General features: G+C 37.0%; 3 protein-coding genes across 4 annotated transcripts; all 3 read right to left on the minus strand.

Moving 5' to 3' along the window:
- Positions 1 to 24,336: 24,336 nt before the first annotated feature.
- On the minus strand, positions 24,337 to 27,196 carry LOC140890505 (sm-like protein LSM8). Of its 2 annotated transcripts, none has more exons than XM_073298350.1 (6): positions 27,067 to 27,196; positions 26,176 to 26,273; positions 25,693 to 25,733; positions 25,530 to 25,604; positions 25,204 to 25,256; positions 24,337 to 24,781 (listed from the first exon to the last, which is right to left on the minus strand). In XM_073298350.1, the coding sequence occupies exons 2-6, from the start codon at positions 26,210 to 26,212 to the stop codon at positions 24,691 to 24,693; spliced, it is 297 nt and encodes a 98-aa protein (XP_073154451.1). In that variant the 5' UTR covers positions 26,213 to 26,273; positions 27,067 to 27,196; the 3' UTR covers positions 24,337 to 24,690. The 2 variants fall into 2 exon arrangements, with proteins under 2 accessions (XP_073154451.1, XP_073154452.1); XM_073298351.1 differs by having other exon boundaries at positions 26,976 to 27,196.
- A 4,568-nt stretch (positions 27,197 to 31,764) lies between these two features.
- LOC140888743 (protein ANTAGONIST OF LIKE HETEROCHROMATIN PROTEIN 1-like) lies at positions 31,765 to 33,081 on the minus strand. The gene has a single exon (XM_073296443.1). It carries the CDS (start codon positions 33,079 to 33,081, stop codon positions 31,765 to 31,767), a length of 1,317 nt encoding a protein of 438 aa, XP_073152544.1.
- An 821-nt stretch (positions 33,082 to 33,902) lies between these two features.
- On the minus strand, positions 33,903 to 35,047 carry LOC140888744 (uncharacterized). Its single transcript, XM_073296444.1, has 2 exons — positions 34,459 to 35,047; positions 33,903 to 34,363 (listed from the first exon to the last, which is right to left on the minus strand). The coding sequence occupies exons 1-2, from the start codon at positions 35,045 to 35,047 to the stop codon at positions 33,903 to 33,905; spliced, it is 1,050 nt and encodes a 349-aa protein (XP_073152545.1).
- Between the last annotated feature and the right edge of the window lie 37,042 nt (positions 35,048 to 72,089).

Genomic DNA, 72,089 nt, shown 5'->3' on the forward strand with positions numbered 1-72,089 from the left:
TATTGGTTTCTGTTTTCTACTCATCCGGTTTAGCTCGAGTAGCATTTTTAGACAACATTTTGATCTAGATAACATCCGATTTAGTCCTACTGGTCTGAAGTATGACTTGAAGCTTTATGAGTTGGCTGTCCAGTAGTTTTGGCCGCTGGTCATATGAATCATCGAACTATGAGATATCATCAAAATAATTCAGCTTGCCAGAAACTAAATATGCTGGAATTTTGTTTCACAAGCTTATCACTTCCAAAATGTGATGTATGATCTACACACTTAAGTAAATATGTTAGAAACACAATAACAAGTTTTGTTATCATCAAAATCAAGATTGTTTGCGTTTCAATACCCAAAAATAAATAATATTTAAGTACTTTTCAAATAGATTAAAACATATAGTATTCTAAATTAAGTACTTATCAATAATTAAATATTATTTTTATGAATTAATTATTATTTTACTCCAAACAATTGCTACTATACCCTTAATTATATCTTCGAATTTGATACAATCAATGCTCATTAATGCTATTTTTTATGTACCGTACTTGTGCTAAATCTTATCTAATTTTTTGAAAGTAACAAGTCTATTATCTGGAAGAATGTATCATGGAAGATAATTATGAGATATTTATCCATCTATATATAACCTAAAAACTAATAATTTTCTATAAAAAGGGGTTGACCCCTTAAGGGGACCCCATCGGCCCACATGAGTCAGATAAAAAACTAATACTTTTGGTCGAATTGTATGCATCTCATGAAAATAACCGTAAGACTATTTTACAAGAACTTTAATTTTGTGCTTATCTAGTTAGTCTCACATCTCTATGCTCATCATGTTGTGCTTGTAATACTTTATTTCTCCAACATTATTGCTTATCATGCTCCTCAAATTCTATAGTTTCCACATATTCTTTATACCAACATCACTTATATTTAGTATACTCAATTATTATATAATAAAGATGAATTACTATTAAGAACATTTCATTAATGTCTAGCGACACTTAATTTTTGTATAAAGTACTTAATTATGTTCTGGGCTATCCAATTTCTCATGACGTGCTTTCTGTTTTAAAATACTCAAATTAACATCTGATAAAGCATATAGTATTTAAAATATATAATTACTGTCTATTAATATCCGATTATTGTGTAAGAAAGAGGAACCATTTTACTTTTACATTGATTAAGACTTCATTATTATTATTATTATTATTATTATTATTATTATTATTATTATTATTATTATTATTATTATTATTATTATTATTCTCTGTGTTGTTGAAAATAATTATTGTAGTGTTGAAAATAAAATTTGGAAATATTGAAAATTAGTGTGTGATTAGGGACATAACCAAATAAAATAATATAAATTAAATATTTAAAAATTAAAATATAATTAAAAAGGATAAAAATTCTGAAACATTTCATATCAAACTTATAATGTTTCAATTGACTTTTCAAATAATATAAATATGAGCAATACTACATGTACAACGATTTTTGTACACCAAATCTTACGACACAATACATAAATTAAATATATCAAAATCTCACGATAAATTGAATACAAAATAATGCGATAAAATAGCAAAATCTCATGATATAATTATTGTAAATATCGTTGTACACGATATTTATTGTACCTTTAGCATTGAAATCACTAGGATAGAATTTTTATACAAGAATTTATACATTATCAACATTAAATAACTTAATTGATCCATTATCTGATCACGAGAAAGTGTACATCATAATCGAAAAAAATTTCAGTTTTACTATATTCAAAACTTAATTGAGGCGCAAACCGATCATTTTTCTGTAACCAACAACAAATAGCAACATAATGCAATCTAATAAAAAAACTGAATTATTATCTTTAATGTAAAAAATATTGAAAATTAAAATTATTTATGACAAATATTCATCATAATTATTAGAATAAAAAAACTCTCGAGTTCATATCCATATTTTTATATTATTCGATATCTATCAAAAAAAACTTATTCATACTTTATGTCATGTATTAAATGAGCACATTGAAAATTTTCAAGGCACAATAGCAATTATTCTGTTCAATTTATATATTAATGAAACTAAATTAAATTAATGAATTTGATATAAAAGTTATCTAATTTAAACAAAAGTTTCAAATAATTAATTGAATCAGTGCAAAGTGAAGGAGTGGAGGGAAGGATAAAGCCCAAGAAAGATGGGGAAAATGTTTCAATTATAACGGGCTAAAGAACTAATTCAATGACAAAAAATATTAGCTCAACCCACACTAAAAATTAAACTAGGCTACATCAAAATACACACATATATTAAGAGCATTTTAAAAAAAATCCAAAATCCAAATCAAGATGAGACGGGAGGGACGGTTCAAAATTTTATTTTGATTTTGTATGACAATAAATGTGTTTGGTTATGGAAAACAATCGAAGAAAAACATTTATTTTAAAAAAAAAACATTTTTCTTAAAAACTTAGGTGTTTGATTAGAATCGTTTTTTAAAAAGCACTTATTTAAGTTCAAATAGTTTTATTAAAAGCTAGAAATTTTGATTTTTTGGCTTCTGCTTCTATTTTTATTTAAAAAAATTATTTTTTCAATATTTATCCAAACGCTAAAATCGCTTTTGCTTTTTTTAAAGCACTTTAAAAAGCTGAACTTATTTAAGTGTTTTTTAAGTCAATGACTTTTGTATTCAAACTGATATGTCTTCATATTCTGTCATCATTATTAATAGACTTTCTATTTATGATTATAATTGCAATCAATAAAATAATTTTGAAAAATAAATGTATATTTAATTATTTGAATTTAACAAAAAATATTAGACTTTAAAATGGTTCAAGTAAAGGTTAAACTTGACTTTACAACTTGATCATGTATACTAATCAAATCATTTTCAATAGTTAATATACCAGTTTGATATTTTACTATATTTCGTGTACCAAAATGAATTTTACTTTTAAAAATATTTCAATGTCACAATTATAATATTATCGAGTAATAAGAAGTCTGATGTACTTAATGAGTTGTACAAGACCATACATAGCTTACGCACTATACCAGATATTTCGTAGTTATTGAAGGATACAGTGACACAAACTGGATATCTGATATGAAAGACTCAAAATCTACAAGTGGATTTGTATTCACATTAAGAGATACAAAAATTGTGTGAACATCTTCTAAACAAACTTTAATAGTCAGATCCACAATGAAATATGAGTTTATAGCATTTGACAAGTGTGCTGAAAAGGCTAAATGGTTGCTTCTATTCATATAAGATGTCCCGGGAGGAGTTAAAACTATGCCGCCTATATGCATACAATGTGATAGCCTGTGACGACACGAGTTCTAATCTCTCATTTAATCAAATCATCATAATTAATAGACAAGAATCAAAGTCTAAACAAAATAAAAAAAAATTTAAAATTTGAGCACCTCGCTCGATCGGTGAAAAGCTGCCGATCGAGCGAGCACCTTAGCCCAACTCTCGGGTGCAATCAATATGTGGCCTCGCTCGATCTGCAATATTTCACCGACCGAGCGAGCCACAATCTCCAAGCTTTCTGTCCTTGCAACGATGGCCTCGCTCGATCCGTGATAATTCACCGATCGAGCGAGCACATTTCCAGAAAAAGGAACAGAAACTTTTGCTGTCAAAATGTGTTCTTCCATGCCTTTTTCATCTACTATCAACTTATACAAAGCCTATTCCACATTGCATGCATTCTTAAACATAATAAAGTTGATAGGAATAGATCATCACAAGGCCTTAAAATCATCTCAATATAAACTCATATAACATACAAGATTCATTGTTATAGAACAGACATTAAGCTACAACAACATGTTGTCTCAAGGATTTACACATCATCTCAAATCCTATATACATCAACAAGACAACAACTTAATCACCAACAAGTCTTGGTACAAATAGCTCTAACATGTTCATGTTTATGAAACTCAACACTATCATTGACAGCTCACACAAACCATCTAAACTCGGATCATCATGCTATTTTTTCCATCCCTTGTTCTTCAAGTTCGCTTTTGCCCGGTTCCACTCCCGCCTATTGCCATGACACATACAACACAACAAATAGCCGGATAACTCCGGTGAGAAATAGATTTCCCAGTAAAAGCAACTAAACATACATATAAAACATATATCAAACTCATGATATAAAAGATCATAACTTCCATGCATGTTTTAAAACAAGGTTCATCTCTTATCTTGTCGGTTGGGATCCCGAGAAGAAGATATTATAACTAACCACTGACTCTCCCAATCGAGGTGGGGCTGCTTATCTTGCTTCTCTAGACTTTGAAGCCATTATATATGTAAATCAAACGCTAGGCTAAAACAACCACCCAGGCCATATATATACAATCTCTCAAATCGTCTAATCGAACATTTCCGTTCATTTCGAAATCAAAGAACAAGTCTTTCAAGATGAATGAAATATATATCAATCAAAACACATTCATTAACATCAAGACTTATTCAAACATTCATAGGAAACATATAAAAGCAAATAAGCAAATAAGTATGTGATTTAGGAAACTCGATACAAACCATCTCGAGTTATAATCTCATTCAAGTAGTAGTCCACTTTTACCTTTCAAATGTGATGTTTATGGTGTCTTCTAACTGTCCAAAGCTGTACAATAAACCAATATAAGCCTTGACTCAAAATCTGCTCAAAACCATACAACTCTATTGTAGAATAGCTTCAAACCTTGCTTCAATTCTCTACCGGTTCGAAGTCGATGTTCTCAAGCTCGATGGCTCTTGTTTATAAGCTGAAACCACAACATCATTGCCAAAGAACATCAGCTTAAGCTCATCTCAATAGCAGCTCAAGCATAAGATAGTAAAACACCTCAAATCAAAAGTTCGACGGCATATCGGTATAAACTCGGCAATCCCGAACGCAACTATAACAATTCTATAATCATATCAGCTGTATATCAATCCAAACTCAACATATCAGCAAACATATAAGTCGAATCATAGCTGGGAAATCATAAGAACTAATCCAACAATCCATTCTTCAACCCAACTTCAACATAACAAAGTATAGAAGCTCATCAACAACAATTCCATACAAAGTTCTGATCTCTGTCAATTTTGAATTCTCAAATCATGATGAACTAAGAGAAAACTTACATCAAATCGAAGGTCTCGTTGCAAGAATTCCAGAACATCTTTCGGAATCGAAATCGGATATCCGAAACTCAAGATATGTGAATTGGAAGATGAAGAAAATTGTGAAGTTTTGCCCTGTTCTTTCTCTCGATTCTTTTGCTGAAGATTTGATGAAAAATACTGATATTACACGTGAATAATCAGAAATATAACAAGTGTCCAGCTCATTTTCAACTATTTGCATTTTGGCCCCTCAAGACTTCAATAATTGCAATTCAATCCTCAATTTCTCTTTTCATTCAATTTCAATCCTAAATAATTTAAGAATATTAGAATTTAAATCAAAACTCCAAATATTCCCAAATTAAATATTTTTGGATCAAAATTAAATAATTTCGGGCGTTACAATTCTCCCCCACTAAGACACGATTTCGTCCTCGAAATCTCAAGTATGAAGAACACATAATGTATATCAGATAATAGAAAACTAAAGGAGAGACTCACATCATTGAAACATCTCTGGAAATCGTTGCCTCATATCTGATTCCGTCTCCCAAGTTGCTTCTTCAATACCATAACGACTCCACTGGACTTTCACAAGTGGAATAGTCTTCGTTCGAAGTTTCTTCTCTTTTCGATCAAGAATCTGAATTGGCTTTTCGAAATAACTCAAAGTCTCGTCGAGTTCAGCCTCATCAGATTGAAGCACATGAGATTCATCAGCAAGATATTTTCGAAGCATCGATACATAAAAGACATCATGTATTCCAGATAAAGCCGGAGGAAGAGCTAATCGATAGGCAAGATTGCCTATCTTCTCCAGAATTTCATATGGACCGATATATCGTGGAGACAACTTTCCTCGCTTGTCAAATCGTACAGTGCCTCTGAATGGAGAAATCTTCAAAAACACCATATTCCCATGTTCAAAAGACAAAGGTCGGTGTCGAACATTGGCATACTTCGCTTGTCTGTCCTGAGCTGTCTTCATTCTTTTCTGAATAAGCTTCACTTGTTCAGTCATATCTCGAATCATATCAGGTCCAGTGTCAGGTACATTAGAAATATCATCCCAGTACAGAGGAGATCGACACTTTCTTCCATATAAAGCTTCAAACGGAGCCATTTCAATACTCGATTGATAGCTGTTGTTGTACGAGAATTCACAAAGTGATAGTGATTCTTTCCAACTAGTGTCAAAATCAAGCACTACAGCTCTCAACATGTCCTCCAAGGTCTGAATGGTACGTTCAGACTGTCCGTCGGTCTGTGAATGATATGCTGTGCTCAAATGTAGCTGAGTACCCAAAGCATTCTGTAAGCTGTGCCAGAAATGTGATGTAAACCGAGGATCATGATCTGATACAATAGATTTCGGCACTCCATGCAATCTGACAACTTCTCGGACATAAATCTCTGCCATCTGGTCGTGTCTATACGTCATGCGATAAGGAATGAAACACGCTGATTTCGTCAATCTATCGATAATCACCCAGATAGCATCGCAACCTTTAGAAGATCGAGGTAATCTCGTCACGAAGTCCATGGAAATATGATCTCATTTCCATTCAATCATGGACAAACTCTATAACAAACCAGGCGGTTTCTTCCTCTCAGCTTTCACCTGTTGGCAATTCAGACATCGAGCTACAAAATCAGTGATATCTATCTTTATTTGCTTCCACCAATAATGAGCTTTCAGATCATTGTACATCTTCCTACCACCAGGATGAATGCTATAACGACTACAATGCGCCTCTTTCAATAGTTGTTGTCGCACATCAGAAATATCAGGCACTACAAGGCGATTGTTTACATACAAAAGATCATCTCGAACCTGGTATTCAGACACATGCCCTGATCGGACTTTCTCAATCGAATTCTGCACATTCTGATCAAGTTTCTGAGCTTCTTTAATTCTCAAAAGTAGCTCTGGTTCAACTTGAATTTGATAAAGTCGCAGAGGCTGATAATTCATATCAAATACTAATCCAGAACAACAACAGTCTTCAATCAAATGGGATACACCAATCGTCGATAGAGATAAAGAACATACCTTTCGACTCAATGCATCAGCTGCTGCATTCGATTTCCCCGGATAGTATTTAATTTCACAATCAAAATCTTTAAGCAAGTCAAGCCATCTCCGCTGTCTCATATTCAGTTCTGACTGTGAAAACAAATATTTCAGACTCTTGTGATCAGAATAGATTTCAAACTGTTCCCCGTACAGATAATGTCGCCAAATCTTCAAAGTAAATACAATGGCGACCAATTCAAGATCATGAATCGGATATCTGGTCTCGTGAGGCTTCAACTGTCGTGAGGCATAAGCAATCACATGCCCTCGCTGCATCAATACACATCCCAAACCTCGATGAGATGCTTCACAATAAACAGTGAAACCACCAGTACCTGAAGGAATCGTCAAGACTGGTGCACAGGTCAGTCGTTTCTTCAACTCAAGAAAACTGGATTCACAAGCTTCAGACCAGATAAATGGAGTATTTTTCTGAGTCAACTGAGTAATCGGTTTCGCAATACTGGAAAAATCTTTAATGAACCGACGATAATACCCAGCCAAACCCATGAAACGACCTATCTCAGGAACAGATGTTGGTCTCGACCAATTGATCACTGCCTCGACTTTACTTGGATCAACAGCTATACCATTTCCGGATATGATATGTCCAAGAAAAACAACATGTTTCAGCCAAAACTCACATTTCGACAGTTTAGCATACAGTTTCTCAGCTCTTAAAGTCTTCAACACGGTTCTCAAATGCTCAGAATGATCAATCAAATTCTTTGAATATATCAGAATATCATCAATAAAAATGATAACGAAGTCATCCAGATATTTCTGAAACATACGGTTCATCAAAGCCATAAACACAGCTGGAGCATTTGTCAGACCAAACGGCATAACTATAAACTCATAGTGGCCATACCTGGTTCTGAAAGCAGTTTTCGGAATATCAGAATCTCTAAATCTCAGCTGATGGTATCCAGATCTCAGATCGATCTTGGAATACATGAAAGAACCCTGCAACTGGTCAAATAAATCATCAATACGAGGCAAAGGGTATTTGTTCTTTACCATTGCCTTGTTCAGTTGCCGGTAGTTGATACATAATCTCATTAAACCGTCTTTCTTTTTGACAAACAGTACTGGAGCTCCCCAAGGAGAAACACTGGGTCGAATGTATCCCTTGGCCAGTAAATCTTCCAACTGATCTTTCAACTCCTTCAATTCAACTGGTGCCATTCGATAAGGTGCTTTAGAAATCGGTGCAGTACCTGGCGTCAGTTCTATGTTGAAATCAATCTCACGGTACGGAGGTAGTCCTGGAATCTTATCAGGGAAAACGTCCGCAAATTCACTAACCACTGGCAAATCAGCCAGATTCGGGCTAGATTTTAAAACATCAACTGTATAAACAATAAATCCCTCCGCTCCTTTCTGCAAAAGTCGGGTCATAGATAATACAGAAATCAGAGGAATCTTAGCACGAGAACCCTTACCATAAAACTTCCATTCTCCAGCCATCTCAGGTCTGAACCTCACCACTTTCTGAAAACAGTCTACGGTAGCTCTGTACTTGGTTAGCATATCAATTCCGATAATGCAGTCAAAATCAGACAAACCAAGCACAATACAATCTATCTCTATTTCACTACCGTCATACTGTAATAAACAATTCTTAACTGTCTGAATTGATATAAAACCTCTCCCCAAAGGAGAAGAGATAGATACAACAACAGGTAAAGATTCAGCAGGCAAAGCATGTAATGACACAAACCGTTTAGAGATAAATGTATGGGATGCACCTGTATCTATCAATACATAGGTAGGATAACCATAAAGAGAACAGTTACCTGCAATAACATCATCCGGTGCTCCTTGTGCCTGTTCCTCTGTGAGTGCAAAGACATGAGCCTGTTGTCTCGAAGGCTGGCTACCTGTCTGACTCTCTCCTGGCCTTGGTTGTTGCTGTGGGTGTGGTGGTTGGAAGGAATGAACAGATGAGGCTTGCCTCGCAGGTTGAGCCACTGATCGTGATGACTCTGTACCTCGTGACTGTCCGGAACTCCTTTGAGGGCACACTCTTGTAAAATGTCCCGGCTGATGGCATATATGGCAACTCCCAAATATGCCTCGGCACTGATCAGTCGGATGGCTTCCACCACAACTGTTACAAACCATGCCAGACTTTGGTTTTGACCTACTCGAACTCGAAGAACTGCTCCCTGACCTCTTAAACTGCTTTCCTCGAGCTTGCCAAAATTTCTTCTTGCCATTGCTACTGCCACCGCTTTCAAACCGAGGAGGTTGTTGTGAAATTGGAGCTGAAGATTGTGGCTGTCTCGGAGGTTGAACAGAATACAAAGCTCCTCGTTGTTGTATCAAACCAGCTTCTGCTCCTTTGGCACTGTTCAAGGCATCAGCAAATGTATTTGGTCGCCTTGTGTTCACCAAAGTAAATACCTCTGGATTCAGTCCATTAATGAACTGATCAGCCATAGCCTCATCACTGTCGGCAACGTGTGGAGCAAAACGTAGCAATGTAGAGAATTTTGCAACATAGTCTTCAATATTCAAATTTCCCTGCTTCAGATTAGCAAACTCTGCACCCTTATCTTTGCAGTAAGACACCGGAAAGAATCGTTGATAGAATTCAGTTTTGAAGACTGTCCAGGTGAGTACTGTTCCTCTATGCTCCAGAGCCTTCTTAGTCGTAAACCACCAGCTCTTCGCAACCTCATGCAGTTGGTGCCCAATCAGTCTGACTCTCCGTTCATCACCATAGTCAAGTGAATCAAACAACATCTCCATATCATCAAGCCATCCTTCACATTCGACTGCATTCTCAGTACCTTTTAAGGTTGGCGGCTTGTAAGATTGAAATCTTTTTAACAACGTTTCCATTGGTGTAGCAGACATATCTGTCATATCTCGAGAGGTACTTCCCTGTTCATTACTCGGAATTGCAGTAACTTGAGGCACTGTCGGAGGTACCACTGTTTGTTCAGGCAGAGGATGCACTGTCTGCTCTGGCCTAGGAGTAGGAACCTGTGGTCTGAGAGGAGGTCGGCCTGGTCGTCGAGACATATCTGATTTATCAAAAGAGTTAGGATACCAGAATCATCAAATCTATTTCAGTCCTCCTCTGATCATCTTACCTCTGATCAAGACTCGGTTCTGATTCACTCGTAAATAAATAATCGAGGTATTCAGATAGCACATGCTTCCAATCAACTCAGATAATCAGGTAGCATGTCGTAAACAACAGATCACATGCTTTTATCATGTCAGATAGTGCAATAAGCATGCGTCTTTAATCATCATAAATCCTACTTTCAAATAAAATAAATACAACATCATGTAATAAAATACTTGAAAGTAAAAAATGCTAGCATTTATAACATGTAAGTAAAGCATGTAATAAATCATAGCATAATAAATAAGTAAGCAAGGAAGAAGACTCGATCTACCCCACTCGCTATCTATCTTAGTCCAGAATTTTTTCGCTCTGATACCACCTGTTGTGACGACCCGAGTTCTAATCTCTCATTTAATCAAATCATCATAATTAATAGACAAGAATCAAAGTCTAAACAAAATAAAAAAAAAAATTTAAAATTTGAGCACCTCGCTCGATCGGTGAAAAGCTGCCGATCGAGCGAGCACCTTAGCCCAACTCTCGGGTGCAATCAATATGTGGCCTCGCTCGATCTGCAATATTTCACCGATCGAGCGAGCCACAATCTCCAAGCTTTCTGTCCCTGCAACGATGGCCTCGCTCGATCCGTGATAATTCACCGATCGAGCGAGCACATTTCCAGAAAAAGGAACAGAAACTTTTGCTGTCAAAATGTGTTCTTCCATGCCTTTTTCATCTACTATCAACTTATACAAAGCCTATTCCACACTATAAGCTAGCATGCATTCTTAAACATAATAAAGTTGATAGGAATAGATCATCACAAGGCCTTAAAATCATCTCAATATAAACTCATATAACATACAAGATTCATTGTTATAGAACAAGCATTAAGCTACAACAACATGTTGTCTCAAGGATTTACACATCATCTCAAATCCTATATACATCAACTGTTGGAAAACTGGCGTTCAGATCAATCACGATTGATACCCGGTGCAGCGGAAGTTTAAAAATTTTATCATGGAACAATTCCATAGTGTGGGTATCAACCGTTTAACGATTAAATTATAAGTGTGTGTAAAATTAAATAACTATAATTAAATTTTACCTTTAATCTCGAATCGAGATTCTGGACACCAACAGACTTAATCTGCTCTTGTTGTCTCTCCCTGGAACTGATGAATATTCTGTCCTTCAATCAGGTCCACGAATAGAGGTTTAATCCCTCTGATAGATTGCACTAGAAAATCTATCAGAAGTTTTCTACGAAGAGAATAAACGAATTTGATTCGCTATTCCAGACTGCAATTCAAAATCACAGACCGGAATTTCTCACGCAGAGAAGGGAGGGGCGGCCGAATTTGAGAGAGAGAAGGCTAGGGTTTTCGAAAAAAACTGTCTCAAATTATGACCAACTGTTGTGTGTAATTTCTGTACTGTAATAACTTATTTATAATGCAGGTCACTAACAGCTTAGGGCCCATTAGTCATAAGTTGAGGCCCGACAAGCAAAGCCCGCACGTTCAGAAATTAATATAAAATTCATCGTGACTCCGATTGATAAACCGATTTTACCAATGTGCACAGAAACCATTTCTGCACATTTTAAAGTTAAGATAAATTTTCCTGAATCCGAATTCAGTGATTTCCAAAAATGTACATCCCTATGTCATTTTAGGAAATCCTACTCCCTTACTCTTATTTAAGAAGTCCAACTTCTTTATTCATTAAATTTAACTCTTTAAATTTAACTATCTCAACGGGGATTAAAACTCCATTACACTGTGTGACCCTCAATGGTTCAGGGATACAGCTAGCCGTGGGCTCACAACTCCTTGTGACTCGGAACAACACTTTCCAACTTGCCCAACGAATCATGGTAAAGCGCCTAGCAACATCGCCCCATGATTCCCTAGGTATCACTGATAGTGCCTACAAGAACCAGTAGATTTTGGTTAGCGTACAGTACGGTCCCTTCATCCATATATCCCGATCGAATCAACAACCATTGGTATATCGAGAGTCGCTCAAGATTCGATAACTATGCAATACATCTTGAAGATCAAATTAGTGACATCGCATGTGCTACTAAGAAACCATTTCTTAAATCACATCAAGTACTCTGGCCAGAGATTCGTCACACTAATATCTCCTCAGATCGCATAGGATATCCACACTCGCAAGTATGTGGTGAATCCTTGACAACAATGCATCGAATCCTATATGTGTTGTAACTGTACCCAATCCCGACACCTGATGACCCCCATAGAGTCGGTAAACGAGTCAAAGCACAGTACTAGCATATAGAGTCTCCATGATGTTTCAAGTAGTAAGGACTAATGGTGTACAACCAAAACCACGGACTTTATCCACTCGATAAGTGATAACCACTTGGAAAGTCCGGATAGGGTAGTTCGATTATTCATCCTATGAATATCCATTTGCATGCTTCGAACATCTCCATGTTCCCTACCAATGAAACGTGGTACTCCGCATCGCAAATGCTAGTCTCAAACTCGAGCGATCCTTATCCTTATTATCGGACGGCTCAATCGACTAGGAACAGTTTAGAATATACAGTGACTATAAGATGTATTTCATGATAGACATCCCCATGTTCTACCACATCTTACATACACTATAGTATATTCAAGGTCTTTATCAAAACAACAATAGTATATCATAATATAACAATATGAAGAAAGATAAAGTCATTGCCATTAATAAAAGTGTAAATTACATTAAACAAAAGATCGTTTGTACAAAGAGTCATCAAAGCCCATAGCCACAAGTTGGCTCACTGGGCACCCACTCTTTCAATCTCCCACTTGCCCTATAGCCAACTAGTCATACTACGTAGACCCATTGCTTCGCGATGTTTGTCAAACAATGGTCCTGGCAAGGGCTTAGTAAGCGGATCAGCGATATTGTCTGCAGAGGCCACTCGTTCGACAGTGATGTCTCCTCTTTCCACAATCTCCCGGATGATGTGGTATTTCCTCAGTACGTGTTTGGATCTTTGATGAGACCTTGGTTCCTTTGCTTGAGCAACGGCACCCGTGTTGTCACAGTACACCGGGACTGGACCAACAAATTCAGGAATGACGCCCAACTCTTGGACGAACTTCCTCATCCAAACGGCCTCTTTAGCAGCAGCTGATGCTGCAATGTATTCAGCCTCAGTGGTGGAATCCGCTGTGGTGTCCTTCTTGGAACTCTTCCAAGAGACAGCACCGCCATTGAGCATGAACACAAATCCAGAGGTTGACTTCGAGTCATCCACGTCACTTTGGAAGCTAGAGTCGGTATAGCCTTCCAATTTCAGATCTTGTCCTCCATATACCATGAACATATTCTTAGTCCTTCGTAAGTACTTAAGAATGTCCTTCACGGCTTTCCAATGCATTTGACCAGGATTAGCCTGATATCTGCTCGTGACACTCAGAGCAAATGCTACATCCGGTCTGGTAGATATCATCTCATACATGATACTACCTATAGCTGACGCATATGGTACATGTGTCATATTCTCTATCTCTGCATCAGTCTTGGGACACATAGACTTGGATAAAGAAACTCCATGACACATGGGTAGATGTCCTCTCTTGGACCCATCCATTGAAAACCGTTTCAATATGGTGTCGATGTAGGTTGACTGAGTGAGTCCTATCATTCTCTTAGATCTATCTCTATAGATCTGTATCCCAAGAATGTAGGATGCCTCACCCAAATCCTTCATCGAAAATCTACCTGATAACCATATCTTTGTTGACTGCAACATCCCTACATCATTCCCAATGAGTAGGATGTCATCAACATAAAGTACTAAGAATGTCACAGCATCCTTAACTACTTTCTTGTACACGCACGGTTCCTCCGGGTTCTTGATGAAACCAAAATCTTTTATTGTTTCATCAAATTTCTGGTTCCAACTTCTTGATGCTTGTTTTAGACCATAAATTGATCTCTGAAGCTTGCATACCTTATGCTCGCTTCCCATGGATGTGAACCCCTCCGGCTGCTTCATATAGATTTCTTCCTTAATGTCTCCATTAAGAAAAGCAGTCTTCACATCCATTTGCCATATCTCATAGTCATACCATGCAGCTATGGCAATAAGGATTCTTATGGACTTGAACATTGCAACTGGTGAAAAAGTTTCATCATAGTCAACTCCTTGTCTTTGAGTGTAACCTTTCGCCACCAATCGCGCCTTGTAGGTCAATACCTTACCATCAGGTCCAAGCTTTCTCTTGTAGATCCATTTACACCCTATTGGAACAATTCCATCAGGAGGATCTACTAAAGACCAAACTTGGTTTGTATGCATTGAATCCAATTCAGACTGCATAGCTTCAAGCCATAAATTTGAATCCGCATCAGAAATTGCTTCCTTGAAGTTTCTTGGATCACATCCAATGTCGGGTTCATCTTGATCCCCTTCAAGAAGAAGACCATATCGAACAGGAGGTCTAGAAGTCCTCTCGGATCTTCTAGGTTCAGGCGTGTCCAGTAATGGTTCCTGAGGCGTAGGATCGTTATTTTGTATTTCGGGTTCTTCTCGAACTTCTTCGAGTTCCATCATCTCGCCTTTCTTATCCAATAAGAACTCCTTCTCCAAGAAGGTGGCATTCCTAGAAACAAACACCTTTGTTTCAGCAGGATAATAGAAATAATATCCGATTGAATTCTTCGGATACCCTACAAAATAACATAAGCTGGATCGACTATCCAGCTTATCTCCCACTGTCCGCTTCACGTAAGCAGGACATCCCCAAATCCTCAAGTACGAATACTTAGGAGCTTTGCCATTCCATAACTCGTATGGTGTTTTGTCCACTGCTTTAGTGTGGACGTTGTTCAACAACAATACCGCCGTTTCAAGCGCATAGCCCCAAAACGAAGGTGGAAGCTCAGTGAAGCTCATCATGGATCGAACCATGTCCAACAAAGTTCGATTACGACGCTCCGATACACCATTCAGCTGTGGTGTCATAGGAGGAGTCCACTGAGAGAGAATCCCATTCTCTTTCAGATAGTCCAAAAACTCGGTACTCAAGTATTCTCCACCTCGATCCGATCGAAGTGCTTTAATACTTTTACCTAGCTTGTTTTCTACTTCAGCCTTGAATTCTTTGAACTTTTCAAATGCTTCAGACTTATATTTCATTAAATATAAATACCCATACCTTGAATAATCATCAGTAAAGGTAATGAAGTAGGTGTGTCCATGTTGAGTCCCAACTCTAAATGGACCACAAACATCTGTATGGATCAAATCCAACAGATTTTGACTACGCTCAGGTTTCCCCTTAAAAGGAGATTTAGTCATTTTCCCTTTTAGGCAGGATTCACAAGTAGGTAGAGAGTTAATATCAGACATATCAAACATGCCCTCTCCCACTAGCTTGTTCATCCTCCTTGAGGAAATATGACCTAGTCTAGCGTGCCAAAGGTTTGCCGGGTTTTGACTATCGATTTTCCTTTTGTTTGTTGTCGCCGGTTTATCAACATAATTTATTGGAACGTCTTTTAGTTTTAAGTTGTATAGATCGTTTTCAAGTTGTCCATTTCTAATCAAACATTCATTCTTGTAAATATTGCAAATCCCATTCACAAAATTGCAAGAATAACCATCTCTATCTAGCATAGAAACAGAAATAATGTTTTTAATTAAATCCGGAACAAATAAAACATCTCTTAAAAATAACTTAAAACCGTTCTGCAAAATTAAACAAACATCTCCAATGGCTGTAGCTTCAACTCTGGAACCATTCCCGAGCCTCAGCTGGGTCTCACCCATTCTAAGCCTGCGACTTCTTGTCATCACCTGCAAATCATTGCAAATGTGAGATCCACATCCGGTATCCAATACCCAAGAAGTAGTATTAAGTGAAATGTTTATTTCAATATAGAACATACCCTTTGCAGTTCCCAACTGCTCTAGATATTCCTTGCAGTTGCGCTTCCAATGATCGGGCTTCTTGCAGTAATGGCAAACATCCTTGGATTTTCCATTGTTTGAAGCCTTTGTCTTGTGCTTCTTCTCGGGTTCGACTTTCTTGGGTGGGGCAGAACGTTTCTTACCCTTCGTACTTGGCCCCTTCTTAGCAGAAGATGAGGAACCCACCAAGAAAGCTGGTTTATCCTTCTTTAGTGTGGATTCATATGTCACAAGCATATTGACCATCTCTTCAAGGGTGGCCTCTATCTTGTTCATATTAAAATTTACCACAAATCCGTCAAACAAAGAAGGAAGAGACAGAAGCAGTAAATCCACGTTGAGTTCATGCTCCAACACCAAATCAAGAGTTGCTAACTTCTGTATGAGCCAAATCACTCGTACCCCATGATCACGGACCGAAGTCCCTTCACGCATGCGACACGTCATTAGCTCCTTAACAGTAGCGAACCTTTCAGCCCTCGATTGAGCCCCAAAAAGTTCCTTGAGTTGAGCGTGAATGTCAGCAGCATTCACGGTGTCCTCAAATCGCCTCTGGAGTTCATCAGACATCGAGGCTTGCATATAGTATTTGGTCTTGATGTCATGGTCCCACCATGCATCAAGTTTGGCCAATTCCTCCGGACTTACGTCAGCTGGTGCTTCCTTCGGAGGTGATTTCTCTAACACGTAGAGCATCTTCTCCGAAGTCAAGACAATCTTCAACTTCCGGAACCATTCCGTATAGTTTGCGCCAGTCAACTTGTTTTGTTCGAGGATCGAGAATAATGGATTACGCGAATTCATTGTATGAAATACTGAAAAGAAAAACAGACATATATCAATGATTGTTTAAGCAATTTACTAAGACATAAAATAGGCGAATTTAATTTTATGAATCTCACTCCCACTATTTTAACGATTTCACTACCCTCTAGTGAAAACGGGAAACTTTTTCCTTAGTGAGAACATGGAGTCCAATTGACAAACTTATGGTCCCGAATAATATCAGCCAACCATAATTCTCAAAAGGTAGAGCTCAATTGCTTCCAAAGCAACCCCCATGTATTTACCTCATGTCCAATAAGGGCCCAATAATATGACGCCGTTTAAAGTGACATGTCAAGATGACCCATCAATATTAAGTTGTGATGGACGGTCGCCATGTGGATCCCCCAATAATATGAGCCGATCCCATGGGAGTTCCACCCAACTTACAACATTTGTCGATCCAATGTACAGCTTTCCGACGAACGGGCCCCCCCAATAATATGAGCCGGACCGTATCCGCGGGTAGCATCTCATACATTGACCGTTGATGGAAGGTAGGAATATTTAAACAAATTTAAATTTCCTTTATTTATCTTGATATCAATTTTAAATCATATTTAAAATGAGGGATTTTTAATTATAAAAAATTTGTCTCATCAATTTCAAATTATTGCATGCTTGCCGGATTCACGCAATTATGTCTAAAACATGCATACAATCATAATATCATATATTATATATAGGATGATCGATTCCATTTCTAATTGACTCGTGGTTGCCAATCACGAGTCTTAGTCCAATCCTAGGTAATATGCAGTATGCAATGCAATCCTATTACATTAGCTTCCAATTTACATTTCTTCGTCTTTATTGTCTGCTGGGCCCACCATCTTCAAATCTTGATCTCCCACTAAATCTAATGTATTTACAATAAATAGCAATGACAAGTAGGGGATACATTTTAGGGGTGGGAACGGGCCATAAACCAAGCCCACTTTTATTACATATGACATTCATATTGGGCCATAAACCAGGCCCATTAATAAAACCAACAACAATAAAACAAATGTAAATTCCTAACATACACCTACAAAATTGGTCATGGCAATCGATCATCCTTATCCAATAACATTTAATTCAAAATTAATTTATTGGATATCATGCATATGGCAATTTAAATTTAAACAGGATAAAATCATATTTTATATATAAAATCATATTTTACATATAAAATCATATTTTACTTTTTATTAAATAAAATCATATTTTATCTACAGAATCTAATTTTATAGATAAAATCATATTTTACTTAATATATACATAAGATCAAATCTTATCATCAATTGTACCAAAAATAATTGATTTCAAAATTCAATTTAAGGATAAAATATTAAAATTTTTCAAAAATTCAAATTTATCCAAAAATCAATTTTAAAATTTTCAGACTCGAACAATTCGATCCGATGCCTCGTGAACCAATCAAAAACAATTTTTGACCGGACCAAAAATAAAATTTTAACACATTAAAATTAATTTAAATAAATAAAAAATAATTTTTCCCGCGGGCCGCCCGGGACACTCCCGGGCCGGCCCGCACCCGTGGGCGCGGGCCGGGGCAGCCCGGCTGCCCCTTTAGGGCAGCGACAATCGCCGCCCCTGGGCGGCGCCGTGCGCCGCCCTGGTGCGCTGCGCTGTGCTGGGCAGCGCCGAGCGCTGCCCTGGCGGCGCTGAGCGCCGCCCCTGGGCGGCGACGTGCGCCGCCGTGGGCGGAACTGTGCGCCCCCTTTGGGCGGCGCCGTGCGCCGCTCGGGGCAGCGCCACCGGGCAGCGATCCAATCGCTGCCCGGGTTTTGCCCGAAAAAAATTTTTTTTTTTTATTTAAAATATTTATTTTGTTTTAAAAAACCAAGACTCAAAAATTTTTGTACAATCGATTAATTTAATCGTTTGATCTGAGCAACCTGGCTCTGATACCACTGTTGGAAAACTGGCGTTCAGATCAATCACGATTGATACCCGGTGCAGCGGAAGTTTAAAAATTTTATCATGGAACAATTCCATAGTGTGGGTATCAACCGTTTAACGATTAAATTATAAGTGTGTGTAAAATTAAATAACTATTATTAAATTTTACCTTTAATCTCGAATCGAGATTCTGGACACCAACAGACTTAATCTGCTCTTGTTGTCTCTCCCTGGAACTGATGAATATTCTGTCCTTCAATCAGGTCCACGAATAGAGGTTTAATCCCTCTGATAGATTGCACAAGAAAATCTATCAGAAGTTTTCTACGAAGAGAATAAACGAATTTGATTCGCTATTCCAGACTGCAATTCAAAATCACAGACCGGAATTTCTCACGCAGAGAAGGGAGGGCGGCCGAATTTGAGAGAGAGAAGGCTAGGGTTTTCGAAAAAAACTGTCTCAAATTATGACCAACTGTTGTGTGTAATTTCTGTACTGTAATAACTTATTTATAATGCAGGCCACTAACAGCTTAGGGCCCATTAGTCATAAGTTGAGGCCCGACAAGCAAAGCCCGCACGTTCAGAAATTAATATAAAATTCATCGTGACTCCGATTGATAAACCGATTTTACCAATGTGCACAGAAACCATTTCTGCACATTTTAAAGTCAAGATAAATTTTCCTGAATCCGAATTCAGTGATTTCCAAAAATGTACATCCCTATGTCATTTTAGGAAATCCTACTCCCTTACTCTTATTTAAGAAGTCCAACTTCTTTATTCATTAAATTTAACTCTTTAAATTTAACTATCTCAACGGGGATTAAAACTCCATTACACTGTGTGACCCTCAATGGTTCAGGGATACAGCTAGCCGTGGGCTCACAACTCCTTGTGACTCGGAACAACACTTTCCAACTTGCCCAACGAATCATGGTAAAGCGCCTAGCAACATCGCCCCATGATTCCCTAGGTATCACTGATAGTGCCTACAAGAACCAGTAGATTTTGGTTAGCGTACAGTACGGTCCCTTCATCCATATATCCCGATCGAATCAACAACCATTGGTATATCGAGAGTCGCTCAAGATTCGATAACTATGCAATACATCTTGAAGATCAAATTAGTGACATCGCATGTGCTACTAAGAAACCATTTCTTAAATCACATCAAGTACTCTGGCCAGAGATTCGTCACACTAATATCTCCTCAGATCGCATAGGATAACTACACTCGCAAGTATGTGGTGAATCCTTGAAAACAATGCATCGACTCCTATATGTGTTGTAACTGTACCCAATCCCGACACCTGATGACCCCCATAGAGTCGGTAAACGAGTCAAAGCACAGTACTAGCATATAGAGTCTCCATGATGTTTCAAGTAGTAAGGACTAATGGTGTACAACCAAAACCGCGGACTTTATCCACTCGATAAGTGATAACCACTTGAAAAGTCCGGATAGGGTAGTTCGATTATTCATCCTATGAATATCCATTTGCATGCTTCGAACATCTCCATGTTCCCTACCAATGAAACGTGGTACTCCGCATCGCAAATGCTAGTCTCAAACTCGAGCGATCCTTATCCTTATTATCGAACGGCTCAATCGACTAGGAACAGTTTAGAATATACAGTGACTATAAGATGTATTTCATGATAGACATCCCCATGTTCTACCACATCTTACATACACTATAGTATATTCAAGGTCTTTATCAAAACAACAATAGTATATCATAATATAACAATATGAAGAAAGATAAAGTCATTGCCATTAATAAAAGTGTAAATTACATTAAACAAAAGATCGTTTGTACAAAGAGTCATCAAAGCCCATAGCCACAAGTTGGCTCACTGGGCACCCACTCTTTCATCAACAAGACAACAACTTAATCACCAATAAGTCTTGGTACAAATAGCTCTAACATGTTCATGTTTATGAAAATCAACACTATCATTGACAGCTCACACAAACCATCTAAACTCGGATCATCACGCTATTCTTTCCATCCCTTGTTCTTCAAGTTCGCTTTTACCCGGTTCCACTCCTGCCTATTGCCATGACACATACAACACAACAAATAGCCGAATAACTCCGGTGAGAAATAGATTTCCCAGTAAAAGAAACTAAAAATACATATAAAACATATATCAAACTCATGATATAAAAGATCATAACTTCCATGCATGTTTTAAAACAAGGTTCATCTCTTATCTCGTCGGTTGGGATCCCGAGAAGAAGATATCATAACTAACCACCGACTCTCCCAATCGAGGTGGGGCTACTTATCTTGCTTCTCTAGACTTTGAAGCCATTATATATGTAAATCAGACGCTAGGCTAAAACAACCACCCAGGCCATACATATACAATCCCTCAAATCGTCTAATCGAACATTTCCGTTCATTTCGAAATCAAAGAACAAGTCTTTCAAGATGAATGCAATATATATCAATCAAACCACATTCATTAACATCAAGACTTATTCAAACATTCATAGGAAACATATAAAAGCAAATAAGCAAATAAGTATGTGATTTAAGGAACTCGATACAAACCATCTCGAGTTATAATCTCATTCAAGTAGTAGTCCACTTTTACCTTTCAAATGTGATGTTTATGGTGTCTTCTAACTGTCCAAAGCTGTACAATAAACCAATATAAGCCTTGACTCAAAATCTGCTCAAAACCATATAACTCTATTGTAGAATAGCTTCAAACCTTGCTTCAATTCTCTACCGGTTCGAAGTCGATGTTCTCAAGCTCAATGGCTCTTGTTTATAAGCTGAAACCACAACATCATTGCCAAAGAACATCAGCTTAAGCTCATCTCAATAGCAGCTCAAGCATAAGATAGTAAAACACCTCAAATCAAAAGTTCGACGGCATATCGGTATAAACTCGGAAATCCCGAACGCAACTATAACAATTCTATAATCATATCAGCTGTATATCAATCCAAACTCAACATATCAGCAAACATATAAGTCAAATCATAGCTGGGAAATCATAAGAACTAATCCAACAATCCATTCTTCAACCCAACTTCAACATAACAAAGTATAGAAGCTCATCAACAACAATTCCATACAAAGTTCTGATCTCTGTCAATTTCGAATTCTCAAATCATGATGAACTAAGAGAAAACTTACATCAAATCGAAGGTCTCGTTGCAAGGATTCCAGAACATCTTTCGGAATCGAAATCGGATATCCTGAACTCAAGATATGTGAATTGGAAGATGAAGAAAATTGTGAAGTTTTGCCCTGTTCTTTCTCTCGATTCTTTTGCTGAAGATTTGATGGAAAATACTGATATTACACGTGAATAATCAGAAATATAACAAGTGTCCAGCTCATTTTCAACTATTTGCATTTTGGCCCCTCAAGACTTCAATAATTACAATTCAGTCCTCAATTTCTCTTTTCATTCAATTTCAATCCTAAATAATTTAAAAATATTAGAATTTAAATCAAAACTTCAAATATTCTCAAATTAAATATTCTCGAATCAAAATTAAATAATTTCGGGCGTTACATAGCCAATATCTGATCAGAAGGACACAAATCAATATGTATAATGGTGAGTCTATACATTTAGTAGACACAAATACTACTAGACAATTACGTTCAACTAGAGTTATTTTTATTGTAGTTACGGTTCTGTTATTGTTAGTATTAGTATTAGTAATATAAAAGAAAAATATTTTTTTTGGTCCATTAACTTGTTCATGTTTTGGTTTTGGTTCATTAACTTTTTAAAATTTGGTTTTGGTACACTAACTTTTAATTTCGAGTGATTTTGGTCCAACTGCATACGTGTTATCTAGACATTGACACGCGTCACCCAGAAAATGCTGATGTGTATTAAAATCTGGTGTTTTGTGCACTAACTCTGAGGTGGAGCTATGCGATTTGATAAGAACGATCAATATAATAAGCTTTCATGGAAACACCAGATGTCACACACTCCAAATGACACAATTCAATGTGCAATCAATGAACGATATCCATAAGAATGAAGTGCACAAAAGTGAAGAAGCAACCCAAAAGGCAGATATGACATAACTATTTATTATTTAACAAAAATACAATAAATATCTGTGGATAATAAATATATATGACAATGTTGGGAACTCAAAAATGTCAAGGACTCAAAAATAAATACACAATTCAAAAGTTTATCCATAATAAATATTGGATTAGATTTTGTGCTAGAGCTTCAATCGATTTAGTTTAGTTTAGTTTAGTTTATTTATTTTATTTTATTGAGTGAAATAAACTTTCAATCAAATGAACCTCAAATCCAGTTTTACAACAGAAGAAATACACATGGTTTGACTTAACTGAATGCAAGATAAAATGATTTGCTGTTCGAGCTCCAACTTAGCTGAACTTAGACCTCAGTTCGAGTAACTTCGTTACTAAGAACCTTCGGTTTGTGCTTCCATATGGCATGTCAAAAAGGAAGGAAAACATATCTCCTAGGAAAATGAACTGTTTGAGAGATCTAGCACCATGCTTTCTCTTACTCGAGGCAATGGTTCAAAGAATTATCTGTTTGAATTCAAGAATCTGTATTGAGCAAAGCCTGAATCGGGGATATTGCCATAGACGGCAAGAAATACTATGGTAGTGCGGTGAGAGTTTAAACGGGTACAAGAGAAATTGGGTAGCAAAACGTAGTTTCTCTGCGTCTCAAGCCATATTAAACGAAGAGTTTAAAGGGTGGGTGCCAAGTTGGATTCACTTTTAAAAAATAAGCTAATTTCGTGACGTAGGAAAAATGAATCTTGCCAACACCACCTCCCAACAGGGGCGGAGGCACATAGCCTCTCAAATGAAGGATTTGGAAATATAACCGAGTCAACGTTGTAGGATTCCTTACAGAGGTTTATGGTTGTGAATTCTGCAAAGGAGGAGGGGCGTGGCTGCTTGCTAGATTTTTGTTGGCTAAATTCCAGATCGAGGCTGCGGCTACCTCCATGTCATTTTGACTTCTTTCAATGTGAGTTCGTCGTCCCTATGTTGTAGCCTACCGGTTATGCAGAACACATTCCTAGAAAAAGTCAGGTACTTGACTTAAATAGTATTTGAAAAAACTTATAGGAAACACTTTTCGATTTACTATTAAAATTTTGTAAAATTTTATTAAAAAAAATTAAGAAGTCATTCCTAAAAACTTTTTCAAAACTACCTTACATTTGAGCTCGAACACCATCCTGACTTAACGAGTTAACCCAAACCCAAATTTTTTAAAAGATAACCGACCCGATAACTAAGTAAAATACCCAACCCTAACCAGTAACCACGTATGTGATATACTATAAAATAAATTACTCAAACCATCACACTTTACACCATCCATATCATATCATATATTAGACCACCGCAACAAACATATCATTGTGATCGTTAAACACGTCACCCACAAGCTATAGTAGCCATGTTCGAGTCATTGACAACTATAGCGGAAAACGAATTAATCACGGTACATAAGATAAGAAACGTGCCAAAGGCAAGCTAAAGTAGATACTAGGTAGCATAGAATCACACCATAGAATACACTTCCAGTGATCCTCTTCTCATAACTTCCTCTGCATTTTACCTGCTAAGTTTTGCCGCTTCCACCAATTATTCTAGCAATCTAAAGCATTGCATATGCTTGCAAGTGAATTAATGGGCCACTGGCTTAAGAGGATGAGCTCGTAGTTCCGTCAAGTCCAATCGTGCCTCTAGATCTTCGTCTAATTCTCCAATGATGCTTCTATGGAGTGCAACAAAAAACAAAAAGACTAGTGACTGAAAAAAATCACCTAGATATTAGATGTAAAAGATGGTCATTATGCTTGTGCTATGTTTAGGATCTAAGATTTTATTGAGGATGTTGAGTAAAAAGAACAGTGATGAAACCGATATCCATTTCATTGTTCTTTCAAGAAAAATCAACTCCACTTACTGAGATATTTTGACTGTACTAATTTGGTTGGTATAAAAAAGGATAATCACCACGTAAGTAGCAAAGATAAATCATATATGATACATGTACCAGCATTTCCTTCAGTTTTCCTCATTAATAATCTCATTCAAAGGAAAATAATTGTGTCTGTGTTGTCCCTCAGTTTGTATACCAAATCTTTTAACCAAACATAATGATGTTAACAAGATAACTGTAAAATAAGAACTTACATGTTGTCACCCCTTATAATGTAGAGACCCAGCACAATTTGCTGAACACCTTCCTAAAAATGAGAGTAGGATCAGCGGATCAAAAATGTGAGAATCCATCAAGGCTGTTGGAGTTTATAGTAAATATAACTAAATGTAGAGTAAAAAATGAAAATATAAACTTAAGTATTTTTGCAATTTAGGTAAATAAAACAAAAGGTAGAGCAAAATTTAAGAATAAACAAATTGAAATGGGTAAAATTTTATTCACATGATTCTAACACGCAATGAAAAATTTGTAAGAAAAGCTATCACATGCATGTTAAAATGGTCATAATATGTCAGACCTTGGTCGAGTATACACGTTCATGAGATTCGTCAAGAATTATGTTGGTAGCTTGATCAAAACCTTTTAAAATTCCCTGCAAGAAGGATCCATAAAATTTGGTAAAATAATATAATATAAGCTTCAATGCAAGTGTTTCGCTTCTAAGCAAACACGAAGCTCACCACAATATTTCGCCCGTCATTTGTGATTACCGAAATTAATTCTGACAATAGCACGACAAGGAAAAGATGTTATGAATAGAAAATTAGGTAACCCAAGAATGTCTAGAATTTGAAATGACGACAAGAAAAATACATATTTTGGGTTACTATGAAAAGAATACAAATATAAGTAAGTTCTTTCTTTTTCCAGTGGGATAGAGGACAGCCAAACAAACTGATCAAAAGCAGAGAGGTCCCATTCTATTCATTGCATCAAAATGATAGGTTAATAAATTGACTCATAAAACTGTTGGCGTGAGATAATAGAAATAATACTAGCTGAAAAATTGACACAAGTGCTCCAACGCCAGGAAAGGGGACGCAAAACTTACTCCAATGTCCAATCATACAGCATCATATACTGAGAATACGAGCACCATACACAAACTAACATAAAATAATTAAAATAGCAAGATTCTTTATCAAGATGGTTCAAAAGTTTACGATCAACGAGAGACTCAAGTCCGAGGCCAAGAGACATCTCCAATATAAATAAGGAATTGGGCGTTTGCACCACTGATACCAAGGATCTTGATCAGATTCTGTTTCAAATGAAATAAGGTTAGTTCAACTGCCATTGAGACAAAAAAACCAAAAAAAAACATGTACAAGTATTTCTAAGTTAGCCACTTATGAATCGAAAACAAAAGAGAATAAAGAATTTAACACAAGTTTCCCCTTTGTTTTGCAGCATAATTAAGATGCTGATGCCGCACAACAGCAAAGGAAACAATTTTAAAACAGCATGTAAATATAAGTTTTTAAAAATAATGAAAAGAACCAATTACCATGAAGTTTTGTAATTCCCAGTTCCAGACCATACATTTCAGTGTTTCTACTCAGTTATCAGGCCACAGGTATGGATTATGGTTATGCATATACTTTGAACCGTAAAGTTTTACAAAAGGCGCCAGTGTAAAATTTCCAGTAAAATATGATTGCCGTTTTCTACTCAAACCACAGAAAATTTAGAAAACCGTTTACATATTTGCAGTTATTCTTGGCATTAGTTTCGCTGAAAATTCAATGATCTTGCTACAGCATTAGACTTCATAATTATGTACCCTCAAATTTGAGCCAAATATTTACATCTAACCATTTTATCTTATTAAACAAGCTGACCATTTTTCTGAAGCTTCATATCAAATCTCCACCCCAAAACACAATAAACAAGAACTTCAAGTTAATAATTAGCATTCTAAACAACACATTGGCACATACATTTGACATATCAGAAATTTTACCAGCAAAACAAATGAATACATCCACGGAATCAAAATTCAATACAACGGGCAACATTAGTGCTAAATGGCAGATTTAAGAAAATTTTATCACCGATTCAGCGTTATCAAACGATCGAAAAACCAACTCTTGCTATAGAGAGATGAGCGTTGGTAGACACCGGGTCCGAACAACAGAGAATGGCGGGCTAGGGTTTACGAAGCGAACTTCTTGTCATCTCTTTTTTTTTGACAAGAAACTTCTTGTCATCTCTTTATATTAAACTTTAATTTAATTAATTTAAATATAAAAAGGGTATAATAACAAAAAAAATATTATTATATTTAGTATTATTTGTATTTTCCAAAGTTAAATACGGCTGGAGGTGTTAAAATATGTTAGGCTAGTCGGATTGGCCCACCTCGCCATACGAAATTGTTGGGGCTGAGTTCGCAGTTTTCCAACACGCCTAAAAGGTGGGCCGGCCCGCACTGCCTAATGGTTGGTTGCGGGTTGGCCCACAAAAACCCACCAACTTACACGTGAGCCCGCCGGGTTGACCCGCCCCGCCACCTAAAATAGGTGGGTTGGATTGGTGTTTGCCCAACCCGCCTAAAAGGTGGGCCGAACCGGCTCGACCCCCTCATGATGGGTTACGACGAGTTGTGGGCCGGCGCTGCAAGTTTCTCCATACTCCGTTAAGGTTTTTCACTCATTCAGCTTTCACTGAATTGGGTGGTGTATCGGGCTCTCGTGAATATGGATCCGGACGAGGTGGCTAGATTGGTGATAGAACTGAAGCTTTTCTAGCCCCATGATCGAGGAGATTCTAACGTTCTAGAGGAAATAGATTTTCGGATTGGAGAAGAATGAATGGAACATTGTGAGGAGAGAGGATTGTGACCCAGGAAAATAATATACGCACCAGTAGAGGTGCGATCATCAACATCACCCGTCCAGTCAGCAACACAAAAGGTGAATAGATGGCTAGTTGTGGCAGCGAAGCATTAGACAGTAAGAGCGAGTGTCATTAAGATAACGGAGGAGACGCTTGGTCGCCCCCCAATGTAAAGAAGAGGGAGCATGCATGAATTGAGATAGCTAACTGCAAAGGCAATATCTGAACGAGTAAAGGAGAGATACTGCAAACTACAAATGATCTCACGATATAGGGTAGCATCAGCAGGAGGCGAGCCATCCAAGAGGTACAGAGGAGCAGTTGTGGCAAGAGGTGTGGAGACAAGCTTCGAATCAACCATGTTTGTCTTGGTGGGAATGTCAAAGAGATACTTTCGCTGAGACAGGCAAAAACCCCCTGAAGTGGTAATAACTTCAACATCCAAAAAATAAGAGAGAGAACTCAAACCCTTTATGGAGAACCGAGCACCTAACTGATCAATGAAAGTCTGAAGTGCAGCAGCATCATTTCCTGTAAGAATTAAATCATCGACATAGACTAGGAGATACATGATGACATTACCAGAACAAAAAAATAAATAAGGATGTATCAGCCAGGGAGGCAACAAAACCAAGACTGATCAGAAACCGATGAAGGACGTGTACCAGGCCTTGGGTGCCTGTTTAAAACCATAAATCGCTTTGTTAACTTGCAGACATCGCCGAAAAATCAGAGTTAACAAAGCTAAGCAGCTGAGCCATATAAACACATTCATCCAGCTGACCCTGGAGGAAAGCATTGTTCACATCCATTTGACGAAGAGACCAACCACTGGAAACAACCAAGGACAAGAGAATTTGAACAGTGGTGGGTTTTGCCACAGGACTAAAGGTGTCAGTGAAGTCAAGACCCAGACGTCGATAATACCCCTTGGCAACTAGACGAGCCTTGTAGAGATCAATAGAACCATCAAACTTTCGCTTAAACCGAAAGACCCACTTGCAACCAACAACATTTTGTGTCATATCCGACGAAACAAGATCACATGTACCGTTACAAAAAAGCGCATCAAACTCCTCAGACATGGTAGCACGCCAGCGAGGATCCTTGAGAGCAAGAGTGTGCAGCCCTTGCTGCACGCCAGGCAACCCCAAAAATTTTTTTTTTTTTCGTTTTGTTTTCTGAAAACCGAGGCTTGGTACAATTGATAAAATTTTAATCATTAAATCTGAGAACAACCTGGCTCTGATACCACTGTTGGAACAGGTTCTCGGATCTGTCAGATCTGATACCTATAACAGCGGAAGTTTTAAAAAATTTTATTTTCAGATCTAGAACGATTCCAGATCATGGGTACCAAATCCGTACGATTAAAATAATTGCGTAAAATAAAACAGAATTAAATTTTACCTCTCAAGTCTCAACTTGAGGTTATGAACTCCAACAGATAAATCTGCTCTTCTTGTATATCCCAGGAACCGATGCCTCGATCAACTCCCGAATCAAGTCCACGAATAGAAATCTAAACCCTTTAACAGACTGCACTAGAAAGTCTATCAGAAGTTTCTACGAAGAGATTAACAGATCTGATCTGTTAAACCAGACTGCAATTTTCTAAAATTGCAGACTGGATTTTTGAACAGAAGAGGGGGGGTTCGGCCAACCCTAGGGAGACTGCTCTCTAGGTTTTCGAAAATTGTGAGATTTTGTCTCTAATTTCTGTACTGGAATAAATCATTTATAACATTGGCTGCTAATAGCTTAGGACCCGTTAGTCATAAGTTCAAGTCTGACAAGCAAAACCCGTATGTTCAGAAATTAACATAAAATTCATCGTGACTCAAATTGATAAACCAATTTTACTAATGTGTACAGAAACCTTTTCTGCATATTTTAAAGTCAAGATAAATTTTCTGAATCCGAATTCAGTGGTTTCCAAAAATGGCATCTCCATGTCATTTTAGGAAACCTTACTCCCTCTATTCAACAATAAGAATTCCTACTTATCGTTTGCTAAATTTAACTCATTAAATTTAACTATCTCAATGGGGATTAGAAATCCATTACTTTTGTGACCCTCAATGGTTCAGAGATACAACTAGCCGTGAGCTCACAACTTCTTGTGACTCGGAACAACAATTTCCGACTTGCCCATCGAATCATGATAAGAGCGCCTAGCAACATCGCCCATGATTCCCTAGGTATCACTGATAGTGCCTGCAAGAACCAGTGGGTTTCGGTTAGCGTACAGTACGGTCCCTTCATCCAAATATCTCGATCGAATCAACAACCATTGGTATATTGAGAGTCGTTCAAGATTCGATAACTATGCAATACATCTTGAAGATCAAATAGTGACATCGCATGTGCAACTAGGAAACCAGGTAACCTAAAGCACATCATGTACTCTGGCAAGATATTTGTCATACTAATATCTCCTCAGATCGCATAGGATATCCACGCTCGTAAGCGTGTGGTGAATCCTTGACAACAAAGCATTGACTTCTATATGTGTCATAACTGTACCCAATCTCGACACCTGATGACCCTCATGGAGTCGGTAAATGAGTCAAAGTACAGTACTAGCATATAGAGTCTCCATGATGTTTCAAGTAGTAAGGACTAATGGTGTACAACCAAAATCACGGACTTATCCACTCAATTAGTGAGAACCACTTGGAAAGTTCGAATAGGGTAGTTCGATCATCCATCCAATGAATATCCATTTGTATGCTTTGAACATCTCCATGTTTCATACCAATGAAACTTGGTACTCGACATCGCAAATGCTAGTCTCAATCTCGAGCGATTTTTATCCTTATTACGGACGGCTCAATTGACTAGGAACATGTTTAGAATATAAAGTGATTATAAGATATGTTTCATGATAATCATCCATATTCACTATCACATTTTACATGCACTCTAGTATATTCAAGGTTTTTATCTAAACATTGTATAGTATGTCACAACATAACAATAGGACAAAAGATAAAGTAAATGCCAATAAAGAGTGTAAATTACATTAAACAAAGATTGTTTAAATAAGAGTCATCTAAAATCCTCAGCCAAAAGTTGGCTAGCAGGGCACCCACTCTTTCAGACCTAAGTTAAAATCCATATCAATTCATCCACAAAGTGCAAAGCTAGGGCAACTTATACCCTATATGAGTTATCCTGATCCATCGGTAAAATACGAATAAGAGTTCTCATTTACTTAGTTGTAACTAGAAAATCAACTACACATGACATGTACTTAAAAGTTCGATTTGACACACAAACTTTTAATTTTTGACATGACATCTAATTATTAGTATTTTTGGTGACGATTTTTTAAAAACCACATATTGAAAACTTAACCCTGTTTCGAAAAAAAAAAGAGAAAAAACTTTGTTAACCCAAATCAGAAATTGAACAAGTTATCAGGGAAAAAGAAATTCCCGTACATAAATACTGACAAACATTAGCTCAGCTAATTTCAAAAGTGTAATTATTACTATAGCAGACAATTCAAATCATTAAACCTAAAGGATATCGTTCATTAGAGCATCCACAACCCTATCCATTAATAACACCAATAACACCCTCCACATCATCAAAAGTCATGGGTCCCACTGTTAATAACACATCCTTCTTTCCACCCACAATCCTATTAACATTAACACTCATGGGTCCCACATTCCACTCAACATTATAAAATTATTTTATACTAAATAAATTCATTTTCTTTACATTTTATAATATATTTATAATTATAATATTATATTTTAAGTTTTAATTTAATTAATTTTAAAAATAAATAAAATAATTTTAATATATTTATTCAATACACGAAATTATTAAATTCAAATGCAACAATAACTTTAAAAAAATAACAGTTCAAAGAAATTAAAAATAACAAATACAATATTAATTCACGGATTCATGTTGTTGCAATTCCCCCAGATATGCTCCACTAAGTCTGCGCGAAGTTGGTGATGAACTTGAGTGTCACGTAGTTCTGAATTTGTCCGAAGATAATCCTGAAAGCCTCGGTTGGATCCTAGGATAGGTTGTGCAAGTTCATCCGCTTCATCGTTGTACCAATCTTTCACGTGACCTCCTTCGTCCTCAATAATCATGTTATGCAAAATAATGCTTGCTAACATTATTTGTTTTAATTTTTTCCTATACCAATAGCGAGCTGGGCCTCTGACAATCGCCCATCGAGATTGGAGCACACCAAATGCCCGCTCGACATCTTTTCTTGCAGATTCCTGTCTTTCCTTAAACAACTTTCTCTTGGGATCCTCCGGGCAAGGAAAATCCTTAACGAAAGTAGCCCACTCGGGATATATTCCATTTGTTAAATAATAACCTTTCGTATATGTAGTGCCGTTCACCGTGAAATTAACCTCCGGTGCATTTCCTTGCAATACGTTGTTGAAGATTGGAGATTCATATAACACGTTGATATCGTTGCGTGAACCGGCGACCCCAAAGAAGGCATGCCAAATCCACAAGTCATGAGACGCGACCGCCTCTAGCACAATTGTTGGTGACCCATGTCCCCTTGTAAATTGACCTTTCCAAGCAACCGGACAATTTTTCCATTTCCAATGCATACAATCAAGGCTACCCAACATGCCAGGAAAGCCGTGTCTGTCATCATGCATTTGAAGAAGATGTTGAACATCATCAGCATTTGGTCTTCTTAAGTACCTATCACCAAATATTTCAACCAAGTATTCACAAAACTTGAAAAGACACCTGATGGCCGTGGATTCACCCATACGTAGGTACTCATCAAGATGATCTGCAGGGACTCCGTAAGCTAGTTGACGAATCGCAGCGGTGCATTTTTGTAGTGGTGACAACCCTTTTCTTCGCACAGCATCTTCCCTTTGTTGAAAAAACGTCGAATGATTCTCTAAGGCAGTCACTATGCGAAGGAATAACTCTCTTCGCATTCGAAACCGTCTTCGAAATATTCCATCATGATACACCGGGTTTGTAGAGAAATAATCATTGACGAGCCTCTCATGACCGGCTTCACGATTTCTTTGGATGAACCTCCTTCTTCTGCGTGTTTCTCTCCTCTGATATTCTTCCATAACTTGTTGGTGTTGTTGAAGTACCATTAACATCAGATCTTCTACCGGATCATCATCTTGCTCATCGATTTGAACATGTACTTCTTCTTCGCTTGTCGAACTGGAACTTGACCTAGAGCTGTCTATGGAATGAGACATTTTCGGAGGAAATATATTGTTGTATATGTGTTTGTGAAATTTATCTTAGTGAAATGCAAATATCTTAGCACAATGTGTCTATATATAAAGGATATCTTGCAACGACTAGTTTCCAACGGCTATTTTGCAACGATTAGATTCTAACGGCTAGTTTGCAACGGATAGTTTCTAACGACTATTTTGCAAAAATAGTTTAATACATTCATCAACTTTTTCAAATTGTATACTTTAATATATATTCTTTATTTTTATATTATTTTAATAAAAAAAGTCTCAAAAATTGATTATAGTAGATACCTAACGTGGCTTGCATTCTTAGAGAATCCACATAACTTGAGCAATCCAACAACTTTAATAATTATACCAATTCCACCATATTTTCTTTCCTTTTTTGTTTAGCCGTGTCTTTTATCAAACTCATTTTGCTTCAAAGATTAGATTATTTGCTTAGCACTATATATTTATATATCTTTGAAATCTATTAATTAAATCAATATGTTTTGAAAATATAATTTTGTTTATTTCAAAAAAATTTGTAATTTGATTTTATTTGTAATCTAATAAGTCAAGTTGTTGGATAATTAGACATTTGATATTACTACTTTGTAATGACTAGTTTTCAAAGTTGATAAAAATTTTAAATCACGATAATTGGAACCACACTAATTAAAAATTACAATCATTCGAAACCACAATAATTAAAAATTACAATCACTCGGAAATACTATATTACAATCACTCGAAAATACAATAACTAAACAATACAAATACTTCGAAATGCAATAATTAAACAATACAATCAATCGAAATGCGCAAACAGTTTATATATTCCAACTGGACCTGATATCCTTGCACAAACATTCATGTATGATAAGTTTCTCAGTAGTCATTTCCGAGGTGTCTTTGTTCAAGATCTCGTACTCCTTCAACCTCAATCGACGATTCTTTGCTTCTGCATTGGACAAGGAATATTTTGCCTTAATCTCCTCAACTTCAAGTTGTTTTTGTTTCAGATCGACTTCAGACTTCTTTACGTTTGTGTACTCATTGAACTTTGAAAAAATACTGTTATAGTTTACTGTCAGATCCTCCATGGTCGATTTGACTTTGTCTTTTCCCTTTCTTTTTGCAGCCTTCCTACCCATTGGACGATTATCTTCGTCATCTATGTCTACGCTCACATTTTGGTTGGAAGATGTGTTGCTTGCTCCTGACTCAGAGGTCCTCGTCTTCTTTGTGGCCACAAAGTGATCATCGGATTGTGGAGTAAACATTGGACGATCTTTAACAATTCTCCACACATGCTCGAGGTTGAACGCAACATCATTGTGTTGTGCCAATGTGACCGTATAACATTAGCTTTTCTGCTGTTTGAACCTGCAGGACGATTGTCATTGTAGTAGCTTGCGACACGTCTCCAAAATGCATCTGCCTTCTGGTCATTGCCGATTATTGGATCATCACTGATTGTGACAAAACTTGTGGCCAAGACCTCATCTTCAACCTTTGTCCAAGTCGAACGCTTTCTCGTACCCTCAGCATTCGGAATCGTTTTTTCTAAATTCACCACCTCGATTGGGGATTCACGATCGGACAGTTGAGTCTCTGGGACAAAAGTCGGAGATGCAGGTTCAGTCGGCATCGAAGATGAAAAATGCGTACCAGTTGTGTATGGGGTACCAAAGCCTTGAAGAACTGGCGGTGTGAATGGTGGATGACTCGTGTTTTGCCAATATTCGGCTGGAAGCGGTTGTGTTGGACCTCTGGAGGTATAATTCGGATGGCTCATAAAATTTCCAAATCCTGGGAAATTTTGAACGTTTTGTGGAGGAAACTGCATATTTGGAAATGGATGTGGATATTGATGAGTTGGTGGAATTTGTGGATTTTGGGAAGATGCATTTTCTTGCGAGTTTTGTGTAGAATTTAACAAATATGTAAGATATGCCCTCGTATTTTCATCCATTTCGGATAGAAAATAATATTTCAGAAAAGAGTAAGAAAGATATAGGAGAGAATGAAAGTAGAATTGAAGAGTGTTGGAAGTGGAATGAATTTTGGTGTTAGCATTGAAGGGTATTTATAGATGAAAATTCTAACTAGCCGTTAACTAGCCGTTATAATTTATTTATTTATTTATTTTTTTATATTAAAAATAAAATAAATTAAATAACAAAAAAAAAGTTTCCGTTAAAAAATGTACTAGTTTGACACAATCTCACAAATAATTGAATATATTACCGTTATTTATTATTATTTAAATTAAAAAAATTAAAAAAAAATGAAGTAATGCAGGTGCAGACGCGGTCTGCACCTGCACACTCTCTTTCTGGCGCGTGCAAGCATGCCCCATTACATTAAAAAAATAAAATAAAGGAAGATGGGCGTTCACAACTGTGAACGCCCATCTTCTCTCTCTTGTGGGTGGGTGGGTGTAACACCCACCCACAATGCTATGAACACCCACATGGGTGTTCATTGGGTGTTAATAACACCCAATGAACACCCATTGTGGGTGCTCTGATTGTGACAAAACTTCTGGCCAAGACCTCATCTTCAACCTTTGTCCAAGTCGAACGCTTTCTCGTACCCTCAGCATTCGGAATCGTTTTTTCTAAATTCACCACCTCGATTGGGGATTCACGATCGGACAGTTGAGTCTCTGGGACAAAAGTCGGAGATGCAGGTTCAGTCGGCATCGAAGATGAAAAATGCGTACCACTTGTGTATGGGGTACCAAAGCCTTGAAGAACTGGCGGCGTGAATGGTGGATGACTCGTGTTTTGCCAATATTCGGCTGGAAGCGGTTGTGGTGGACCTCTGGAGGTATAATTCGGATGGCTCATAAAATTTCCAAATCCTGGGAAATTTTGAACGTTTTGTGGAGGAAACTGCATATTTGGAAATGGATGTGGATATTGATGAGTTGGTGGAATTTGTGGATTTTGGGAAGATGCATTTTCTTGCGAGTTTTGTGTAGAATTTAACAAATATGTAAGATATGCCCTCGTATTTTCATCCATTTCGGATAGAAAATAATATTTCAGAAAAGAGTAAGAAAGATATAGGAGAGAATGAAAGTAGAATTGAAGAGTGTTGGAAGTGGAATGAATTTTGGTGTTAGCATTGAAGGGTATTTATAGATGAAAATTCTAACTAGCCGTTAACTAGCCGTTATAATTTATTTATTTATTTATTTATTTTATATTAAAAATAAAATAAATTAAATAACAAAAAAAAAGTTTCCGTTAAAAAATGTACTAGTTTGACACAATTTGACAAATAATTGAATATATTACCGTTATTTATTATTATTTAAATTAAAAAAATTAAAAAAAAATAAAAAAAATAAAGTAATGCAGGTGCAGACGCGTGGGGCCCGCGTCTGCATCTGCACACTCTCTTTCTGGCGCGTGCAAGCACGCGCCAGAAAGAAAGTGATGGGGCGTGCAAGCACGCCCCATTACATTAAAAAAAAAATTAAAGGAAGATGGGTGTTCACAACTGTGAACGCCCATCTTCTCTCTCTTGTGGGTGGGTGTTAATAACACCCACCCACAATGCTATGAACACCCACATGGGTGTTCATTGGGTGTTAATAACACCCAATGAACACCCATTGTGGGTGCTCTTAGTAATTTGGCTTACGAGACATGATGCATGCCAAGCAACATATGCATTTTCGACAATGAACGTATAATTTAGTAATTTAATTTACACTAATTTTCAGAAGCATTTCTCTAGCAGCAATCAAGTAAAACTTGTCCCACAAATCTGAAAAAGAAAACTCACCTCCTCTGTGGAGAATCAGAAACTTTACAGACGGATATGCAAAAGCAAAGCGAATCAACCCTGTACACACTCAAAATAATACCAAATACAAACATATGCATCAATTTTCACTTTATTGTATCAATTTTCAATAGGTCTTCGGATCATCATCATATCAAAGTCAAAGCCAAAAAAGAAAAAAAACTGCTATTGTTAGTAGTCTTAAGGTAAGAACACAAGTCCATAAATTGCATAAACTGAAGAATCTTCACAAGACCAGATGCAAAATTACGTTCATTATGACCAATCATGGGCCGCCGCGTCATCCGCAGGGCACTACCCTGCGGGTAGCATCTACTCAACCCCATTTTGGTTGGTAGATTCAACTCAAGGCACTTATTTCTATCCAATATTGTGTTCTATGCTCGCGCCACAAGTCAACGAGAGTTATCCACATGTCGTATCACTGCCTTCTTATGCAGGCCTCTTCATCACATAAACAATCTTGCTCCTCAACCTCGTGAGCCAGGAATTCCCCGTTTCCACTACAGTCTGGTGGATAATGTAGGGGACAGTGGATTATAATTACCTAAATGGGTTGATTCACAGCAAGAAAGCCATAGAAAGTACAAGAAAAAAGTGAATTTCATATGTGGAAAACTGAAAATTGCTTATTCCCAAAAGCAGTATCAGTATGTACCTCTAAATAGGGGTGTTCATCGGTCAGTTCAGTTTTAATTTGTCTAATTTTGGTTTGGTTTTTTGGTTTATAAAGAATTTAATCCGAAGTCAAACCGTTTTACTTCGGTTCGGTTCAGTTTGTGTACTATAATGGACCGATTTATACGGTTTAGTTTTGTCGGTTTGATCATTAATAATACATAACATAATACAAGAAACATAAATTTTATTCAACATGTAATTTAAATACCCCAACAAACAACTTAAAGTTATAGTCATAGAGTGAAGAAACAAAAAAAAAAAAAAAACAAACAATAACAAACATCCAACAACAGTCTTATAATATTTTTAAAAAACAAAGCAAATTTTGCTACGATTATTCCGATTTTGATAGAATTATTAACATTAATAATATAAATACATTGTAAAATATAATATATTTTTTTACATGATTTCTTACATAAACAACAATCAACTAAAAATTACATAAACAACAATCAATTAATCAACTAAATATTATTCAAAATGATTATTCATTCACTAAATATCATCTTTTTTTTAATAACACTAAATATCATCTTATAACATATATAATGTAAATATAAAATATATATATAATTATTAATCTAATTCAATTTTGATTTTTTTGGTCGGTTCGGTTTTGACATATATAATCCAAAATCGAACCAAATAAACTTCGATTTTAATATTTATATCCGAATTACAAAATACGATTTTCGGTTCGGTTCGGTCTTTGATTTTTTTGGTTTGGATTTCCGATTTTTTCGGTTTTATCCGAAATATGAACACCCCTACCTCTAAAAGATGAATAAACAAATCTAACTAAAGCAAGAGGAAGAGACGTATATCTCAAAATGCATTTTTTAATTGCATCTTACATAATAAGTGCAATTTATGCACTTAATTTAAATATAATTTGACTTGGCTTTTGTGATGTATCGAGTGGATTTTATGCATATTTGTTGTTGTTTTTGTGAGATGAAAGAATTGGAAGAAAAGTAGCAAGAAGAAGCGGAAAGACGTAATACGGAGCAGCAAACTTCAGAAAATTACTGGGAATTTTTGTGATGTTCAAGTCCGATCTCCACCGTTCATAATGATTTTTTTAAAGCTGCTGTCAAAATTTCAGCTCGATCCGACAGTTATTTTGGAAGATATAATTTTTTGAAAATTGTCGCGCGCTGCAGAAGCGCATTTACGCGAGGAAGAAGAGCTGTAGCACCCAAGGAAGAGCTGTAGCGCTTGGTTTGGCCTGAATGAAGAAGATTTGAAGCGCAATAGCGCTTGAGAGAGAGAGGAATAGCGCTATTTTGGAGCACAGTAGCGATAGATGAGAGATTTAAGCGCAGAAGAGAAGTGCAATAGCGCTTATTCTAATAGCAGTAGCGCTTGATGCGAGAAGTTGGAAAATAAAAGGACATAGACATATGCGCGTCCGCCTAGAAGGATTCGCACACCCGCGCCGTCTGGAGGATGTTGAATATTGTGAGACAGAGATTTATGCACGCCCACGCATATGTTAATGAGCACCCGCGCATCGCGTTTCCATATTTGAAGAGTTTAATTCGAGAAAGAAACTTTGGGTTTTCTTTGGGCTTATCTTGGACAATTCTTAGGGCATATAAAAGGAGTTTTCTGGACAGAAACATGGAAAGACGCACACATCAGGAGAACACACGCATCACACAAGAGAGCCGCACAACAGCGACACAACAAACGGCCCCCAAACAACAGAACCAAACAACTACGCATTCAAGTAGGCTTGGGACATGGATTTGAGATGTGGGAGCGATCGACAAGAGATAATCAAATCACAAGACAGAGAAAATTCATCTGGGGATGGAGAATCAACTCTACTCTGTGATTTTTATTATCTTCCTTGATTTATTATGAGATTTTTGAATATATATGTGTTTAATTATTTCATTATAAACTTATTGGTTGTTTCTAGAGATTGACGAATCTTGATTTGATTTTCATGTTTTGAATATTATTTTTCCTAATATTATTTGTTTTTAACAATTTATTTGTGTATTCTTGATTTCATTGTCTTTCAATTTATTGGTCATAGATTGAATGTTAAATTTTTTTGAAATCCGGCACTCGGGAGAGGAGATTTTGGATAGGATCATAGGAAAGCACAACCTAAGATTTTTGTAGAGTTCGGGAGGCTTACAAATTTCTTTGAGGTCATTTAAAGATAACCATAGAACTTGATTAAATTATTTTTTTGTTTGATTTCTGATAGAGATATCAAAATTAGCATTAGAATAATAACATTTACTCGGCGCTCGGGAAAGACAGTAAATAACAATTAAAGGTTCTTGGCCTATAAATTGGAATAGATTATATAATCAATTGATATGATTTGCATGAATGAAAATCGAGTGATATCTTGTATCGAGAACCCGTCTCAGATCGTATACCCACAGCCATCCTTGAAATTCTGGATTTTATTTTATTTTATTTTATTGAATTTCAAACATTGATTTTATAAACAAAGTTGAGATTATTTTAATTATAGTATTTAGTGTAAATATAAATTTTCAATTCTTGTGGGAACGATGCTCTACTCACTATATATTAAAACTTGACACCGTGCACTTGCGGGCACAAAATTTTGCAACATTACAAAAATTAATTTTGTGTGTGAATATATATGTTGTAGTGAGAAGCATGCATTTAATTGATGGTAATTTTATTGCAATATATGGATGGTTAAAAAAATAGATATAAAATACTAGCTAGGTATAGCTAATAAAGAATAGAAACATGGAGAGCCTTTATAATTCCTTTGGAACTTTTTATAATTATATTTCTCCATTTTACTGTCAATTCTCCTTCTCCTTCCTTCCATTGTTGTCTGTAGAATCCACATGCTCTCCCTTCCGTTGAAACTTCCATTACAGTCAGGATAGGTTCATCACAACCCTTTGAAATTTTTGAGATTTTATAAGGAAGAAGTTAAGGAATTGAAACTGCAGACAGAGGAGTTGAGCAAACAGATGGATAAACTTATTGCTTTAAGGATTCAAGTGTATTAACCTTTGATGGAACGAAATGGGAATCATCATGAAGCCTTGTCATCGAATCCGGAAACTTAAGGTAAATGCGATATGGATTTGATTTCCTTCTTTCAATTTGTGTGTGAGTATTTCTTTATAGATATGCTTGATGACTTGGTGATAATTTTAGTTCTACTAGGCACTTTTATGGTTATTGGAGATGGACTACTCACTCCAGCAACATTTGGTGATTATGTTCTTTTCTTGACTTTGCTTCTGTTATCTTAATAAGGTGATCTTAAGTTGTTGATGAGATAATAAGGTGATTATTTTTTTGCAGTTTTTTCCAGTTGTTTCTGGTCTCGAGTTATCCATCTCTAAGCAACAACACCAATGTAAGATTCTCATTTTGATTCCTTGTGCCATTTAATTTTTCTCTATACTTGTAGTCTTTCCTATAATATGTTCATTGGTTTGGCGGTACTGATCTCCAAATGCTTCTCTATGTTCATAGTCGTTTTAATGCCTAATTTTTGTAGAGATGTTCATAGTAGATATGTCTTCACTAAAACAACTCATTTTGATTCCTTGTGCCATATAATTTTCCTTTGTACTTCACAAATCCACAGATTTCTTATGGCAGAAACAAGAGAGAAATCGCGAACAACACCCATTAGAACAACCCATCTTGAGCTGAATTATCTGAGCATCGAAGGCGATGGCCCTTCGTAACTATCGTGGCACATAGCATCAATACTCTTTATAAAAGATTAGTTCATAGTTCTAGCTATTTTCTAGTTTGGATTGAATTAGAATTAGAATTATGATTGATTTTTAATATTGAAAATTTGTATATTATATTTTATTTTGGAAATTTTAATTTTTGATTTATTTATAATATTGAAAATTTGTATATTAAAATTTACTTTTTTTGTTTTTTATTTGAGAAATGACAACGGATAAAATCCGTTTTTTTTGTCATTTTAAAACTGTTGTAATTTTTGGTGTTGTTAAAAGTCCTTTAAAAGACAACGAAGAAAAACTGTTGTCTTTAAAGGCAATGATAACGGATAAAAACTATTGTCGTTGAAGGCAAATCCGTTGTCGTTTAAGGAAATGACAACGGTTTTTATCCTTTGTCTTTAAAGGCAACGACAACAGTTAAAAACCGTTGCCGTTGAAGGCATATTTATTGTCGTTGGTTATACTTTTGACAACACCAAAAAATACAACGGTTTGGAACTTATACGACAAAGGATTATATCCGTTGTCATTTGCCGTTTTTCTTGTACAGTATCCTTTATTTGAATTAATTTCTTTTTTTTTTGTTTTATTTTATTTTTTGTTTTTTTCTGTCATTTATTTTTATTTAATTGGACGTGGAGACTGGACTTGATTATAATCATGATTTTTTGTTCTTTTGTAGGTGAAGTGAAAAAATGGGAAACAAAAATCTAAGCCCAAGCGCCTAAGCACCTGATCGGAGAGAAAATATTTGTACCAATTACCCCGTGAAATATTGAAAATACAAACTTTATCCTTGTGAAATTTTAATAGGCATCTCCAACCTTGACTTTTTTTTTAATATAAAATTAGCACATATGCCCCTTCATATGAGTGATTGAATGAGCACGCGTCACTCATTTGACTTAGGAAACATTTTGAGTTTTTTTGACACCAAATACCCGATGAAATATTTAAAATGCATACTTGATCCCTTGAGAGTATAATTTTATTATATATTGAACCCATAATACATAATTTTTCTTAAGATTCAATTATAAAATATTTATTAAATATATTTCATTTTACTAATTATTTATTTTTTCATTTTATTAATTATTTATTTTTTTCATATTATTAATTTTTCATAAATTTTTTTAGATATTATAAAAAAATAATTTAATACATTAAATAATATTTTAATTAAGTTTATTTATATCATTCCTTGTGGTAGATTAGTAATCACAAAGTTATCAGCCCAAGTTCTTACTGCTCCTACCAATGTCATTTTTATCATTCCATGAGTTAATACTTGGACATTCTCACTTTTATCCAATAATGGGGTTAATTGACTTCGTACTGATAGTTCATTTGACCAATGATCTATCCTTGATTTTCTTTCTTTAGCCGTTGAACATCCAAAATCTAAAATATTTTGTTTTATAAATCGGGATTTTTTTTATTCTCTAAGGATATCTCTAAGATCTTTATATGTTCCAGAGTAATGATCTTTGTTATAATCGAATTCATTCTTGACTCCACTACCTTCTTCATTCATTTGAAGTGTCAATTGCGGTCTAGAATTATCTTCTGATTTTGATTTTGAGATATTCATATCTCTATATTGTTCTGATTCTTGATGAGAATGATATAATTCTTCTGTATTTATTCCTATTTGTTCGTAATAAGATTGACATGTTTCACTAAACATCTCCATACTTAGTTTTTCCATAAATGAGAGAGTTTTTATACCATGATTCTATTTTGAATGGAGGTTCTTCTTCTAGTTTTCCTTTTCCTTTGTCCTTTGGGAAAACTTCTTTAAGATAGCTTAATGTTTCCTTATTATGTCTTTCTTGTTCTATTATTTCTTAGCTAAATCAATATATTCTTTGAAATTTTTCTCTAATTCTCGTTTTGTTATATCAATCTTGTTAATTTTGTTTTATAATTCTTCTAGATCTTTTTCTAATTTTATTAAAGATGTCATTATGATGAAGTTTATTTAATTTTAAGAATATTTTGTTTCATTGTTCCGATTTTCTCGAGGATATCTTCATAATTTCTAGCAAACGATAATGATCTTCTCGGTAATGAAGATGAATGTTTCGTTAATTGAAGATCATCCGAACTCCATTGTTTGTTAGAATTTATTTCTTCAATGAAAACTTTCTTGGGTGTTTCAACCCTTGTGATGTCTTGAAAGATCTTTGGAATTTCAATAATTTCCTTAGATTGTGAATTGAGCGAATGCACACTGTTTGATAATGTTAATCCAACAACATAATATATGTTGATTGGTGCATTTCCTGACCTCATTAGATATTTTATTTTAAAGTGATATTCTAATGTTAAAAATATGTTAATATCTTTATCTTGTATAGATACTGAGAATTGTAGATATAAGTAAAATTTAAGTTTTGAATAACATAGATTACCTATAATTATTCCTAGTGTAGAGTCATCATAGTTATTTATTCGTTTGTCTCATACAATAATTTTAATTGGTGAATCAATTTATTTCCTAAAATAAGCTGAAACTATTATTTCAAGTCCTCCAATATAGATGTATTTTGTTTATTTCTTTCTGATTCTTTTGATCATCTTATAATTTATTCTACTTCTGTTGTTGTTAATAGAAGTATTTCATTTTTATGTTCAAAATTTATTCGTAAGGATTTTTTTTGTTTTTAAAGAATAAAATATATGATTATTTCTTGGATTTAATGTTTGAGATATTTTAGTAAAAATACCTTGACTGATTAGCAATTGTTGCGAAAAACTGTCATTTTTGAGTTTCTTAATTTTTAAGAACTTCTGTTGGTTGAATGTGATATTTAAATCATATTCTTTATTATTTTCAATCTCTTCTATTTCTAGATCTGTCATTAGTAAATGAGGGAAGACCTTTTCTTTTCAAGATCTGTAAGTTTTTGTTCAATATCTGTTATATCTTGAATTATTATATCGTCTTCTTCAGGAATCGAAGAGTGGTTTAGTGCTCTTATATGAGTCTTTGGCAGTTCTTTAGTCATAACTATTCTGAAACTGATGTTCTTAGTTGCTAAATTAAAAATGTTAAGTTTATAATTTGATCGTACTGATGTACATCCTTTATTCATCCAATATTTTTGTTCTTGGATCCTATTTCTAGATTTTATGTACATTCGTGTTTCTTTGAATCCTTCTCCTAACGGTGATTCTAATGCCATAGTAGATCTAATCCTAATCTTGGTTTTTAATTAATCTGGCTCTGATACCATTTGCGAAAAATCATCTATATCTTGTAAACTATCTTCACCAAATTGCTCAATTAGTTTGGATTCTAAAATAAATATTTGTTGATTTATTATATTATATTCTTTGTAGATCTGAATGCATACTGGATCTGTATTTAACAAAGTTTTACTTTTATCTCTTAATTCTCGAAGCTTATTATTTAAAATACATATTTCCTATTTTATAGTCGTACTAGACATAATTAGGTTTTTTGGGACAAATTTTAAATTAAGGGCAACAGGAGGTTTAGGAAGGTTACCTTGATTGATCAATCTTGGATTCTGAATAGAGGCCAAATCCTTGATTTCCCTTAACGATCACTTGTTCAAACGATAATCGCTTTTTTCGGATCTCCAGGTTTACTCTGACCATGAATTTTCAATCGTTGGCTTCCAGCATTCTTCCTCCTTAAGCTCTGCTTGTTTAGTTAATTGTCATAAGGCTTAAATTGTTTTTTGATTTTATGTTTCTTAGTTTTTGATAATCTTCATACGTCTTGTATGAAACAAAGCATAAGAAACTTAAGAATAAAGAGGGAGACTCAAACTTCACTTGCTCATTTACACCACAAGCATCTCCTTTTATAGTCGTGGAGAAACGCGTACAAAGATAAGAACGAAAAGGGGGGGTTGCCCCTAACACTACATAATGAAAGACAACTCATTTTAAGTCTGAGGACTGAGGGGACGCCTTTACACGTGGTGTGGTCCACGATTATATTTTTACATTGTATCACTGTCTGAATCGCTAGTGGCTTCGGACCACTTCTTTATTGGTTTTTCTTCCTTGACAGCTGCTTCTTCTGTCTTTATTTGAAACGTCCTAAAACTTCTACTGGAAATTTTTTTTAAACTCTCTAACTATAAAATAATGAATATAAAAATATATATGCTCATACATATATATATATATATACATCATACTTAAAAATAACTTTTCTTAATATAATATACATATACACAATAAATACAATGAAAGTACACGAATGCAATTAAATACTTAAAATTAATTACTAAATATTCATTTACAAAAATTCCATAATGACATTTCAAAATAATAATTCTACACCAAAATCCATGCAAACATTAAAATAAATAAATAAATAAATCTAACATCCATGCATATACTAAAAATCTAAAGTACTAAAACATGTGAGAAAATAAGTGTTCTAAATCTCAACGTAAAAATAATCATAGAGCAATGGTCACGGGTACTAGCCGTCTGGATGCTCATACGCCCTCGCCGCCAGTCGGGACCATATTCTCTTCATTATTCTCATGCTCATCTGCACCATTTAAATCTAGTGAGCCTAGAGGCTCAGCACGTTCTATCCTTATGTAACAACAAGTGTTAGGATCGAAAATATGTGTAGAGGGGGGGGGGGTGAATACACTATTTTAAAATTTAAAGAGTCTTCGATCTGATTTGTTAAAATCAAACAGAAGTTTTTGTTGCTTAAAACTTTTGATCTGCTCGAAAGATCTGAAAGATAACAGGCAAAAGAAATCTTTCTCGCAGATTGAATATATGTATAACTAAGGCAGATAAGGTAAAGTAAGTGCAGTAAATAAATAGATAGAGTTGTTTCTGGATGTTCGGAGATGAATTCTCCTACGTCACCCCTTCTTCTATTTCCAGAAGGATTTCACTAGAAGACTTTGATTTATACAAGGCTTTGTACAAATCCAATCCAATCAATCCTTTGAGAGGAACTCCTAGCAATACTTTTCTCTCGAAGTAGATCGAACTTTCTGCTTTGAATTACACAGCACAAATACAGAGTGTGTTTCGGTGTTTTGATCTGGATAGCTATGAATGACTTTGATCTGGATCGATTTCGTATATACTTCTTTTGAAATTTGATCGATCTTGAAATATCTTCTAATTCAGAATATCGAGACTCTTTTCTGATGATGTGGGTATCTGAGTTATGCTGAGTGAAGGATTTTTGAACTTCGATTTAGATAGCTTGTGTTTTTCACTCTTGGTCTCGCATTTGAATCTTTGAAGTGTTTGAGTACTTATAATCTTCAAAAGTAGCCGGTGAGCCGCCAACAACTTTGGATGATGAGCCGCCAATCAATCTATGATAGATAGCCGCCAACATATCTTAATAAATAGCTCACAAATCTTGACTTTGATGGAGGCAGATTAACGTTCAAAATATCATTAAATGATTTTGTCTTTTCTTCAACAATCTCAGCAACGGTTACTTTGAAGTAAAGCTTTTGATCTGGTTGAAAGCATGTCAGATCTGTCTTAGATCGATCTGTAAAATTCGTTGAGAGTCTTCTTGATTGATCTGGATATCGGACACTTGTTCTGGAAATTTATACTTCAATTGATTTATCCGAATATCTTGCATTTGATCTGGCATTATATTTGATCTTGAAATCTCGGACATTTGATCTGGAAGAATCCGAATGGATTTAGCCCATAAATTATTTTATTATTTGGTTTTGTTTTGACTTGTTATCACCAAAACTATTAGGGTTTGATCTCCAACAATTTCCCTTTTTTTGGTGATGTCAAAACCAAGTTCATTTTCGGATCAAGTTTTGATAAAGGTGATAGATCAAAGAGCTTTCCAAATTTATTTTATCATAGATCGAATAATAATTTTAGACAAAATAAATGTCAAAAATTAATTTTCCAAGATAATCAGATCTACTCTGCTCTTCTTCTGATCTGGTGGTCCTTACTTCTTTCCTTTGCCTTTGGCTTTAGATGAGATAGCCTTTTCCCCCTTTTTGGCATCACTACTCTCAGATAAAAGGTCTAGGATAGCCGTGAGTTGAGTACCAAAGGTGTCATGAATCTGTTTATTGTGAGCTTCTGTAGAGGCTTCGAGTCTGTCAAGTTTTCGAAGAATATTTATATATTCTCTAGCTTGTTGCTTCTGAACACTCAAAACAGATTCACTAATGTTATTTATTATTGTCAGCACATGTGATTTGAAATCACGAAGTTCATCAGATGTCTGGATCTGATTAACGTGCAATTCTCTGACAATAATAGATAGTTGAGCCAAAGATTCAGACATAGTATTATCGGACCTATCTTCCTTTGGACGAGAAGATTAAGTTGTTGTAGCTTCAGATGAGGCACAAATTTGAAGTAGTGGAGCGGAGATAACCGGAGGTGTAAGAACAACATCATCCATAATCTTCGACGATACATCTGGATCTTTGATCTCTGAGAGGGTTGCAGATGGAAGACTTAACTTGTCTTTGAACATGATGGTAATAGGCCTGAATAGACTATGAATAAGATCAGTCCTAACTACCTTAAAGATAGAAGGCAGATCCATTACCAATCGTTCAGAAGAGACAATCTCCATAGAATCGTCATATAAGTGATGACTTTGTTCATCCACTGGAACGAACGGTACCATTGCTGTGTGCGGATCAATAGCAGAGATCTTCATTCATTCTGGAGAGTCCACGATCATTTTTTCAATAAAAAAGTTTTCTTGAGCAGAGGTATCTACTAGCAACTCATGTGCAACTAGTTCTTCTATAGGAATAAGAGTTTCATCTGGTAAGGTTTTGAGAACAGTTGATGCAGCCAGTGAAAGAGTGGGTGCCCGATGAGCCAACTTGTGGCTAAGGGCTTTGATGACTCTTTGTATAAACAATCTTTTGTTTAATATAATTTACACTTTTTTTATTAATGGCAATGACTTTATCTTTCTTCATATTGTTATATTGTGATATACTATTGTTGTTTTGATAAAGACCTTGAATATACTATAGTGTATGTAAGATGTGGTAGCACATGAGGATGGCTATCATGAAACACATCTTATAGTCACTGTATATTCTAAACTGTTCCTAGTCGATTGAGCTGTCCGATAATAAGGATAAGGATCGCTCGAGTTTGAGACTAGCATTTTGAAAGAGTAGGTGCCCGGTGAGCCAACTTGTGGCTAAGGGCTTTGATGACTCTTTGTATAAACAATCTTTTGTTTAATATAATTTACACTTTTATTAATGGCAATGACTTTATCTTTCTTCATATTGTTATATTGTGATATACTATTGTTGTTTTGATAAAGACCTTGAATATACTATAGTATATGTAAGATGTGGTAGAACATGGGGATGTCTATCATGAAACACATCTTATAGTCACTGTATATTCTAAACTGTTCCTAGTCGATTGAGCCGTCCGAAAATAAGGATAAGGATCGCTCGAGTTTGAGACTAGCATTTGCGATGCAGAGTACCACGTTTCATTGGTAGGGAACATAGAGATGTTCGAAGCATGCAAATGGATATTCATATGATGAATGATCGAACTACCCTATCCAGACTTTCCAAGTGGTTATCACTTATCGAGTGGATAAAGTCCGCGGTTTTGGTTGTACACCATTAGTCCTTACTACTTGAAACATCATTGAGACTCTATATGCTAGTACTGTGCTTTGACTCGTTTACCGACTCTATTGGGGTCATCAGGTGTCGGGATTGGGTACAGTTACAACACATATAGGAGTCGATGCTTTGTTGTCAAGGATTCACCACATACTTGCGAGTGTGGATATCCTATGCGATCTGAGGAGATATTAGTGTGACGAATCTCTGGCCAGAGTACATGATGTGGTTTAAGAAATGGTTTCTTAGTAACACATGCGATGTCACTATTTGATCTTCAAGATGTATTGCATAGTTATCGAATCTCGAACGACTCTCGATATACCAATGGTTGTTGATTCGATCGGGATATATGGATGAAGGGACCGTACTGTATGCTAACCAAAATCTATTGGTTCTTGCAGGCACTATCAGTGATACCTAGGGAATCATGGGGCGATGTTGCTAGACGCTCTTACCATGATTCGATGGGCAAGTCGGAAATTGTTGTTCCGAGTCACAAGGAGTTGTGAGCCCACGGCTAGCTGTATCCCTGAACCATTGAGGGTCACACAGAGTAATGGATTTTTAATCCCCGTTGAGATAGTTAAATTTAAAGAGTTAAATTTAGTGAACAAAGAAGTTGGACTTCTTATTTTAAGAGTAGAGGAGTAAGATTTCCTAAAATGACATAGGGATGGGCATTTTTAGAAATCACTGAATTCGGATTCAGAAAAATTTATCTTGACTTTAAAAGGTGCAGAAATGGTTTTTGTGCACATTGGTGAAATCGGTTTATCAATCGGAGTCATGATGAATTTTATATTAATTTCTGAACATGCGGGCTTTGCTTGTCGGGCTTGAACTTATGACTAATGGGCCCTAAGCTGTTAGCGGCCTACATTATAAATAAGTTATTGCAGTACAGAAATTAAATACAACAGGTCACAAATTTTTGAAAACCTAGTTATTTTCTCTCTAAAGTGGCCGCCCCCCTTCCCTCTCTACTCGGGAAAATCCAGCCTGTGAATTTTGAATTACAGTCTGGTTTAACGGATCAAATTCGTTAATTCTCTTCGTAGAAACTTCTGATAGATTTTCTAGTGCAATCTATCAGAGGGATTAATTATCCGTTCGTGGACCTGATTGAAGAACAGTTCGTCCATCAGTTCCAGGGATATACAACAAGAGTAGAGCAATCTGTTGGTGTCCATAATCTCGCTTCGAGATTGGAGGTAAAAATTTATAATTGTTATTTAATTTTTACACACACAATTTAATCGTTAAGTTTTCATACCCATTATGGAATCGTTCCATATAAAATTTTTAAACTTCCGCTGCACCGGGTATCAATTTTGATTGATCTGATCGACGTTCTCCAACAGTGGTATCAGAGCCAGGTTGCTCAGATCAACCGATTAAATTAATCGATTGTACAAAAATTTTTATGCCTCGGTTTTTGAAACAAAATAAATAATTTTAAAATAAAATTTTTTTTTTTCTGGCAAAACCTGGGCAGCGATTGGATCGCTGCCCGGGGGGGGGCAGCGATGGTCGCTGCCCCGGGCAGCGCAGCGCAGGGCGCTGTGCAGGGCGCTGTGCAGGGCAGCGCACGGCGCTGCCCAGGCCAGCGATCGTCGCTGCCCGGCCCGAGCCTTTTGGGGCGCGGGCAGCCCGGGAACATCCCGGGCGGCCCGCGAAAAATTATTTTTAATTTTTAAATTAAAATTTTAATATGTTAAAATTCTATTTTTGGTCCGATCGAAAATTGTTTTTGATTGGTCCACGAGGCGTCGGATCGAATTGTTCGAGTCCGAAAATTTTAAAATTGATTTTTGGATAAATTTGAATTTTTGGAAAATTTAAATATTTTATCCGTTAAATTGAATTTTGAAATTAATTATTTTTGGTACAATTGATGATAAGATATGATCTTATGGATATATTGAGTAAAATATGATTTTATGTATAAAATTGGATTTTATAGATAAAATATGATTTTATTTGATAGAAAGATAAAATATGATTTTGTATGTAAAATAAGATTTTATATATGGAATATGATTTTATCCTTTTAAATTTAAATTGCCATTGCATGTTATCCAATAAATTAATTTTGAATTAAATGTTATTGGATAAGGATGATCGATTGCCATGACCAATTTTGTAGGTGTATGTTAGGAATTTACATTTGTTTTTATTGTTGTTGGATTTATTAATGGGCCTGGTTTATGACCCAATATGAATTGTCATATGTAATAAAAGTGGGCTTGGTTTATGGCCCGTTCCCACCCCTTTAAAATGTATCCCCTACTTGTCATTGTTATTTATTGTAAATACATTAGATTTAGTGGGAGATGAATATTTGAAGATGGAGGTGGGCCCAGCAGACAATAAAGACAGAAGAAATGTAAATTGAAAGCTCAATGTAATAAGATTGCATTGCATACTGCATATTACCTAGGATTGGACTAAGACTCGTGATTGGCAACCACGGGTCGATTAGAAATTGAATCGATCATCCTATATAATATGTGATATTATTGTTGTATGCATGTTTTAGACAAAATTGTGTGAATCCGACAAGCATACAAAAATTTTAAAATGATGAGACAAATTTTCAAAATTAAAATCCCTCATTTTAAATATGATTTAAAATTGATATCAAGATAAATAAAGAAAATTTAAATTTGTTTAAATGTTCCTACCTTCCATCAACGATCAATGTATGAGATGCTACCCGCGGATACGGTCCGGCTCATATTATTGGGGGGGCCCGTTCGTCGGAAAGCTGTACATTGGATCGACACATGTTGTAAGTTGGGTGGAACTCCCATGGGATCGGCTCATATTATTGGGGGATCCACATGGCGACCGTCCATCACAACTTAATATTGATGGGTCATCTTGACATGTCACAATAAACGGCGTCATATTATTGGGCCCTTATTGGACATGAGGTAAAAACGTGGAGGTTGCTTTGGAAGCAATTGGGCTCTACCTTTTGAAAATTATGGTTGACTGATATTATTCGGGACCATAGTTTGTCAATTGGACTCCATGTTCTCACTAAGGAAACAGTTTCCCGTTTTCACAAGAGGGTAGTGAAATCGTTAAATTAGTGGGAGTGAGATTCATAAAATAAATTTCGCCTATTTTATGTCTTAGTAAATTAATTAAACAATCACTGATATTTGTCTGTTTCTTTTTAGTATTTCATAAAGATGAATTCGCGTAATCCACTCAACTCGATCCTCGAACAAAATAAATTGATTGGCGCAAACTATATGGAATGGTTCCGTAAGTTGAAGATTGTCTTGACTTCGGAGAAGATGCTCTACGTGTTAGAAAAATCTCCTCTGAAGGAAGCACCAGCTGACATAAGTCCGGAAGAGTTAGCCAAACTTGATACATGGTGGGATCATGATATCAAGGCCAAATGCTATATGCAAGCCTCGATGTCTGATGAACTCCAGAGGCGATTTGAGGATACCGTGAATGCTGCTGACATTCACGTACAACTCAAGGAACTTTTTGGGGCTCAATCGAGGGCTGAAAGGTTCACTACTGTAAAGGAGCTAATGACGTGTCGCATGCGTGAAGGGACTTCGGTCCGTGATCATGGGGTACGAGTGATTTGGCTCATACAGAAGTTGGTAACCCTTGATTTGGTGTTGGAGCATGAACTCAACGTGGACTTACTACTTCTATCTCTTCCTTCTTCGTTTGACGGATTTGTGGTGAATTTCAATATGAACAAGATAGAGGTCTCCCTTGAAGAGATGGTCAATATGCTTGTGACATATGAATCCACTTTAAAGAAGGATAAACCGGCTTTCTTGGTGGGCTCCTCTTCTTCTGCTAAGAAGGGGCCAAGTACAAAGGGTAAGAAACGTTCTGCCCCACCCAAGAAAATCGAACCCGAGAAGAAGTACAAGACAAAGGCTTCAAACATGGAAAATTCCAAGGATGTTTGCCATTACTGCAAGAAGCCCGGTCATTGGAAGCGTAACTGCAAGGAATTTCTAGAGCAGTTGCGAACTGCGAAGGGTATGTTCTATATTGAAATAAATGTTTCACTTAATACTACTTCTTGGGTATTGGATACCCATTGTGGATCTCACATTTGCAATGATTTGCAGGTGATGACAAGAAGTCGCAGGCTTAGAATGGGTGAGACCCAGCTGAGGCTCGGAAATGGTTCCAGAGTTGAAGCTAAAGCTGTGGGAGATATTTATTTAATTTTGCAGAACGGTTTTAAGTTACTTTTGAGAGATGTTTTATTTGTTCCGGATTTGATTAAAAACATTATTTCTGTTTCTATGCTTGATAGAGATGGTTTTTCTTGCAATTTTGTGAATGGGATTTGCAATATTTACAAGAATGAATGTTTTATTGGAAATGGACAACTTGAAAATGATCTATATAACTTAAAACTAAAAGACGTTCCAATAAATTATGTTGATAAACCGGCAACAACAAACAAAAGGAAAATCGATAGCCAAAACCCGGCAAACCTTTGGCATGCTAGGTTAGGTCATATTTCCTCAAGGAGGATGAACAAGCTAGTGGGAGAGGGCATGTTTGATATGTCTGATATTAACTCTCTACCTACTTGTGAATCCTGCCTGAAAGGAAAAATGACTAAATCTCCTTTTAAGGGGAAACCTGAGCGTAGTCAAAATCTATTGGATTTGATCCATACAGATGTTTGTGGTCCATTTAGAGTTGGTACTAAATATGGCCACACCTACTTCATTACCTTTACTGATGATTATTCTAGGTATGGGTATTTATATTTAATGAAATATAAGTCTGAAGCATTTGAAAAGTTCAAAGAATTCAAGGCTGAAGTAGAAAACAAGCTAGGTAAAAGTATTAAAGCACTTCGATCAGATCGAGGTGGAGAATACTTGAGTACCGAGTTTTTTGGACTATCTGAAAGAGAATGGGATTCTCTCTCAGTGGACTCCTCCTATGACACCTCAGCTGAATGGTGTATCGGAGCGTCGTAATCGAACTTTGTTGGACATGGTTCGATCCATGATGAGCTTTACTGAGCTTCCACCTTCGTTTTGGGGCTATGCGCTTGAAACGGCGGTATTGTTGTTGAACAACGTCCACACTAAAGCAGTGGACAAAACACCATACGAGTTATGGAATGGCAAAGCTCCTAAGTATTCGTACTTGAGGATTTGGGGATGTCCTACTTACGTGAAGCAGACAGTGGGAGATAAGTTGGATAGTCGATCCACCTTATGTTATTTTGTAGGGAATCCGAAGAATTCAATCGGATATTATTTCTATCATCCTGCTGAAACAAAGGTGTTTGTTTCAAGGAATGCCACCTTCTTGGAGAAGGAGTTCTTATTGGATAAGAAAGGCAAGATGATGGAACTCGAAGAAATTCGAGAAGAACCCGAAATACAAAATAACGATCCTACACCTCAGGAACCATTGATAGACACGCCTGTACCTAGAAGATCCGAGAGGACTTCTAGACCTCCTATTCGATATGGTCTTCTTCTTGAAGGGGATCAAGATGAACCCGACATTGGATGTGATCCAAGAAACTTCAAGGAAGCAATTTCTGATGCGGATTCAAATTTATGGCTTGAAGCTATGCAGTCGGAAATAGATTCGATGTATACAAACCAAGTTTGGTCCTTAGTAGATCCTCCCGATGGAATTGTTCCAATAGGGTGTAAATGGATCTACAAGAGAAAGCTTGAGCCTGATGGTAAGGTATTGACCTACAAGGCACGATTGGTGGCGAAAGGTTATACTCAAAGACAAGGAGTTGACTATGATGAAACCTTTTCACCAGTTGCAATGTTCAAGTCCATAAGAATTCTTATTGCCATAGCTGCTTGGTATGGCTATAAGATATGACAAATGGATGTGAAGACTGCTTTTCTTAATGGAGACATTAAGGAAGAAATCTATATGAAGCAGCCTGAGGGGTACACATCCATGGGAAGCGAGCATAAGGTATGCAAGCTTCAGAGATCAATTTATGGTCTAAAACAAGCATCAAGAAGTTGGAACCAGAAATTTGATGAAACAATAAAGGATTTTGGTTTCATCAAGAACCCGGAGGAACCATGCGTGTACAAGAAAGTAGTTAAGGATGCTGTGACATTCTTAGTACTTTATGTTGATGACATCCTACTCATTGGGAATGACGTAGGGATGTTGCAGTCAACAAAGATAAGATTCTCGATGAAGGATTTGGGTGAGGCATCCTATATTCTTGGGATACAGATCTATAGAGATAGATCTAAGAGAATGATAGGACTCACTCAATCAACCTACATCGACACCATATTGAAACGGTTTTCAATGGATGGGTCCAAGAGAGGATATCTACCCATGTGTCATGGAGTTTCTCTATCCAAGTCTATGTGTCCCAAGACTGATAAAGAGATAGAGAAAATGACACATGTACCATATGCGTCAGACATAGGTAGTATCATGTATGGGATGATATCTACCAGACCGGATGTAGCATTTGCTCTGAGTGTCACGAGCAGATATCAAGCTAATCCCGGTCAAATGCATTGGAAAGCCGTGAAGGACATTCTTAAGTACTTACGAAGGACTAAGAATATGTTCATGGTATATGGAGGAAGAGAACTAAAATTGGAAGGCTATACCGACTCTAGCTTCCAAAGTGACATGGATGACTCGAAGTCAACCTCTGGATTTGTGTTCATGCTCAATGGCGGTGCTGTCTCTTGGAAGAGTTCCAAGCAGGACACCACAGCGGATTCCACCACTGAGGCAGAATACATTGCAGCATCAGCTGCTGCTAAAGAGGCCGTTTGGATGAGGAATTTCGTCCAAGAGTTGGGGGTCATTCCTGAAGTTGTTGGTCCAGTCCCGGTGTACTGTGACAACACGGGTGCCTTTGCTCAGGCAAAGGAACCAAGGTCTCATCAAAGATCCAAACACGTACTAAGGAAATACCACATCATCCGGGAGATTGTGGAAAGAGGAGACATCACTGTCGAAAGAGTGGCCTCTGCAGACAATATCGCTGATCCACTTACTAAGCCCTTGCCAGGACCATTATTTGACAAACATCGCGAAGCAATGGGTCTACGTAGTATGACTAGTTGACTTTAGGGCAAGTGGGAGATTGAAAGAGTAGGTGCCCGGTGAGCCAACTTGTGGCTAAGGGCTTTGATGACTCTTTGTATAAACAATCTTTTGTTTAATATAATTTACACTTTTATTAATGGCAATGACTTTATCTTTCTTCATATTGTTATATTGTGATATACTATTGTTGTTTTGATAAAAACCTTGAATATACTATAATGTATGTAAGATGTGGTAGAACATGGGGATGTCTATCATGAAACACATCTTATAGTCACTGTATATTCTAAACTGTTCCTAGTCGATTGAGCCGTCCGAAAATAAGGATAAGGATCACTCGAGTTTGAGACTAGCATTTGCGATGCAGAGTACCACGTTTCATTGGTAGGGAACATAGAGATGTTCGAAGCATGCAAATGGATATTCATATGATGAATGATCGAACTACCCTATTCGGACTTTCCAAGTGGTTATCACTTATCGAGTGGATAAAGTCCGCGGTTTTGGTTGTACACCATTAGTCCTTACTACTTGAAACATCATTGAGACTCTATATGCTAGTACTGTGCTTTGACTCGTTTACCGACTCTATTGGGGTCATCAGGTGTCGGGATTGGGTACAGTTACAACACATATAGGAGTCGATGCTTTGTTGTCAAGGATTCACCACATACTTGCGAGTGTGGATATCCTATGCGATCTGAGAGACATTAGTGTGACGAATCTCTGGCCAGAGTACATGATGTGGTTTAAGAAATGGTTTCTTAGTAACACATGCGATGTCACTATTTGATCTTCAAGATGTATTGCATAGTTATCGAATCTCGAACGACTCTCGATATACCAATGGTTGTTGATTCGATCGGGATATATGGATGAAGGGACCGTACTGTATGCTAACCAAAATCTATTGGTTCTTGCAGGCACTATCAGTGATACCTAGGGAATCATGGGGCGATGTTGCTAGGAGCTCTTACCATGATTCGATGGGCAAGTCGGAAATTGTTGTTCCGAGTCACAAGGAGTTGTGAGCCCACGGCTAGCTGTATCCCTGAACCATTGAGGGTCACACAGAGTAATGGATTTTTAATCCCCGTTGAGATAGTTAAATTTAAAGAGTTAAATTTAATGAAAAAAGAAGTTGGACTTCTTATTTAAGAGTAGAGGAGTAAGATTTCCTAAAATGACATAGGGATGGGCATTTTTGGAAATCACTGAATTCGGATTCAGAAAAATTTATCTTGACTTTAAAAGGTGCAGAAATGGTTTCTGTGCACATTGGTGAAATCGGTTTATCAATCGGAGTCATGATGAATTTTATATTAATTTCTGAACATGCGGGCTTTTCTTGTCGGGCTTGAACTTATGACTAATGGGCCCTAAGCTGTTAGCGGCCTACATTATAAATAAGTTATTGCAGTACAGAAATTTGACACAACAGGTCACAAAATTATTTTCGAAAAAAAACCCTATTTTTCTAATTGTGGCCGCCGCCCCCCCTTCCCTCTGCTCGGAAAAATCCAGTCTGTGAATTTTGAATTACAGTCTGGTTTAACGGATCAAATTCGTTAATTCTCTTCGTAGAAACTTCTGATAGATTTTCTAGTGCAATCTATCAGAGGGATTAAATATCCGTTCGTGGACCTGATTGAAGAACAGTTCGTCCATCAGTTCCAGGGATATACAACAAGAGCAGAGCAATCTGTTGGTGTCCAAAATCTCGATTCGAGATTGGAGGTAAAAATTTATAATTGTTATTTAATTTTTACACACACAATTTAATCGTAAAAGTTTTGATACCCATTATGGAATCGTTCCATATAAAATTTTTAAACTTCCGCTGCACCGGGTATCAATTATGATTGATCTGATCGCAGTTCTCCAACAGTGGTATCAGAGCCAGGTTGCTCAGATCAAGCGATTAAATTAATCGATTGTACAAAAATTTTTTAAGCCTCGGTTTTTGAAACAAAATAAATATTTTAAAAATAAAATTTTTTTTTTCGGGCAAAACCCGGGCAGCGATTGGATCGCTGTCCGGGGGGGGCAGCGCACGGCGCTGCCCAGGGCAGCGATCGTCGCTGCCCTAGGGGCAGCCGGGCTGCCCGGCCCGAGCCCTTTGGGGCGCGGGCTGCCCGGGAACGTCCCGGGCGGCCCGCGAAAAATTAATTTTTAATTTTAAAATTAAATTTTAATATGTTAAAATTCTATTTTTGATCCGATCAAAAATTGTTTTTGATTGGTCCACGAGGCATCGGATCGAATTGTTCGAGTCCGAAATTTTTAAAATTGATTTTTGGATAAATTTGAATTTTTGGAAAATTTAAATATTTTATCCGTTAAATCAGATTTTATGAAATTAATTATTTTTGGTACAATTGATGATAAGATATGATCTTATGGATATATTGAGTAAAATATGATTTTATATATAAAATTGGATTTTATAGATAAAATATGATTTTATTTGATAAAAAGATAAAATATGATTTTGTATGTAAAATAAGATTTTATATATGGAATATGATTTTATCCTTTTAAATTTAAATTGCCATTGCATGTTATCCAATAAATTAATTTTGAATTAAATGTTATTGGATAAGGATGATCGATTGCCATGACCAATTTTGTAGGTGTATGTTAGGAATTTACATTTGTTTTTATTGTTGTTGGATTTATTAATGGGCCTGGTTTATGGCCCAATATGAATTGTCATATGTAATAAAAGTGGGCTTGGTTTATGGCCCGTTCCCACCCCTTAAAAATGTATCCCCTACTTGTCATTGTTATTTATTGTAAATACATTAGATTTAGTGGGAGATGAAGATTTGAAGACGGAGGTGGGCCCAGTAGACAATAAAGACAGAAGAAATGTAAATTGGAAGCTCAATGTAATAGGATTGCATTGCATACTGCATATTACCTAGGATTGGACTAAGACTCGTGATTGACAACCACGGTTCGATTAGAAATGGAATCGATCATCCTATATAATATATGATATTATTGTTTGTATGCATGTTTTAGACAAAATTGTGTGAATCCGGCAAGCATACAAAATTTTAAAATGATGAGACAAATTTTCAAAATTAAAATCCCTCATTTTAAATATAATTTAAAATTGATATCAAGATAAATAAAGGAAATTTAAAATTGTTTAAATGTTCCTACCTTCCATCAACGATCAATGTATGAGATGCTACCCGCGGATACGGTCCGGCTCATATTATTGGGGGGCCCGTTCGTCGGAAAGCTGTACATTGGATCGACACATGTTGTAAGTTGGATGGAACTCCCATGGGATCGGCTCATATTATTGGGGGATCCACATGGCGACCGTCCATCACAACTTAATATTGATGGGTCATCTTGACATGTCACAATAAACGGCGTCATATTATTGGGCCCTTATTGGACATGAGGTAAAAACGTGGAGGTTGCTTTGGAAGCAATTGGGCTCTACCTTTTGAAAATTATGGTTGGCTGATATTATTCGGGACCATAGTTTGTCAATTGGACTCCATGTTCTCACTAAGGAAAACAGCCGTTTTCACTAGAGGGTAGTGAAATCGTTAAAATAGTGGGAGTGAGATTCATAAAATAAATTTCACCTATTTTATGTCTTAGTAAATTACTTAAACAATCACTGATATTTGTCTGTTTCTTTTCAGTATTTCATAAAGATGAATTCGCGTAATCCACTTTTCTCGATCCTCGAACAAAATAAATTGACTGGCGCAAACTATACGGAATGGTTCCGTAAGTTGAAGATTGTCTTGACTTCGGAGAAGATGCTCTACGTGTTAGAAAAATCTCCTCCGAAGGAAGCACCAGCTGACATAAGTCCGGAAGAGTTAGCCAAACTTGATACATGGTGGGATCATGATATCAAGGCCAAATGCTATATGCAAGCCTCGATGTCTGATGAACTCCAGAGGCGATTTGAGGATACCGTGAATGCTGCTGACATTCACGTACAACTCAAGGAACTTTTTGGGGCTCAATCGAGGGCTGAAAGGTTCGCTACTGTAAAAGAGCTAATGACGTGTCGCATGCGTGAAGGGACTTCGGTCCGTGATCATGGGGTACGAGTGATTTGGCTCATACAGAAATTGGTAACCCTTGATTTGGTGTTGGAGCATGAACTCAACGTGAACTTACTACTTCTATCTCTTCCTTCTTCGTTTGACGGATTTGTGGTGAATTTCAATATGAACAAGATATAGGCCTCCCTTGAAGAGATGGTCAATATGCTTGTGACATATGAATCCACTTTAAAGAAGGATAAACCGGCTTTCTTGGTGGGCTCCTCTTCTTCTGCTAAGAAGGGGCCAAGTACAAAGGGTAAGAAACGTTCTGCCCCAACCAAGAAAATCGAACCCGAGAAGAAGTACAAGACAAAGGCTTCAAACATGGAAAAGTCCAAGGATGTTTGTCATTACTGCAAGAAGCCCGGTCATTGGAAGCGTAACTACAAGGAATATCTAGAGGAGTTGCGAACTGCGAAGGGTATGTTCTATATTGAAATAAATGTTTCACTTAATACTACTTCTTGGGTATTGGATACCGGATGTGGATCTCACATTTGCAATGATTTGCAGGTGATGACAAGAAGTCGCAGGCTTAGAATGGGTGAGACCCAGCTGAGGCTCGGAAATGGTTCCAGAGTTGAAGCTAAAGCTGTGGGAGATATTTATTTAATTTTGCAGAACGGTTTTAAGTTACTTTTGAGAGATGTTTTATTTGTTCCGGATTTGATTAAAAACATTATTTCTGTTTCTATGCTTGATAGAGATGGTTTTTCTTGCAATTTTGTGAATGGGATTTGCAATATTTACAAGAATGAATGTTTTATTGGAAATGGACAACTTGAAAATGATCTATATAACTTAAAACTAAAAGACGTTCCAATAAATTATGTTGATAAACCGGCAACAACAAACAAAAGGAAAATCGATAGCCAAAACCCGGAAAACCTTTGGCATGCTAGGTTAGGTCATATTTCCTCAAGGAGGATGAACAAGCTAGTGGGAGAGGGCATGTTTGATATGTCTGATATTAACTCTCTACCTACTTATGAATCCTGCCTGAAAGGAAAAATGACTAAATCTCCTTTTAAGGGAAAACCTGAGCGTAGTCAAAATCTGTTGGATTTGATCCATACAGATGTTTGTGGTCCATTTAGAGTTGGTACTCAATATGGCCACACCTACTTCATTACCTTTACTGATGATTATTCTAGGTATGGGTATTTATATTTAATGAAATATAAGTCTGAAGCATTTGAAAAGTTCAAAGAATTCAAGGCTGAAGTAGAAAACAAGCTAGGTAAAAGTATTAAAGCAATTCGATCAGATCGAGGTGGAGAATACTTGAGTACCGAGTTTTTGGACTATCTGAAAGAGAATGGGATTCTCTCTCAGTAGACTCCTCCTATGACACCTCAGCTGAATGGTGTATCGGAGCGTCGTAATCGAACTTTGTTGGACATGGTTCGATCCATGATGAGCTTCACTGAGCTTCCACCTTCGTTTTGGGGCTATGCGCTTGAAACGGCGGTATTGTTGTTGAACAACGTCCACACTAAAGCAGTGGACAAAACACCATACGAGTTATGGAATGGCAAAGCTCCTAAGTATTCGTACTTGAGGATTTGGGGATGTCCTGCTTACGTGAAGCAGACAGTGGGAGATAAGTTGGATAGTCGATCCACCTTATGTTATTTTGTAGGGTATCCGAAGAATTCAATCGGATATTATTTCTATCATCCTGCTGAAACAAAGGTGTTTGTTTCAAGGAATGTCACCTTCTTGGAGAAGGAGTTCTTATTGGATAAGAAAGGCGAGATGATGGAACTCGAAGAAATTCGAGACGAACCCGAAATACAAAATAACGATCCTACACCTCAGGAACCATTGATAGACACGCCTGTACCTAGAAGATCCGAGAGGACTTCTAGACCTCCTATTCGATATGGTCTTCTTCTTGAAGGGGATCAAGATGAACCCGATGTTGGATGTGATCCTAGAAACTTCAAGGAAGCAATTTCTGATGCGGATTCAAATTTATGGCTTGAAGCTATGCAGTCAGAAAGAAATTCGATGCATACAAACCAAGTTTGGTCTTTAGTAGATCTTCCCGATGGAATTGTTCCAATAGGGTGTAAATGGATCTACAAGAGAAAGCTTGGGCCTGATGGTAAGGTATTGACCTACAAGGCGCGATTGGTGGCGAAAGGTTATACTCAAAGACAAGGAGTTGACTATGATGAAACCTTTTCACCAGTTGCAATGTTTAAGTCCATAAGAATCCTTATTGTCATAGCTGCTTGGTATGACTATGAGATATGGCAAATGGATGTGAAGACTGCTTTTCTTAATGGAGACATTAAGGAAGAAATCTATATGAAGCAGCCTGAGGGGTACACATCCATGGGAAGCGAGCATAAGGTATGCAAGCTTCAGAGATCAATTTATGGTCTAAAACAAGCATCAAGAAGTTGGAACCAGAAATTTGATGAAACAATAAAGGATTTTGGTTTCATCAAGAACCCGGAGGAACCATGCGTGTACAAGAAAGTAGTTAAGGATGCTGTGACATTCTTAGTACTTTATGTTGATGACATCTTATTCATTGGGAATGACGTAGGGATGTTGCAGTCAACAAAGATATGGTTATCAGGTAGATTCTCGATGAAGGATTTGGGTGAGGCATCCTATATTCTTGGGATACAGATCTATAGAGATAGATCTAAGAGAATGATAGGACTCACTCAATCAACCTACATCGACACCATATTGAAACGGTTTTCAATGGATGGGTCCAAGCGAGGACATCTACCCATGTGTCATGGAGTTTCTCTATCCAAGTCTATGTGTCCCAAGACTGATGAAGAGATAGAGAAAATAACACATGTACCATATGCGTCAGCCATAGGTAGTATCATGTATGGGATGATATCTACCAGACCGGATGTAGCATTTGCTCTGAGTGTCACGAGCAGATATCAAGCTAATCCCGGTCAAATGCATTGGAAAGCCGTGTTGGACATTCTTAAGTACTTACGAAGGACTAAGAATATGTTCATGGTATATGGAGGAAGAGAACTAAAATTGGAAGGCTATACCAACTCTAGCTTCCAAAGTGACGTGGATGACTCGAAGTCAACCTCTGGATTTGTGTTCATGCTCAATGGCGGTGCTGTCTCTTGGAAGAGTTCCAAGCAGGACACCACAGCGGATTCCACCACTGAGGCAGAATACATTGCAGCATCAGCTGCTGCTAAAGAGGCCGTTTGGATGAGGAATTTCGTCCAAGAGTTGGGCGTTATTCCAGAAGTTGTTGGTCCAGTCCCGGTGTACTGTGACAACACGGGTGCCGTTGCTCAGGCAAAGGAACCAAGGTCTCATCAAATATCCAAACACGTACTGAGGAAATACCACATCATCCGGGAGATTGTGGAAATAGGAGACATCACTGTCGAAAGAGTGGCCTCTGCAGACAATATCGCTGATCCACTTACTAAGCCCTTGCCAGGACCATTATTTGACAAACATCGCGAAGCAATGGGTCTACGTAGTATGATTAGTTGGCTATAGGGCAAGTGGGAGATTGAAAGAGTGGGTGCCCGGTGAGCCAACTTGTGGCTAAGGGCTTTGATGACTCTTTGTATAAACAATCTTTTGTTTAATATAATTTATACTTTTATTAATGGCAATGACTTTATCTTTCTTCATATTGTTATATTGTGATATACTATTGTTGTTTTGATAAAGACCTTGAATATACTATAGTGTATGTAAGATGTGGTAGTACATGGGGATGGCTATCATGAAACACATCTTATAGTCACTGTATATTCTAAACTGTTCCTAGTCGATTGAGCCGTCCGATAATAAGGATAAGGATCACTCGAGTTTGAGACTAGCATTTGCGATGCAGAGTACCACGTTTCATTGGTAAGGAACATAGAGATGTTCGAAGCATGCAAATGGATATTCATACGATGAATGATCGAACTACCCTATCCGGACTTTCCAAGTGGTTATCACTTATCGAGTGGATAAAGTCCGCGGTTTTGGTTGTACACCATTAGTCCTTACTACTTGAAACATCATTGAGACTCTATATGCTAGTACTGTGCTTTGACTCGTTTACCGACTCTATTGGGGTCATCAGGTGTCGGGATTGGGTACAGTTACAACACATATAGGAGTCGATGCTTTGTTGTCAAGGATTCACCACATACTTGCGAGTGTGGATATCCTATGCGATCTGAGGAGATATTAGTGTGACGAATTTCTGGCCAGAGTACATGATGTGTTTTAAAAAATGGTTTTTTAGTAGCACATGCGATGTCACTATTTGATCTTCAAGATGTATTGCATAGTTATCGAATCTCGAACGACTCTCGATTTACCAATGGTTGTTGATTCGATCGGGATATATGGATGAAGGGACCGTACTGTACGCTAACCAAAATCTATTGGTTCTTGCAGGCACTATCAGTGATACCTAGGGAATCATGGGGCGATGTTGCTAGGCGCTCTTACCATGATTCGATGGGCAAGTCGGAAATTGTTGTTCCGAGTCACAAGGAGTTGTGAGCCCACGGCTAGCTGTATCCCTGAACCATTGAGGGTCACACAGAGTAATGGATTTTTAATCCCCGTTGAGATAGTTAAATTTAAAGAGTTAAATTTAATGAACAAAGAAGTTGGACTTCTTATTTAAGAGTAGAGGAGTAAGATTTCCTAAAATGACATAGGGATGGGCATTTTTGGAAATCACTGAATTCGGATTCAGAAAAATTTATCTTGACTTGAAAAGGTGCAGAAATGGTTTCTTTGCACATTGGTGAAATCGGTTTATCAATCGGAGTCATGATGAATTTTATATTAATTTCTGAACATGCGGGCTTTTCTTGTCGGGCTTGAACTTATGACTAATGGGCCCTAAGCTGTTAGCGGTCTACATTATAAATAAGTTATTGTAGTACAGAAATTTGACACAATAGGTCACAAAATTATTTTCGAAAAAAAAACCCTATTTTTCTAAGTGTGGCCGCCCCCCCCCCCTTCCCTCTGCTCGGAAAAATCCAGTCTGTGAATTTTGAATTACAGTCTGGTTTAACGGATCAAATTCGTTAATTCTCTTCGTAGAAACTTCTGATAGATTTTCTAGTGCAATCTATCAGAGGGATTAAATATCCGTTCGTGGACCTGATTGAAGAACAGTTCGTCCATCAGTTCCAGGGATATACAACAAGAGCAGAGCAATCTGTTGGTGTCCAAAATCTCGATTCGAGATTGGAGGTAAAAATTTATAATTGTTATTTAATTTTTACACACACAATTTAATCGTAAAAGTTTTGATACCCATTATGGAATCGTTCCATATAAAATTTTTAAACTTCCGCTGCACCGGGTATCAATTCTGATTGATCTGATCGCAGTTCTCCAACAGCCAGTGGTACCTCTTTTTCACTTTCAAAGTCAGGATGTACAGAGAAGTCAGTTTGTTCTGTAATGATAAACTGATCACTCGATGTATCTAAAAAATGAGATGAAGTCAGTGGTTCCTCGGATAGGGATTCCTGAGCAGATTGATCTGTGGGAGCAACATCAATGATTAATTACTTCTGTGGAGGAGAGTCAACTCTAACAAGTGAGACAGTTGGAGAATTTGGACCAGTAGATAGACTGAGTTCATCCGATAAGATAAAATCATCTGTGGCAGATTGCATATCAGATGAAGAAGCCTGCGCTTTGATTGGAGCTTTCAGAGGAAAGTCTTGTCTCATTAAGTTTTCCTTTGTAGTGAAAAGATGAGCGTCATTCTCCAGTTGATTAAGTGCGATAGATATATCAAAGATGTTCAAACTAGTGGGATGAAGCTTTGCTCTCTGTATTCGAATGTGAGATCGAAGAATGCTTTCCTGAAGCCTGAGTTTTACAAACTCTCTTCTTTCCAGAGCTCGAGAAATGACTTGAGTCTCAGCCCATTCAAGAATTCTTTCTTCAAGAGATGCAATGCTCTCCAGTTTGTTCAAATTTTTGATATTGGTGAAGTGATCCTCAGTGCGATGAAATACCCATTTATCAAAGATCTTCATCTTTAAATCGACATGTTTGACAATACAATCAGCAGTCAGATCAATTAGTTGTTGAGTCTTTGATTGTGGATTTGAGACATCATCAGGTTTTTTGAAAAATCCAGAGCAAAAACAGTGATTTTCATCTGAGGTACTGGAGGGACAATATGTTCAACCATAGAAATCGGTATGGCAAGAATGTTGGAGAATGCGGCGATCAGATCAATTAGGATTGATACCCTGTGCAGCGGAAGTTTAAAATTTTTGTATGGAACGATTCCATGATAGGTATCAACCTTACGATTAAATTGTGTGTGTAAAAATCAAATAACGATTATAAAATTTTTACCTTTAATCTCGAATCGAGATTTTGGACACCAACAGATTTCTCTGCTCTTGTTGTATATCCCTGGAACTGATGGACGAACTGTTCTTCAATCAGGTCCACGAACGGATATTTAATCCCTCTGATAGATTGCACTAGAAAATCTATCAGAAGTTTCTACGAAGAGATTAACGAATTTGATCCGTTAAACCAGACTGCAAATTCAAAATTCACAGGCTGGGTTTTTCAAGCAGAGAGGGGAGAAGGGGGCGGCGGCCACTAGGTTTCAAAACCCTAGTTAATTTCGAAAATTATGCCTGTTGTTTTTAATTTCTGTACTGCAATAACTTATTTATAATGTAGGCCACTAACAGCTTAGGGCCCATTAGTCATAAGTTCAAGCCTGACAAGCAAAGCCCGCATGTTCAGAAATTAATATAAAATTCATCGTGACTCCGATTGATAAACCGATTTCACCAATGTGCACAGAAACCATTTCTGCACCTTTTAAAGTCAAGATAAATTTTTCTGAATCCGAATTCAGTGATTTCCAAAAATGTCCATCCCTATGTCATTTTAGGAAATCTTACTCCTCTACTCATAATTAAGAAGTCCAACTTCTTTGTTCATTAAATTTAACTCTTTAAATTTAACTATCTCAACGGGGATTAAAAATCCATTACACTGTGTGACCCTCAATGGTTCAGGGATACAGCTAGCCGTGGGCTCACAACTCCTTGTGACTCGGAACAACAATTTCCGACTTGCCCATCGAATCATGGTAAGAGCGTCTAGCAACATCGCCCCATGATTCCCTAGGTATCACTGATAGTGCCTACAAGAACCAATAGATTTTGTTTAGCGTACAGTACGGTCCCTTCATCCATATATCCCGATCGAATCAACAACCATTGGTATATCGAGAGTCGCTCGAGATTCGATAACTATGCAATACATCTTGAAGATCAAATAGTGACATCGCATGTGCTACTAAGAAACCATTTCTTAAATCACATCATGTACTCTGGCCAGAGATTCGTCACACTAATATCTCCTCAGATCGCATAGGATATCCACACTCGCAAGTATGTGGTGAATCCTTGACAACAAAGCATCGACTCCTATATGTGTTGTAACTGTACCCAATCCCGACACCTGATGACCCCAATAGAGTCGGTAAACGAGTCAAAGCACAGTACTAGCATATAGAGTCTCAATGATGTTTCAAGTAGTAAGGACTAATGGTGTACAACCAAAACCGCGGACTATATCCACTCGATAAGTGATAACCACTTGGAAAGTCCGGATAGGGTAGTTCGATCATTCATCATATGAATATCCATTTGCATGCTTCGAACATCTCTATGTTCCTTACCAATGAAACATGGTACTCCGCATCGCAAATGCTAGTCTCAAACTCGAGCGATCCTTATCCTTATTATCTCTATGTTGATATCTGCTCGTGACACTCAGAGCAAATGCTACATCCGGTCTGGTAGATATCATCCCATACATGATACTACCTATGGCTGACGCATATGGTACATGTGTCATTTTCTCTATCTCTTCATCAGTCTTGGGACACATAGACTTGGATAGAGAAACTCCATGACACATGGGTAGATGTCCTCTCTTGGACCCATCCATTGAAAACCGTTTCAATATGGTGTCTATGTAGGTTGATTGAGTGAGTCCTATCATTCTCTTAGATCTATCTCTATAGATCTGTATCCCAAGAATATAGGATGCCTCACCCAAATCCTTCATCGAGAATCTACCTGATAACCATATCTTCGTTGACTGCAACATCCCTACGTCATTCCCAATGAGTAGGATGTCATCAACATAAAGTACTAAGAATGTCACCGCATCCTTAACTACTTTCTTGTACACGCATGGTTCCTCCGGGTTCTTGATGAAACCAAAATCCTTTATTGTTTCATCAAATTTCTGGTTCCAACTTCTTGATGCTTGTTTTAGACCATAAATTGATCTCTGAAGCTTGCATACCTTATGCTCGCTTCCCATGGATGTGTACCCCTCAGGCTGCTTCATATAGATTTCTTCCTTAATGTCTCCATTAAGAAAAGCAGTCTTCACATCCATTTGTCATATCTCATAGTCATACCAAGCAGCTATGGCAATAAGGATTCTTATGGACTTGAACATTGCAACTGGTGAAAAGGTTTCATCATAGTCAACTCCTTGTCTTTGAGTATAACCTTTCGCCACCAATCGCGCCTTGTAGGTCAATACCTTACCATCAGGCCCAAGCTTTCTCTTGTAGATCCATTTACACCCTATTGGAACAATTCCATCGGGAGGATCTACTAAAGACCAAACTTGGTTTGTATGCATCGAATCTATTTCCGACTGCATAGCTTCAAGCCATATATTTGAATCCGCATCAAAAATTGCTTCCTTGAAGTTTCTTGGATCACATCCAACATCGGGTTCATCTTGATCCCCTTCAACAAGAAGACCATATCGAATAGGAGGTCTAGAAGTCCTCTCGGATCTTCTAGGTATAGGCGTGTCCAACAATGGTTCCTGAGGTGTAGGATCGTTATTTTGTATTTCAGGTTCTTCTCGAATTTCTTCGAGTTCCATCATCTCGCCTTTCTTATCCAATAAGAACTCCTTCTCCAAGAAGGTGGCATTCCTTGAAACAAACACCTTTGTTTCAGCAGGATAATATAAATAATATCCAATTGAATTCTTCGGATACCCTACAAAATAACATAAGCTGGATCGACTATCCAACTTATCTCCCACTGTCCGCTTCACGTAAGCAGGACATCCCCAAATCCTCAAGTACGAGTACTTAGGAGCTTTGTCATTCCATAACTCGTATGGTGTTTGGTCCACTACTTTAGTGTGGACGTTGTTCAACAACAATACCACCGTTTTAAGCGCATAGCCCCAAAACGAAGGTGGAAGCTCAGTGAAGCTCATCATGGACCGAACCATGTCCAACAAAGTTCGATTACGACGCTCCGATACACCATTAAGCTGTGGTGTCATAGGAGGAGTCCACTGAGAGAGAATCCCATTCTCTTTTAGATAGTCCAAAAACTCGGTACTTAAGTATTCTCCACCTCGATCCGATCGAAGTGCTTTAATACTTTTACCTAGCTTGTTTTCTACTTCAGCCTTGAATTCTTTGAACTTTTCAAATGCTTCAGACTTATATTTCATTAAATATAAATACTCATACCTCGAATAATCATCAGTAAAGGTAATGAAGTAGGTGTGGCCATATTGAGTACCAACTCTAAATGAACCACAAACATCTGTATGGATCAAATCCAACAGATTTTGACTACGCTCAGGTTTCCCTTTAAAAGGAGATTTAGTCATTTTCCCTTTTAGGCAGGATTCACAAGTAGGTAGAGAGTTAATATCAGACATATCAAACATGCCCTCTCCCACTAGCTTGTTCATCCTCCTTGAGGAAATATGACCTAGCCTAGCATGCCAAAGGTTTTCCGGGTTTTGGCTATCGATTTTCCTTTTGTTTGTTGTTGCCGGTTTATCAACATAATTTATTGGAACGTCTTTTAGTTTTAAGTTGTATAGATCGTTTTCAAGTTGTCCATTTCCAATCAAACATTCATTCTTGTAAATATTGCAAATCCCATTCACAAAATTGCAAGAATAACCATCTCTATCAAGCATAGAAACAGAAATAATGTTTTTAATCAAATCCGGAACAAATAAAACATCTCTTAAAAGTAACTTAAAACCGTTCTGCAAAATTAAATAAACATCTCCCACGGCTTTAGCTTCAACTCTGGAACCATTTCCGAGCCTCAGCTGGGTCTCACCCATTCTAAGCCTGCGACTTCTTGTCATCACCTGCAAATCATTGCAAATGTGAGATCCACATCCGGTATCCAATACCCAAGAAGTAGTATTAAGTGAAACATTTATTTCAATATAGAACATACCCTTCACAGTTCGCAACTGCTCTAGATATTCCTTGCAGTTACGCTTCCAATGACCGGGCTTCTTGCAGTAATGGCAAACATCCTTGGATTTTTCCATGTTTGAAGCCTTTGTCTTGTACTTCTTCTCGGGTTCGATTTTCTTGGGTGGGGCAGAACGTTTCTTGCCCTTTGTACTTGGCTCCTTCTTAGCAGAAGAAGAGGAGCCCACCAAGAAAGCCGGTTTATCCTTCTTTAATGTGGATTCATATGTCACAAGCATATTGACCATCTCTTCAAGGGAGGCCTCTATCTTGTTCATATTGAAATTCACCACAAATCCGTCAAACGAAGAAGGAAGAGACAGAAGTAGTAAATCCACGTTGAGTTCATGCTCCAACACCAAATCAAGGGTTACCAACTTCTGTATGAGCCAAATCACTCGTACCCCATGATCACGGACCGAAGTCCCTTCACGCATGCGACACGTCATTAGCTCCTTTACAGTAGCGAACCTTTCAGCCCTCGATTGAGCCCCAAAAAGTTCCTTGAGTTGAACGTGAATGCCAGCAGCATTCACGGTGTCCTCAAATCGCCTCTGGAGTTCATCAGACATCGAGGCTTGCATATAGCATTTGGTCTTGATATCATGGTCCCACCATGTATCAAGTTTGGCTAACTCCTCTGAACTTACGTCAGCTGGTGCTTTCTTCGGAGGAGATTTTTCTAACACGTAGAGCATCTTCTCCGAAGTCAAGACAATCTTCAACTTACGGAACCATTCCGTATAGTTTGCGCCAGTCAACTTATTTTGTTCGAGGATCGAGAAAAGTGGATTACGCGAATTCATCTTATGAAATACTGAAAAGAAACAGACAAATATCAGTGATTGTTTAAGCAATTTACTAAGACATAAAATAGGCGATATTTATTTTATGAATCTCACTCCCACTATTTTAACGATTTCACTACCCTCTAGTGAAAACGGGAAACTGTTTTCCTTAGTGAGAACATGGAGTCCAATTGACAAACTTATGGTCCCGAATAATATCAGCCAACCATAATTTTCAAAAGGTAGAGCCCAATTGCTTCCAAAGCAACCTCCACATTTTTACCTCATGTCCAATAAGGGCCCAATAATATGACGCCGTTTATTGTGACATGTCAAGATGACCCATCAATATTAAGTTGTGATGGACGGTCGCCATGTGGATCCCCCAATAATATGAGCCGATCCCATGGGAGTTCCACCCAACTTACAACATGTGTCGATCCAATGTACAGCTTTCCGACGAACGGGCCCCCCCCAATAATATGAGCCGGACCGTATCCGCGGGTAGCATCTCATACATTGATCGTTGATGGAAGGTAGAAACATTTAAACAAATTTAAATTTCCTTTATTTATCTTGATATCAATTTTAAATCATATTTAAAATGAGAGATTTTAATTATAAAAATTTGTTTCATCATTTTTAAAATTTTGTATGCTTGCCGGATTCACACAATTATGTCTAAAACATGCATACAACAATAATATCACATATTATATAGGATGATCAATTCCATTTCTAATCGACCCGTGGTTGCCAATCACGAGTCTTAGTCCAATCCTAGGTAATATGCAGTATGCAATGCAATCCTATTACATTTGCTTCCAATTTACATTTCTTCTGTCTTTATTGTCTGCTGGGCCCACCTCCATCTTCAAATCTTGATTTCCCAC

The sequence above is a fragment of the Henckelia pumila genome, chromosome 3, assembly GCF_033568475.1.
Source record: "Henckelia pumila isolate YLH828 chromosome 3, ASM3356847v2, whole genome shotgun sequence".
In the NCBI taxonomy this organism is placed as follows: domain Eukaryota; kingdom Viridiplantae; phylum Streptophyta; class Magnoliopsida; order Lamiales; family Gesneriaceae; genus Henckelia; species Henckelia pumila.

Coding starts and splice junctions, on each gene's coding strand:
- LOC140890505 (XM_073298350.1), bottom strand. CDS start 26,212: ATGTCTCTTGGCCTCGGACTTGAGTCTCTCGTTGATC. Junction 25,734..26,175: donor ACTTGAGTCTCTCGTTGATC/GTAAACTTTTGA, acceptor TGCTATTGTCAG/AATTAATTTCGGTAATCACA. Junction 24,782..25,203: donor ATTATAAGGGGTGACAACAT/GTAAGTTCTTAT, acceptor TGCACTCCATAG/AAGCATCATTGGAGAATTAG.
- LOC140888743 (XM_073296443.1), bottom strand. CDS start 33,081: ATGTCTCATTCCATAGACAGCTCTAGGTCAAGTTCCAGTTCGACAAGC.
- LOC140888744 (XM_073296444.1), bottom strand. CDS start 35,047: ATGGATGAAAATACGAGGGCATATCTTACATATTTGTTAAATTCTACA. Junction 34,364..34,458: donor CAATGACAATCGTCCTGCAG/GTTCAAACAGCA, acceptor GAATTGTTAAAG/ATCGTCCAATGTTTACTCCA.